Source organism: Oratosquilla oratoria, chromosome 23 (assembly GCF_046742065.1).
Source record: "Oratosquilla oratoria isolate Oo_2021 chromosome 23, ASM4674206v1, whole genome shotgun sequence".
In the NCBI taxonomy this organism is placed as follows: Eukaryota; Metazoa; Arthropoda; class Malacostraca; order Stomatopoda; family Squillidae; genus Oratosquilla; species Oratosquilla oratoria.
The window spans coordinates 4081724-4153812 of NC_134799.1; the positions used below are offsets into that span (position 1 = coordinate 4081724).

The following is a 72089-nucleotide window of genomic DNA, read 5'->3' on the forward strand; positions in this document are numbered from 1 at the left end:
GTGCATTTTCAAGATTTTCCTGATTTTCATCATTAACCCAAATATCAGTTTCATCTTTGAACATCAATGAACCAATGTTGTTAAGTTTGAGGAATGAATTTGGAGTTATAAATTCAAATTCTTCTGAACTGGCTCTATAAGTGAGAGGCCTAGAATTAATGGCATTTTTTATGTTTGAAAGGGCAGTCAGAAACTCAAAATATGTTGATTTAGATCTTCCAATTGCCTTATACAGACAGTTTTTTACTGTTCTGATAAGACGTTCCCAAGCTGCTCCAACCCATGCTGAATATACTGGGATTCTTACATGTTTGATTTTGTTTTTTGAGAGTTCATCCAAAAATTCATTCGACTCGAGAGTTCTCTCTAATATGTCTCCACCTTTCACAAATGATCGGGCATTATCACTGTACAAGTAAGTTGGAATAGTATACTGATTACAAAATCTTTGAAAGGCCAGAATGAAATTCTTAGTTGACATGTCAGGCAACAACTCAAAATGGACAGCCCTGATATTAAGACAAGTGAAAATCAATATAAAATATTTACTCAAAGCATTAGTATTATCTTTCCTCAAAAACACATGACCTGTATAATCAACTCCCACATGATTGAAAGGTCTGATCAGATTCATGTGCTGCTTAGGCATACTGGTTACTTTAGGGTAATTATAGGCAAGTGCATTATACTTCTGGCAAATTTTGCAGTCCTTAATTGAAGCTTTAACAGAAGATCTACCCTTTGGGATCCAGAATCCTTGGGACCTTAGGAAATTTAAGGTAGTACTGACTCCCATGTGTTGTACCTGAGCATGACAAAATCTGGTAAAAAGTACAGTGAAAAAGTGATCTTTTCCCAAAAGTACAGGATTGTGTACATTATAATCAAAATAAAGTGATTTGGAAATCCTTCCTCGTGATCTCAGGATGCTCTTTTCATCAAGAAACAAGTTTAAATTCAATACTAAGGAAGGCACTTCTGAATTTTTAAAGTTACTTGACTTGAGTGTATCCACTTGTTTAAGGAAGCTAATTTCTTTAGCAAAACTGATTGACTGATTTATCATGATCCAATAATCCAATGCCTTCTCATGAGAGTTTTCACCACTTTTCATACAAATCCACTTGAAGAGATACTCAGTGATTTTCATAACTTTATTATAGTTTGAAAACTTATTAATGTCAAAAATAGGTTTCATTTCAACTTCCTTTCCTTGCATGGTATTGAGAGTATTGATATTTTGATTCATCAGATTAAAACCCACACTCAACAATGGGTATTTAGGCCATGTATTTAAATCATATTTCATCCAATCTGGTCCCTTGAGCCAAAATTCAAAATTATCGATGAATTTGCTGTAGGTTAAGCCTCTAGTTAAGAGATCAGCTGGATTATTTTCAGTTTTGACATAATTAAAACTAATGGGAATGTTATAATCCCTTTCAAGCTGTTGTAGTTTACTATCCATTTCACCTATTCTGTTTTTGACAAACTTAGATTTAAGTTTAGTCTGTCTGGTTATTAACCAGTTGAGCACAACTTGTGCATCAACAGCAATATTAATATAGTTGAATCTTATTTTGGAATAGGCATTCAAAATAGTGGATATGCACTTTAAAGCAAGAATCACTCCAAGTAGCTCCAAGACTGGGATGCTATGTTCTTTTTCCTTGTTAGCAGGAGCCACTTTTGCTTTAGCAAATAAGAGGGAACTACTTTCCTTACTGGTACCATAAGCAACAAACCCAAAGCAATTTTGTGAGCTGTCACTAAAAATATTAAGTCCATATTCTTCATTCTCATTTAATGCCTGCCTATTAAAGGAGACCTGATTGGCTTTCTCAAAATCAGGTTTGATATTATCCCATTCATTTATTATGTCCTCAGGCAATTTTTCATCCCATCCTAATTTGTGTTGCCATACCTTCCTCATCAATAACTTTCCTTTGATACTAATGGGTAAGACTAACCCCAGTGGATCGAACAAACTTGAAGTCTCGGATAACAATTGTCTTTTAGTACTGACAGAGTGAAATTCAACAGGTGCAAGCTGCATCTCATCCATATTAGGATTAAATCTGTATCCTAAAATTTTCTCTGTCTCATTTGAATGTTCAACTAATTTGCCATCCTTTTCTATCAGTTGTCTCAGTTCAAGTGAATTTGAATTCCAAGATCTTAAAATAAAACCACCAAGAGCCATTCTTTCATAGCAAAGCCGATAAAGGTCAGTCATTTCCTTAAAATTATTGCCTGTGAATATTAAATTATCAACATAGAATTGACTGGAAAGAATGTCAGTGCATTTGTCAAGTGGAAATTTACTGGCATGTTTCTTCATTACATAATGTAGAATGAAGGGTGATGATGTAAATCCAAATACTAGAGTTCTATATCTATAAGCAATCAATTTATCCCTTTCCCAAAGGAAGCAAAAACGGTTCTTATCAAACTCTTGGCTGAGCCTAATTGACAGGAATGCCTGCTTGATGTCACTCAGCAAGATTATATCATTAGTTCTAAAGCAAAATAACAGTTTAAGCAAGGACTCCATTAGATCAACTCCAGTATATGCAGCCTCATTCAAAGAAGGTAGATTCTTATCAGTCTTTAGTGAGCAATTGAAAACTGGTCTAATCTTAGTCGAGACCTGCTCTTCCATCTTAATGACTGGCCTATGTGGAATCCAAGTGTGATTATTCACCTTTTCATCAGAAAAGTCTATTTCAATCTGCTCTATGATTCCATCCTGAAGCTGCTTATCAAAGACCTCTTCATATTTTTCATATAGATTTGACTTTTTAAGATTTTTAGAAACTCTCCCTAAAACTTTTCTGGCAACCTGAAAATTAGAAGGGACCAGTTCTATTTTTTCTGAATACCAAGGAAGCTTAACTTGGTAATGGCCATATTTAAACTGAATAGCTTCATTAAATCTAGCAATTTGTTCTTGATCCTCTGAACTATAAATTTCATTCTTACTAATTCCAATAGATTCCAAGCTAAAGAGATATTCTATCCCATTTTCAATATCTGAATCATTTAGAATGTTTTCTAGAGGATTAAAATAAGATTTAATTGGATTAAGTATCAGATTAACTGAGGTGTCAGGAACTTTAGAAGACTTCTGACATTGATAGATTTGAACTTTATTACTTGCCGTTTTTTTACTAATTTGAGAAGCCTGTTTCCTAGTCAAAAAATGATTGACATTACCAATAGGAATTACTTTATTTCCAATTACCATGCAGCTCCCTTGCAAGCATGAGGCAAATGAACATTCTGGAAGGAATTGAAGCAAGTCTACACCTATCAATGCATCCACCTCTATTAATTCATTATCCTGATTTAATCCAAAGGCTTCATCAGCCAATTCAAATCCTTGATCTTTTATATTTTCTAGGGCTTCATTCATACCCGGTACAACAAAACTTATGCTGAGTGAAGGGTCAATAAGAAATGGCATTTGAATTATCTTATTCATTTTAACACCTATTAAGGTTTGCTTAAAGCTCTTAACTTCAGCTCCAATGAATGTTTTTACATTGAAGTCTATCTTATTCAACGAATCTAAATCCATACAAAGCTCTTTAGCAACTCTTGCTGACATGTAGGACCGCTGACTCCCTGTATCAATTAAACATCTGATCTTCTTACTCTGTTTACCACGAATAAATTCCAAAGTTACAGTAGGGGAAATGTAATCATTTTCAGAATTTTGTTGAGATGTTAAACAAAGATGATTATTACTAGTATTAGGTCCTTTAAATTCAGGACAAAGGGGTGCTATATGGCCATAAGAATTACAGTGTTTACAACCATATTTTAATTTATTTTGCTTGCCAAAGCATTCATCTTCTTTATGACCAGATCCAGCACAACGTGCACAGAGACCTAACTCCTGTACTCTCTCTGTCTTATCCTTAAGAGTTGAATATTTTTCACACTGTCCTAAGGAGTGACCTGATGCACTGCACAATTTACAAATAAAGTTTTTAGAGGGAGCAACCTTATTTTGACTTGTCTTGAAAATTTGAAGAGAACTTTTATTTTCTTTGGGTGCATTTTTTGAATTTTCTTTGGCCTTATTGATTTTATCAGATTTAGGCAAAGTAGTTTTACAGGTCTTAATTAGAGTCTTAATAATGTCATTATATGACTCAAAGATTTCAGTCAAGGTAGGATAGTTGTTATATTTATGAACCAGTTCCCTTTTGAATGCTGTAGGCAACTTATTAAAGAGAATATGACTCAATAATAAATTTCCAGGAGAATTTTTCATTGTAAAATCATAGCCATGATTAGACTTTAATTCAAAGATGTATGCTCTAATTTCAATGATGAATGACTTTAACGCAAAAAACTCCTCGTCATATCCTTGAGGAACTGTTGCGCTTAGAATCCTTCGGAAAGTTTCATCCACTATAAAGGGTACATCCAGAAATTCATCTTTCAATAATCTTAGTGCAATATCATAATTTTCATTTATGATAGACAAATGGCTAATGATTTTCAAAGCATAACCCCTAAGATAACTATGTAAATAACTAAGCTTCACTGCCTGGGACATACTCTCCTTATTACCTATGACATTATTAAACTGATTGAGGAAAGAAGAAAAGGTAAATTTATCCTTTTCTGTTCCATCAAAAACGCCGCAAGATAAGGGAGGCGGTTTAGTATCAAAATGGTCTAGCCTATTGAGTGTTTCAACAAATCTATCAGCATCTATAGAGCTTGTAGAGTGATTATTGGATTTATTCCCTGCCATTTTAAATTCCTCAAATTCTGATAGACTTTCATCTATTTCCATATGATAGCCTACTTGCTTATCTACTTCACTAGTAAATGTGTCAAATTTCTTAACATCTACTTCATTTTCCTTTAGAAGATCTAAAATCTGTTCATCTTTAACTTTAATTTCACTTATAACTTGATCAATAATATCTAATTGTTTACTACAGAAATTAACGTTTAATGTCTTTTTACTAAGTGAATCCTTTAATTTATTAAGAATCAGAGTAACTTTTCTTTTAAGTATACCCCTTTCTCGTTTCAATTTAACCAATGCAGTCTCAAATCCAGCTTCATCCTTATCCTCATTATCATTATCACTTGTCATGATTAAACTGTATTGATACAAATTACAAAAAAATATTCAGGTTGTACTAGCCTATACATAAAACAATTCGATTTCACTAAACATACGCCATAATTCAACTAAACAAACCAACCTGGACACAAGGTTTCCACTAAGAACAAATAGGCCGTAGTATATACTAGGCGAACTTGACAAACTCATTTAATTGAACTCTTGAAACTATTAAATAAAACAACTCAATTTACTTACGAATATGTGAAGCCTTTTAATAATAATCGGCACAGTGAATCAACAATTACCTTTTTATTATAAACAAATAGGCCCACTTAAAAGGCTCGAATACTGAATCAATTCACGGAGGCTATGGCGAATTAGATTATGCCGAGTCTTGATGTTAATAAATCCTCTCTTTAAATATATTGGAAAAGGATCTGTTTTCCTCATCCAAACAAATAATTCTTACTATAGTTAAACTAATTCAAAAGAGAAAGTTGATCTTACCTTCTTCTTGATAATTTAGATGTAAATTTTTAGAAAAGGCGGGTTTTCGAGAGACCGGTTTTAACTCGGCCGAGTTATACTTACGTCCCTTTCGCCCTTTTAAGTTTATCCGTTATTTTCAATTATGTAATTTTATTCTTTAAAGAGAGGTTTCTCTTTACAGTTGGGAGTAAATGTTCCTCCGAAATTGATCTTCTTTAGTTTCAGTTGACACAAATTCTAAGCGTCTTAACTTGACGAAAACTATTATTTGAGTGAATCCGGTCGCAGGCCACACGCAATATCTATAATTTTCGCGACCATTGTTTACTTTCCACCGACCAGAATTTTCGGTATTTATTTCAAATGTTTAAATTTTTTCAATAGACTACAAATTATCAGTAGCAATTGATCATTAACATTATTAATTATTCAGATTTTATCCAATAATTTAAATATACATAATTTACTACTTTAATGAAATTAAACTTCTAGAGTTCAATAAACGAGTTCAATATGACGTCACCTTTTACGTAATTTCTAATAGCATATAGTTAAATAATAAACAAACAGGTAAATAGTAAAAAAATAATGAATTGATATAATTGATGACAAATGAAAAGCAAACAAATAATAAACAGACAATAACAAACAAATAAACAATATAAAATAAATTGCAGGCATTAGAGCATCTTGCTTAGGTGTCTATCTAAACGAATCTTAAAGCTTCGAACTGAACTACATTGCACTGCCTCTGCAGGAAGTTTATTCCATTCATTAACTACACGGATGGTGAAGTTTTTTCTACCCACTTCCAAATTAAATATATTTCCTGACAGTTTGAGGCCATTATTTCTTGTCGGATTCTCATTCAGGGTGAAAATTTTGTCACTGTCTGCATCTAAAGGGTCATTAGCAGACCCTCATCCCTTGAAATTAGTTCAGTGCTGAAGGGAACACCAGGCATCAGACCTCTTTTCTTTAACCAGAGAACTGTAGCAAATGAGCCACTGAAGAAAATTCCTTCCACGTAAGCAAAGGTAATGATACGCTCTGTATATGTGGCAGCTTCAGTTGAAATCCACTTAAAAACCAAGTTATCCCTCTACACAAGAGTCGTGACTCCCACTAACTCACCGATATTGTTATACTGGGTGAAATCACTATGCAGTGCTTCGTACCCACAGTATCTCCATCCTTGAAGCTGTGGGTACGTTACGAAGATGACGTGTTCTCAATCTTGAAGGAGGGGGATGTGGGAGTTTTCCTCGAGCAACTCAACTGAAAGAGCAGGGTGATCCAATTCGAGATTGAGAATGAGGTAGACATGCAGCGGGAACTCTTTGTTCACCAGCGTGTACAGAAATACCACGCTTACCGAACGCTTCCTGGACTATGAGAGCAACTATCGTGTGTGCCACAAAAGGAGTATGATGAATTAGTTGTGGAGCAGGGCGGAGAAAATCTGTTCAACTGCTTTCTCGTTGAAAAAAGAGAGGAACGGGTTAAGGAAGGTGTTCCGTGACAACGGATATCCTAGTCATGTGGTGTAGAGGTGGGCGACACTACAAGGGGAAGGTAACTGAAGCGCGTCAACACCACCACCAACAACAAGGATGACGATCACATACGTGAAGGGAATTTCGGAGATTGCAGCCAAACTACTTCGGAGGTACGGGATAAATGTGGCACAGAAACCAAGCAATACATTACACGGGGTTCTCACCAGAGTCAAGAATCAGGAGTGTAAGGCTGACCAGGTCTGTGCGGTCTAAAACAGTATGGACTGCAACGCATACTATGTTGGGGGAAACGGAAGAAAAATGGCTACAAAACTGCAAGAACGGAGCAGATAGGTGAAAAGGAGGGAGCAGAGTTCAGCGGTATTCAAGCATAAGAACATCAGCATGGTTTTGATTGGAAGGGTGCAGATGTCTTGTATAACAACAGCAAAAAAGGTAGCAGGCTGTTTTTTGAAGCTTGGGCCAACAATAACAGCATCAACAGATTTGTCACATTTGACCCCATTTACAGAGGGGCAAGGGAGAAAATAGGTAGGAGAAAAATCTAGCAGCAGGTAAGGAATTAGGTGATTGTTTGACCAAACGGAGGGAGGTGAGATTTAGCCACTAAGATATTTCCGGGTATGAGAGACATGAAAAGCCCGACCCCATCACGGGACCCCAGATCAGCTACCAGACATTAGGTCAAAAACACGATTCACAATTTTCCAGTCCGTCCACGCATTATATGTACTTTAGGAGTCCCTTAACATGGACACACAGGTAGGATCTCTTGATGGTGAAGGATGCAACGGATAATCACGGATTTGGTTGATCCCATTGTCCGGAACGGAGGGACCCAAGCGACGCCCTCGCGGCCCCGGATTTCACGATTCACAAATTTCCAGTCCGTCCACACATGATGTATACTTTTAGGAATCCCTTAACATGGATACATCTGTTCCGCGACACAAATTCTTGTGACGACCGGCAGTTTGAACACTCTATCCGTGGTGCTGTTAGTTGGCGGGTTTGGAGCCTACTGCCGAGGCTCGGCATAGTATCAGCGGAGCGGAATACATTTTTTTTTCTTTCTTTTTTTTGCGCGCGCGAATTTCCCAATTGTAATTTTGCTTTAGGAGTGTAGTAAGGTATCGGGACAGAAGTTGAGTCAATTCTGGGTGTTTTGTGAGGTAGTTATTAGTTATAAGAAAGGGACACATGATCCTAAATAGCCTAATTTAAACCAAAAAACAAGAAGTGGCAAGCGCGCAGGGGTATGGCTTATAACGGGCTCTCCAACAAAACAGTAAAGATGAAAATTTGTTGATACTCAGGCAAAAAGGTATCAACTATAACACAAAAATACAAGGACACGAATACGTATTATGGTGACTTGACTAAAGTTAATTAATAAGTTGAGACAATTTTAGTTTTAACATTAAAGTACCTTTGGTGACTTCGGGCACGGTTTACAAAGACATCTTGGGATGGTGAAGGTGAGAAGGATCGAGGATACTTAAGATATGATAAGGCAATGCCAACCAATTAGTCCTAAACTCTCATAACAAAATGCTATGGAGAAGAGGGACTCGTAAAACTTTAACTCGCTTGAAAAGGGAGCAAAATTACAAAGAATTCTGACTAAAATCGAGGAAACTTAGATTCAAAAAGGCGCTGCCAACCAATTAGTGCTAAACTCTCATAACGAAATGATATGAGGAAGGGGGACTCGTACAACTCTAACTCGCTTGAAAAGGGAAAAAACACAAAGAAGTAATCACTGGATGTTTTAAGACTTCCAACGCTTTAACAGCGAAGGAAAAAGTAATAGCTAAAGGGCCGAAAAAGAGGAAAACACTAAATAGCGTGTCACAACGCCAAAGTTGTGACAGCACATGACCTTCCCTGTCTATCCGAACTGTCTCGGATTTAGTATGTTGTTTTCTTCCAGATGTTTTATTATCCATCTACTTTTTACAAAAAAAAAAAAAAAAAAAATGGCTACCGTGCTTATATTTACCTCGTTGTATTTACCTAGTTGTACTTTGCGGGAAGGAGAGCTATGCTCGCAGTGTCTAGTTTGCTTTTAAACTCATAAATGTTTTTGCGCATACTATTTCATTGTCCAGTTTGTTCCAAGTGTCCACTATTCTATGTGGAAAACTGTTATTCTTCAGTTCTCTTCTGTAGCTATTTTTTTTATTTTCTTTCCATATCCTCTTATGTTTTTCTTGTCCCAGTTTAGTAAGTCCTCTCTATCAAGTATCTGTGTGCCTTTCATGATTCTGTAGATGGTCAGTAGGTCACCTCTCTCTCTTCTTTGCTCCAGCGTCGGTAACTCCAGTTTAGCCAATCTCGCCATTTTTGTTCCTGCTCTCTGGATTCTTTCTATTTTCTTTATATTATTTTTGGTACTGGGTGACCACAATGTCGTCACATACTCTAGTCTAGGCCTTATCAATGTAACCAATATTTGTTTTTTATCATGTCTTCGTCCAAGTATGTAAATGCCACTTTTATTGATCTTAGTAAGTTGTAAGCCTCCCCGGCAATTTTATTAATCTGTTTATCATAGGACAAGTCGTTTGTGACAATTGTCCCCAAATCTTTTTCTGATCCTACCTTCTTTACCTCCTTGGTTCCAATTGTATATTTTCCTGATATTTTGTTTTTGCTTTTTCCAAACTCCATTATGCTACACTTCTTAGTATTAAAGTCCACTTCCCATTTCTGACTCCAGTTCCATACCTTATTCAGGTCTTCCTGCAGTGCTTCACAGTCCTTATCAGTTTGGCGTCGTCTGCAAAGAAGCTCATGTAACATTTCACATCCTCGTCCATGTCATTCACATAAATAGCAAACATTATTGGTGCCAATACAGATCCTTGCGGTACTCCACTGATCACCTCTTTCCAATCTGAATATTTTTCTCTGAGCACTACTCTCATCTTTCTACCAGTCAGGAAGTCCTCCATCCATTTTAGTAGGTTCCCTTGTATTCCTCCTATGTGTTCCAGTTTTTTTTTTTTTTTTTTTTTTTTTTAGTAATTTTCTGTGTGGTACTTTGTCAAAAGCTTTTTGCAAGTCTAGGAAGGCACAATCAGCCCATCCATTTCTTTCTTGCACTATGTCTATTAGTCTTGAGTAGAAGCATATTAAGTTTGTGGTGCATGATCTTCCTTGTCTGAACCCAAATTGTCTTGGGTTTATTATGTTATTGTCTTCCAGATATTTTACCCATCTATTCTTGATGATTTTCTCACAAATTTTGGCTATAGTGCTTGTTAGTGATACTGGCCTATAGTTGGTGGGTTCTTCCTAGTTCCCTCCTTTATATATTGGTACAATGTTAGCATTTTTCCAGTCTTTAGGTATCTTTCCTTCTTTGAGTGAGCTATTTATTATGTTGTGTATTTTGTCCGTTAGTTCTTCTTTGCATTCCTTTAGAATCCAAGTGCAATTCCATCCGGGCCATGTGATTTTCTGACGTCAAGGTTTGATAGGTGTTCTGATATTTCTTTTTGTATTTTCTCTCTGGTGAAGACAGATTTAAAGTGACTGTTCATGACTTCGGCCATTTCTAATTCTTCTGTGTATTCTATATTCCCTTGGCGTAGTTTTACCATTTCCTGTTTGTTTTTAAGTTTACCATTCACATATCGATAGAATAGTTTGGATTGAGCTTTGCATTTATCTATGATATCCTTTTCATGGTTCCTTTTCTCCTCTCTTCTCACATTAACATACTCATTTCTATACTTTATATAAATTTGCCATTTACTATTTTTTTTTTTTTTTTGTCTTTTCTCCACTTTTCTCAAGCTTTGTCCCTTCCGTCTTTTGCCTCACTGCATCTTTTGTTGAACCCACATTTATGTACTCTCTCGCTTTTGTCTTGTACATGCCTGTTTACCCCTTCATTGCAATTTTCCATCAAGATATTCCATTTAACATCCACTTTTGTCTCTTCTATATTATGCATATTGCGTATATTATGTATAATGCGTATATTATGTATATTGCGTATATTATGTATATTGGGTATTATATATATATATATATATATATATATATATATATATATATATGGCATATTTTATATATACTATATATATGGCGTATATGCGTATAACTGTATAATTGTATATTATATATATTATACATATGGCGTATGTTATATATATAATATATATGACTTATGTTATATATAATATATATATGGCGTATATTGTATATATGGTGTATGTTATATATACTATATATATGGCGTATATTATATATATTATGTATATTATATACAGTATATGGCGTATATGCGTAAATGCGTATAAATGCGTATATGTGTATATTTGTATATTATATATATTGAACATATGGCGTATATTATACATATGGTATATATTATATGGTGTATTTTATACATATGGTGTACATTATATATATATTATATATAGCGTATATTATATATATTATAAAAATGGCGTATATTATATACAGTATATTATATATACGCCATATGTATAATACGCAATATACATAATATACGCAATATACACAATATACGCAATATACATAATATACGCAATATACGCAACACACGCAATATACGTAATGCACGCAATACACACAATATACGCAATATACATAATATAAGCAATATATGCAAAATACGCAATATACATAATATACGCAATATACATAATATACGCCATATACATAATATACGCTATATACATAATATACATAATATACGCCATATGCATAATATACGCCATATATATAATATATGCCATATACGCCATATATATAATATACGCCATATAAGTAATATATATAATATACGCCATATATATTAATATATATAGTATACGCCATATACATAATATAATATACACCATATGTATAATATACACCATATGTATAATATACACCATATGTATAATATACACCATATGTATAATATACGCTATATGTATAATATATATACAATTATACGTATATACAATTATACGCATATACAATTATGAGCATATACGCATATTCGCATCTACGCATTTACGCATGTACGCATATACACATATACGCATTTACACATATTCGCATATACGACATATATATAATATATATAACATACGCCATATATATAATATACGCCATTTATATATATATATATATATATATATATATATATAACATACGCCATATGTATAATATATATAATATACAATTATACGCATATACGCATATACGGACATACGCATACACGCATATATGCATATACGCATATACGCCATATATATAATATATATGATATATATAATATACGCCATATCTATAATATATATAACATACGCCATATATATAATATATATATATATATATATATATATATATATATATGCCATATATAATATATATAATATACGCCATATATATAATATAAATAATATACGCCATGTATATAATATATATAATATACGCCATATATAATATATATAATATACGCAATATATATAATATACATAATATACGCCATATATATAATATATATAACATACGCCATATATATAATATATATAACATACGCCATATATAATATATATATAACATACGCCATATATATAATATATATAACATACGCCATATATATAATATATATAACATACGCCATATATATAATATATATAACATACGCCATATATATAATATATATAACATACGCCATATATATAATATATATAACATACGCCATATATATATGTATAACATACGCCATATATATAATATATATAACATACGCCATATATATAATATATATTAAAAAACGCCATATATATAATATATATAACATACGCCATATAATATATATAACATACGCCATATAATATACATAACATACGCCATATATATGATATATATAACATACGCCATATATATAATATATATAACATACACCATATATATAATATATATATATAACATACGCCATATATATAATATAATATACATACGCCATATATATAATATAACATACGCCATATATATAATATATATAACATACGCCATATATATGATATATATAACATACGCCATATATGTGACATACATAACATACGCCATATATATAATATATATAACATACGCCATATATATAATATATATAACATACGCCATATATATAATATATATAACATACGCCATATATGTAATATATATAATATAAGCCATATATATAAATATATATATATATATATATATAATATACGCATTTACGCATATACACATAAGCATATACACATACGCATATACAATTTATACAATTATACAATTTATACAGTTATACAATTATTCAATTATACAATTATACAATTATACGCATATACAATTATACGCATATACAATTATACAATTATACGCACATACAATTATATAATTATACGCATATACAATTATACAATTATACGCATTTCCATGTAGAATTTTTCCCAGTTTGCATTCCGGAAGAATATCTTTAGTTTTGCAAAGTCCGTTTTGTTGTACATCAATCTTCCTTTCCTATGCTTTTCATTTCTCTCCATGTCTATTTCTTCCTTTAGTACAGTTTCGATGAATATATGGTCACTCTTTCCAATTGGTGTCTTGTAATGGATTTTGTCCACAATTTCAGGTTCTGTTGTAAATATTAAATCTAGTTCGACGGTTCTTCATTGCTTCTGTATCTGGTGTTTTCACTGACCCATTGGGTCATTGTGTATTCCATGGTCATGTCCAGCAGTACATTACCCCACAAGTCGTCTCCTCCTCGCACTGTCATGTTATCCCAACAAATTTCTTTGCAATTGAAGTCCCCCATAATTACCAGATTACCCCTGCCCATTATTATCTTATTTAGTGATTTCCTTGTATCTTCTAGCATTTTTGTATGTTCGTTCTCTTTCCAAGCGTTCGTTTTTGGGGGCACATAGGTCACCACAAACTTTCTACTTTTCATATTCTTGTCTTCAACTTTTATTATGATCAGTTAAACATTACCTTTGCCCTCCGCAATTTTTGTCACATTTAAGTCTTTCTACAATTCCCATTATGTCTGGTTTTTCTTATAGCAGGTAATCATTGAGTTCGTTCAGACCTGAAATTAATCCGTCAATGTTAGTATAGGCCACTTTTAATTTTCTTCTTCCTCCATTATTTTTTCTGTCTTTGGTTTTTTCGTTTTGATGTGCCATTTCCTCAATCTCATGTCGATTACTCTCCAATGGATTTCCTTGCTTTCTGTCTCCGTTCTCATCGAGTTTTTTTCCTTTGCTTCTTCTCTTGTGTGCGGTGTTTGTGTATTTACCTAATTGTAGTATACACGAAAGGAGCAACGCTCGTCGGGCCCCGTCTCCTATTTTCCAATTGTCTAACATGCCTAGACCCAAATTCATGTATGTTTCCAACTTAATCTATATCTTTGATTTCCAATTATCATATCTAGATTTGAACTCGTATTTTGAGCTTGGACTATATCACCTTCCAAGCTAGTCCACATATTGATACATCTATATGGAAAAACTATATTTCTTCACATCCTTTCGACACGTGGTCTTTCTTAATTTACCTCCATGACCTCTTAAAGCCCTTCCATCTTTCAACAGGAGATCTCTTCTATCAGTGCAATCTATCCCCTTTAGTGACTTGAACACTGCAATCATATCACCTCTTTCTCTTCTATCTTTCAAAGTTGGCAGCCCCAGTACCTTTAGTCTTTCCTCATATGGTTTATCTGTCACGATGAGGAGAAGGAAATGAAAAAATATGGGGACTCAAATCAGGGAGTTTAGTAAGGAAAATATATGGTAAACAGTGAAGATGAACGCCGCGATCCTCAGTCTACATACATACATACATATACCAAAGGCTTTTCCCCCCTTATAAGGGAGGTAGCAAAAAAAAAAAAAAAAAAAGGCATAAAAACAGACATAAAAACCACTCCCACCCATTCCATTCCTACCACACTCCACTCCCCTCCACCATCTTCCCTCCCTCTTATTTTGGCACCTTCTTGATGACGGGTCATCCCTGCATCTTGTCCACTGTCCTGGGTCCGAAGCAGTGTCGCCAGACACAGCACATCCACAGCAAGGCCGCTTCATTAAATCGGCGACCCCCCCTCCCTCTTCGTCCCCTCATGCAGAAAAGGAAAAGACGGGGAGAAGTCCCTTCGGGCTGCGTCAAATTTTCTCACACACACTCCCTTTCCCCCATCCCCCACCCATTCCACCACATGGACCACAATATCATCCACACACAACCACCCTCCACCCACCCCCGCCCTCCGTCCCTTCCCGTCCTTCCTCAACAGACATTCCCCTCTTCCCCAATGCCCCCCACCCCACCCATCCATCCCACCCCAGGTCACCCCCTCATGTTCACGCCCTCCACATCTGCCTCCCACACCTCTTTCGCTAGTCTTTCTTCACTCATTCCCTCCATGTGTCCAAAACATCCCAACACTCATCCACCCGATCTCCTAATCCCCCTTCCACCCCTGTTCTCCTCACCTCCTCATTTCTCACTCTATCCAGCCCAGCAACCCCTATCACACCTCTCACACACCCCACCTCAAACACGTATAAAATGGGATAGTAGAAATACAAGAGGACACGGAAAAAGAATCAAGAAAGACAGTTATAGAGATCTGAAAAAGAACAGCTTTCCCCACAGAGTAATAGACATTTGGAACAAGTTAGATGAGAAAGTGGTGTGTGCAAAAACAATACACGAATTTAAAAAGTCTAGATAAAATGAGATATGAAGACGGGACATCACGAGCATAGCATCCCTTCCCGTAAAATACAACTAGGTCAATACATTCAAACTCCTCTCTTCCTCTCCCATGTCCCATGCTTTCGTCCCACACAGCGCCGCCGGCACAACCACTCCCCCCACAACCACAACCACAACCCCCACCCAGCATCCATTCCCAAACGTCCACCCCTCTCTACACTTTCCAACCCACCAAGGCATTCACTCGCCTCCCCAAATCCTCAGTTTACATAGCATACGAAAATACAGAAATTACATTTTTCGTAATGAGGATTACAATTATTTCATATATAATGACATTTAAATTCCGCGATATTCATAGAATTGTTTACTATTTTTACGTAAGTTTATTTGGCAATGAATCACATACATGAAATGCAAATAATGAAAAGAACACATAGTTCGAAATAACAATTACAATTGCCGAGGATAACACAAAAAAGCATGTAAGCTTATTTCCATTGTGGTCCTCATTAGGCTGTTTTTCTGCATTAAGTTACACAGACAACATTCGTAGGGGTTAAGGGGACCAGAGACAGTCGTGAGTAATACTAATCAGTACACATGTGACACATAAACGTTATATATTTGATAATACTACTAAAATGTTTGTAACACGTAGGATATTGAGACCAAAACTTGAGCACCATCTCAATATGGAACATTGTATTATGCATCAAGTACAATTAACAAAATATTGCTAAAAGGTACCAAAACAGTATGAGTGAGTACCAGATCAGTATATTACCATTAATGATATACTACATTATTCTACAGCTGTAGCAGCAAGTGTAGGACAATAAAGGAGGGGGTCCATCCCAGGGTAGGAGTATCAAGTACCACGGGATAGAATGTAGCAGGCCATCAACAATATCAACATGTTATTATAGTGAATCCTACATGGCAGCTTGGGTCACCTATTAATTCCAAAATTTACCTGTACCTTAGGGCGGAGTGGGCAATTACACATTAGTTTGAACAACAAGAAGTAATACAATATAACCTGAAGCACCAGAAGTAGGGTACAGGGGACCAGAACTCGTATGAGTAAAACAACCCAGTTTTTCGGCTGGCCCCCAGGTTGGCCACCCCAGTTTTTTTGCATATCCGATTTTTATCTTCTGCAAAAAATTTTAAGAGTGATTGTGCAAAAAAAAAAAAAAAAAAAGAGATTGAAATCATTTATGGATCCGTGTTTGGTTGTTCCGTTTTGAAGATAGGATTATTTAGTTTTTTTATGTGACTTTCTTTTCTTGCACACATTCCATCTTTACCCAAGTGACTTTGTCATTAATTCATTTATCTACACTTCTGTTTAGAAAACTATATGTCTTTCAATCTTCCCTATACCCCTATCTTTCTTAAATTTACTAACGTCAGTCGACTATACGCCTTCTACCTGCCTTCATATCTCTATATATGTAATGAGTTTTTATGCTCTTGCTTTCTCTCTCTCTCTCTCTCTCTCTCTCTCTATATATATATATATATATATATATATATATATATATATATATATATTATATATATTGTCACATATATTCCCATAACTGTAAGGTGGGAATAGTTTTATTGCATGGATAACGGCGCCCCGTGATAACGTGGGCATCAAATTACAGGACGAGTACTGAGGATGCGTGGGAAGGAGTTCCATCCATACAATGGAGTATTTGTTCTAACACTCAGCCTAGAACGAAGGAGAACGTTTTTAGTTAATTGTCCAATGAGGTTCAACCACCATAGACGCAATTCCTATGGGCCAATCAGAGGGTTTTTTGAAGAAGAACCAGGGCGACTTGGGCGTGTCAGAATCAGTTTGAGGGTAGAGGGGAAAGTGTAAAGGTGTTGCCTCGGAGGGGTTCGGCTGAAGTAAGTCCTCTGTACTCCCCCTGTATTAGTCTTAAAACAATAACTCAGCTAGTAACACCACTAGTGCTTCATGTAGTGGTGTTAAATGTTTATAGTAGTGACTTAGACAGTGTTTTTCGTTGGTAAAGTATTAATTAATTAATTAATCTTCTTTCACCCCCGTTAAAAGTTTTCGAGCGGGAATCTTCTGTTTTGAAATATATATTTACTCATTTGAATGTAAACTTTTTACACACTTGAAGTTTAGTGATTGTAATCCTTCATGTAATCTTTAACTTAAATTAATATTGTTAAACGTTATTCTGTGCGTTTCATTTTTCTTGATTTTCTTGATTTTAATAAAATCAAGTGGCGACCTTGTAATTTCTATTGGAGTTTTCCCAAAGACATGGGGTCTTGGGAACTCAGTCACCCATTCACTCTTACTATGTGTTACGAGTCTGACAACTTTACAATTTCTATTTGAGTTATCCCAAAGACATGGGGTCTTGGGAACTCATTTCACATACTTAATTTATTGCAAGTCAGATAGGTGAGCGAGATTCGTAACATATAAATTGGCGACCTTGCCAGGATTTTAACGGTAAAGTGAAAGAATTACCAACGAAAATATTTAGTATTAAATAGGATCAATAGTGTGAGAAAATGAAGTTGACAAGTACAGAGGAGGTATTGGAGTTTGTACACAAACAACCTAGTAAGAAGGATATACAGAGCCTTACTGTTAACGACTTGAGATTCATAGTACAAAGTCTAGGGGTTGAGTACGCACATGATGCGAATAAAACTGAATTAGTAAGAATTGTTGTAGAAATAGTGCATAATCGAGATGAGAGTGGGGCAATGAGAGATGAAGGAAGGGCAGATAGAGAGTCTGTCACTTCAGAATTTGAGGAAGAGGAAGAAGTGGAAGAGGAAATAGAGAAGGGTGAATCTCAAAACACTGAGTCTCGATTAAGCGAATTACGGTTGAAGTTAGAGATAGCTAAGATAGAAGCTGAAGTAAAAAGGGAAGAAACTGAGAGAGCTAAGATAGAAGCTGAAGTAAAAAGGGAAGAAACTGAGAGAGCTAAGATAGAAGCTGAAGTAAAAAGGGAAGAAACTGAGAGAGTTAAGATGGAAACTGAAAAGGCTAGAGTAGACAATGAAAACCTTAGACTTCAAGTTAACTTACAAGAAAGTAGACGAGTGCTATCAGAATCTCAATTCGTGAATAGAAGGCTCAATTTTGATGTAGTGCATAACGCTAAATTGCTTCCTGAATTTGATGAATCACAGGTGGATACTTACTTTAGAACGTTTGAAGGAATAGCGGAAGATTATCAGTGGCCGAAGCAGTATTGGCCTGCATTGTTGCGAACAAGCCTCAGAGGCAAGCCGCTAAGAGTTTATGGTGCTTTAGAGGATTCACAAACAAAGGATTACGATGAAATCAAAGCAGCCATCCTACGAGCCTGTGAATTAGTGCCTGAAGTTTATAGGGTAAAATTTAGGAATCTGAGGAAGCAATCTAATATCTCACACGTTGAATTTAGTAGAGAGAAAAGAATGTTATGGGACCAATGGGTAAGATCCCGTAACATAAATGGAGATTATAAGAAACTAGCTGAGTTAATGTTAATGGAAGAGTATCTGAGATCCATCCCTAAAGAGGTGTCATTGTATCTTCAGGAGAAAGAAGTCTCGAAGTTGGAAGAGGCTGCAGTATTAGCAGATAAATATGAAATACTTAAACCTACTGCAGGGAAATTCTCAGTTACTCCAAGGGGGAGAGAGGAACAGCCGAGGATCCCACAATCAACCTCCTCAGGTGGACCTACAAAATCCCTAGAGGTCAAGAAAGGTGACTATATTAAGTCATCACAGATAATTTCATGTAGCTATTGTGGAAGGATAGGCCACCTGACGAGGGATTGTTGGCACAGGAGAAGGGAAATAGAGGGGGTTAAACCCATAGTATTATTAAATAGATGGGACACCCACATAGAAAGTAAAGTCCGAGAGGGGGAGGACGAGGAGGAGACCACCAAAGTAGTGGCCCTCATGAGTAAGGTTGCCACAGACGGCATGGAGAAGGATGAGATGAAACCTCACTTGAGAGGTTATGACCCGTTCCTTTTTCAAGGAACAGTCACCATAAAGGGAGAGAAGAGAAAAGGGGTGACCATTCTGAGAGACTCAGGAGCCCTCCAATCGGTAATGCTGAGTAGCTTAGTTGAAAAACCTGTAGCAAAAGGGAGAGTAGTTATAGGCTTCCTAGGAGGCCTAGCCAAGGTGCCACTGGTAGAGGTAGATATGGAATCACCTCTATATGAGGGACAGGCAAAGATAGGCCTAGTAGATCAGTTGCCAGTGGAAGGAGTTGAAGTCATTCTAGGAAATGACTTAGTGGGTGGGAAGATGTGCCCCACACCTACATGGGAGAGAAGAGAGAGAGAAGGGTCTAAGGACCAAGTGAGGCTGTGGAAATCCTAAATACTCAAGTCGAGACAGAGGTGGACTTGAGGTTCCTGTTCCGTGAGGAACGAGGCAGCGAGTCGGAAGTGTTTGACCTGACTCATCTGTTTATAAGTGGCTCACACAGAAAGGGAGAGAAGAAAGGAGAGAAGTGGAGTCTAAGTGGCTCACACAGAAAGGGAGAGAAGTTTCACATACTTAATTTATTGCCAGTCAGATAGGTGAGCGAGATTCGTAACAATATATATATACATATATATATATATATATACATATATATATATATATATATATATATATATATATATATATATATATCTATTCCTGAACTCCCCCACCCGTGAAGGTTCACTTTGCTTGCAACTAACCTCCTATGCCCCCGCACATCTATGCTGGCCCTGAACTGCCCCCCACCCCCACTTTCATAGTGTGGAGAATATTATGACTTCCGACCATCTCTTTTAAATATGTGGTCTGTGATTGGGGTAAATTCATATTACTCCCCAGTCACGAATCACTAACACTCTTGGTCAGTTACATATATTGTCTTGGACTTGTCTTGTACTCAACTAGTACTCAACTACCTTATATGGGGGCGAGAGGGGCCTCTCTTGGTCCCGAACGCCCATGACCTTTGACCTCTCGTTGCCAAGGGTCTATGGGAAGTACAACTTCACCTTAATTGAAGCGAAAATGTTGCACAATACATACATTATATAATCCCCATGCATCGGAACTAGATATGGGCAATGCACCAGAACCAATACTCAAGACGGAGGAATCACCAAGTGGCAAATAAAAAGATTAATAATGAAAATAATATGTTGGTAACTCGACATTCCTGAGAGGGGTTAGACAACCGGCTTGTGGTAACTAAGGGGTGTCGAGTCCTTTATATAATGCTTTATATAATGTTTTCGTATATATAAACAAAAATAATAGGCCACCTGTCTAAATGGAAAAAGTAAGTCTGTATAATTTGTTATGTATGCTTTCATATACTAAGTTTCTAGAATACAAATTTCATACAGCTTGATATGCTAATTGCTGTATTTCAATATTAATCCTAATGCTACAGCTATCAATTCACTAAATTAACTGAGGTCGTAACCACAGATGTCTATATTAATTTGCAATAATAGTTTATTTACTCTAAAAGATCCCTCTGTCGAGATTTATTCCCGACACTTGGTCCTAGAATCGCCACTGGCAGTCTGTCCTACCCAGTTCATCTAAAAAATGTTCCTGAGTAATGCTTCATGGAACGAAGTTTCACTGTGTTGTGCTTATTGTCGTCGTCCGAGCTTTCTTAGTACAATATATGAGTTTGTGGTCTGTAAGACCATAATCACAAACACCAGCATGAGTTATATTTTTACAATCGCATACTAGGATAAGATCTATGATGGACCTAGAAGTCCCTGTTATTCTAGTAGGTTCGTCAATGATTTGTGTCAGGCCATGAGGTTTTGGCAAGTCCCCCATTGCCTTAGAAATGTTATTGTTTGTACTTGCCAGATTCGTATCCAAATCACCTAGGATAATAATTCCTTGGTCATGCATATTGACCCGATTGAAAGGGTAGTTTCTAATGTGCTATAGAAAGACATCTATTTCGGTGGCCTGTAACTGACCCCACATAAGATGGGATGCGATTTAGATAACAGTATTTCTGTCCACACAGTGACAGCCTCGAGGCCCTTCTTCCTTACAAGGTCTGTAGTGTATTGAATGCTATATCACCAGGTTCATCTTTTCGACCCTTTCCACGATGAGCAACATGATGTCAGGGTGATTAAAAGATCGGGAAAGAATTCGGAAAGAGAAGAATACGAAGGAGGAAAGAGTAGGGAGGAGGAGGAGGAGGGCGACCAAGAGACTTGGACGAAGGGAGAGCAGGGAGGAGGAGGTAGCATTGGGGATATTGTGGAGGCCTCAGTCGTGCATAGCCGTTGACTCGTCGGGTAAGGTCGGTTTGGGGGGGAGGGGGAAAGAGGGGTAGGTTGGTTTATGGCCCTCAAACACTGGCATCCATTCACATTATATGGGTGCGTGGCACCATGCGCAGCAAAATAAAAGGCGCCTCTGCGCATATCTAGTAACCAATCACGTGAGACCTTGTAACACAACTTATAGTCGGCCCAATGGCCGACTCGCTTGTACGAGTAGTGCGTGCTTAGCCAATCAAGTTTCCCGTTCTTAGGACACGGCATTTTAGGCGCCAGAATACAACCACAATGTGCTTTAAACCATTACTTGAAGACTATAACTTGAAGAGTGTACATGCCCAGCGTGTGATCTTCTGAGGGATTCTTCAAAGAATTAAACGATTGAGATACTATGGTGTGCATATAATACATTCTAAGCACCTGTTGTCTCGGGACAATGTCTCAAAGCTGTGTTCATAGGTAAGTAAAATGCAATACTTTCTTTGATCAGCTGTACGAGAGGGAACAGATTGCAGCCCCTGCCAAACTCAGTTCTGTTTCATCATCATATTTCTCGGGCTGATGAGGGAAGTCTTGTTAGACTTGTAGTCGCCCGAAATCATTTGCTGCAAACTTCTATGTTGCTTGCGTGGTTTAGCGATGACAGTTTTTTTCCATTGTTCATCCTGCTCATTTTTAATTAAAAGCCTCCAAACATGTGGCTGTGATGACTTCGTTGGGTAAAGTTCCAATTGTTAATAATTCTTTGACTAAATTAATTTTTCCTCACACTTTATGGCTGTGGCTTTTAAAGAATTCTCAGCAATTATTGCGTTGCTGAATATTCCTGAACTGTGAAGAGCAGACTTGGGTCGATTCTCTCCAATCCATTTAAATTTTTGTAAACCAGCATTATGTCACCTTTGACGTCTATATTTCATGGAAAAGAGCCCAAGTTGGCTTGGCCTCTCAACGTATTCCAGTTTTCTCAGCTCTGGAAGCAATTTAGTTGCTCTTTGTACAGACTCCACCTTCACATCAACAATAACACGTGGATGATAAATGATGCTTGGTCGTATTATTACGCGCTAAGTTGATCGCGGTTCGCAATCTATGTCCGTTGCGCTGCGCAATCAATCGACAAGTTGGTCTATTCAAGAACCCTGCTGTGAGCCGTCTTGTTTATAATGACTGACGCAACAAAAGATTGATAATATATGATTTATTCAATATTTGAAAAAGGTTACCAGGTATGTACATTATTAACAGTTAAAAGTTTAAAAATCTATATACATATATTACACTACAACAAAGTAATGTCGTAGCATATTAGTAAAATTAGACTTAAAACCCACTTTCGGAAAAGTAGAGACGAAAGTAGAAAGTTCCTTATATTTCGATCACTATCAGTGATCCTTTCAGTAGATTGACTAGAGTTAAAGACAGGTATATACGAGGATGTGAGGTAAATATGTAGGAAAAAAGGGGAGGACTCAAGTCACGTGGCCGACGCTACGCCGATATTGTTGGATTTTGTCTATTAACTGCTATGGTGGTGATGCAGTCAGGTGACCATTTGCTATATTATAATTAGGAAAATATTAGATTAAAGAAGATTCAATGATTTTCCTTCTGAAACTACAATTTGATTTGTAAATAATTTCAGCATCGTCCCAATCTATGCGTGAGTCTTTCTTGGCAATGTGCTGAAATACCGCGGAGTTCTCTTGTTCGTATTTTGCCGAGTTCTTGCGCTCTTTTATCCTAGTTGCAAGGTCTCTTCCAATATGTTCTCAGTAAACATCATCACCATCTAGACAAGACAATTTATAAACTCCTGGGTGCACATTGACTACTTTGCTGAACAAGTTATTAGGATAGTTAAATATAAAGTTAATATTATCTTTCGGTGATAATTGAGAAATTTCGTTTATGGAGTTCTTGAAAGATAATTGTATGCATTTATTATCCCAATTATTATACTAATGACCCACTTTTGGAGAATAGGTGAAAGTAAAAAGATCCGTATATTTCGACACTATCTGTGATCCTCTTCAGCAGATGCGGTACAGAGTGGAGGAAAGTATATATATATATTTATATATACAAAAGTAGCGAGATGAACAAGTAGGGACCGGGACTCAGGTCACGTGTCCTGTGCTACGTGGACATTGGTGGATTTTGTCCGCGGTTAGTGTAGAGGGTAGCAATATATTAACAGCTAAAGAAGTTACACAGTCTGGTAACCATTGACTGCGGACAGAACCCACCAATGTCCACGTATATAACGCCGGACACGTGACCTGAGTCCCCGTCCCTACCTGTTCACCTCACTACTTTTGTATATATACATGCTTCTATCCACTCTGTAACACATCTGCTGAAGAGGATCACAGACAGTGATCGAAATATACGGATCTTTTTACTTTTGTCTATTATTCTCCAACAGTGGGTCATTAGTATAATTTTACCAATGTGCTACATTACTTTGTTGTATACCAATTATGTTTCTTGGTAGGATGGGAAGTAGATTTATAAAAGCTTATATTTAAAAAAAAACAAAAACAGTCCAGGTATCCTAATCTTGATAATTGTTTTTGTACTGATGTTATCTCAGAACCTAAATATTGTGGGCTGCATAATCAAAGTGCTCGTAAAAATAAGTCCAAAGCAACGTTATTTTCTTTTGTTCTGATGGTGACTGAAGAAATGCAGATAACTCCCTGTATGTAGGTGTTGCAAGACTTGCCTGAAGCTGCAGTTGTAACAACTTTAACAAGCTCACAGTCATTACAAGGGAAGGCAAAGAGATGTGCATTTTGTACCAGATCAAAGGATCGAAAGATTAAACCAGTATGTGGCACTTGTGGGAAACATGTTTGCAGTGATCACATTAACATAACTATAAGTTGCAAAGATTGCGAGAATGCAGCAGCAGGTGGTGAATCAGAGTGAGCGGTAATGGCTATGTAATGAACTCGTTTTCATTTGTCTTATGATTTCAATTCATGGAAACATTTTGTGCTTCCTCTTGATAAAGAATCTATTATTGAATTGATGTGTTCCACCTACAATATACAACATATGTTTATGTAGCATAATGATTTTCCTTTCAATGAATAATTATATCTTTAGTTCAAGTTTCGATTTAATGCATATTGTAATGGATATTGCCTCTTACGGTAATTTTTTAATGTTATTATTCATCATATATATTAAAAATCACACAAACTGGTGTGTCCTGTGGGTATTTTCAAGATAAATGGGAATCTAAGTTTTTGTAATTTTTCCTTAGTTTTAAAATTTTATTGTATTACTTTATTTTAATATCAACCAGCTACAATCAATTCAAACTGTTCAGCAGGGATTGTAGATATATCCTGAACCAGCAGTATGACTATATTTTACATACCACTATGAACATTTTTGTATTGGGTTGTGCAAACACCCCATGTGACTAACACAGAGTTAACTTGATCCTGATTTTCACCGCCCATAGATAGTGTACTGATTATGGAATCCAAAGTGCATAACCTTGCACTTTTTGGCATTGAGCCTTAGCTGCCTTATATTTGACCAGTTGCTTAGTTTCTCCAGATCACTGCAGTTCCTAGTAATCTTGTGATGAGTTAACTTCTTTGTAGATCTTTGTGTCATCAGCAGATATTTTACTTGCTTGATACAGCCTCAGGAACATCATTAATAAACTGAACAAATAGTAGAGGTCTGAGCATGCTTCCTTGCAGTATGCCACTCTTCACTGCTGTCCAGTCAGATTTGTCTTCATTTACTCTCACTTGCTGTCTTTGGCATGTCAAAAATCTATCCAATGGTAAATTTTTCCTTGTCTCCCATAAGCCTTTAGTGTACTTAACAATCTCTTATGAGGAACTGAATCAAATGCCTTCTAGAAATTCGGGTATATAACATCAAAGTTCTTTCCTTGCTCCAAAAACAAAAGTCCATTCATCCAAACACAAGAGCAGTTGTGTCATACATGATCTATCAGGAACAAATCAGTGTTGCTGATTGGCAAATAAATTGTTTTTATTCATGTATTTGGCTATATCATCCTTTACTGTCCGGGAGTATGGCTCACCTGGCTTGTTTATTTTTCTCGTCACTTGTAGTGACAGCTGCTTATTGAATAAAATCAGTGTTGCTATCACCTGAAAAGTTACATACAATGTGGTAGATCTCCAATTGTGATGTGAGAAATAACACAAGAAGCTGATGGGTTTGAGTCTGCTGCTGCTGCACATTGATTTTATTGCCTACAGCAATGAGTGGGGTCTTCTTTCCATATTGATTTAGTATTGGTGTCGGACATGTACAAATTTTTGCACTTGGATTCTATATTTTTATGGTTTGTGAGTTGAAGTTGTATAGATTTGTAATATAGATGTCGCAAATCGAAGATGCTGGGATGCTATACCCATGTTTGAAGTTCATGATATTTGTTGTTGTCGTTCCCTAGACTGTCAGTCTGAGCAGTCCTGTCTCCCCAAGGAATGCCACAGCCAAAACTGGGTTTTCCCACAAATCCTTTATAGAGTGTATGTTGTGTTGTTTGCATGCATGATTGTGTATAATGCAGTTTTCCATTATGTGCTGTATGGTATGGGGTGAAGTGTTACATCCTGGGCAGCTGTTCACAATGCGGTCATCCAGCCTCTTCTGGTAGCTTAGAAGTGCTGGGTGGTGGCCACACCGCAGTCTGGCCAGGTGGACTATGTCCTTTTGTGGGAGAGAGGATTCAGAAGGATGGATATCAGGGGGTCTGGCATGCAGCAGTGTGTTGTCTTTCAGTGTGTTAATGGAGCGGTGAGTGATATGATTATGAATATGTTTCCAGAGGCTGGTATTTGGTGGTTGTGGAGGAAGAGAAGAGAGTATCTGTGTGTGATACAGGTCTTTGGGTGTTGTTTTAATGTTTCTTGGTGTGTGTGGGTGTTCTGCTGTGTAGTGTTGCGGGTGTGATGTGTTTGTGGTGGCTGCAGCAAGTGTTTGTGTGCCTCTCATGTCGAGGTGGTCCTTGACTTTGAGGACTTTTGTTTCATGGTGTAAATGGTCTGTAGGTGTTGTATTAGTGCAGCCTGTAATTGTTTTTAGGGCTTTGTTTTGTATGATTTGAAGGGTGTTGTGGTGTGTCTCACTGAGATTAGGAGCCCATGCAGGACTCGCATAATTCATCACTGAGCGTATGCATTGTTTGTATATTGTTGTATTAGTTTCTTTGTTTTGTCCAAATGTTGTTCCAGCGATTGACTCAAGTGCGTTAAGTCTAGGTATGCATTTGTTTTTTATGTTTGTGATGTGTTGTTTGAAAGACATGGATGTATCGTATGTTACACCAAGAATTTTCGGTGTGTTCGTGTGTGTTATTAGTGTTGTTGATGTAGAGATGAGGTATGTATTCGTGTTCTTTTGTCCAGTTGGTGAGAAGTGTTGCTGTAGATTTGGTTGGAGCTATTTTGAGTCTGTTTGTGATGAACCATGTGTTGAGTGTATCAAGGTATGGCTGGATTATTTCTGCAGCTTTGTCTGTGTTACAATGTGTGCATGTGATTGTTATGTCGTCTGCGTAGGAAGAGATTTGTATTTCTGAGTTGTCTGGTGTGGGTAAGTCATGCATGTATAGATTAAAGAGCGTGGGGGATAGAACAGAGCCCTGTGGTACTCCATTCTTAATGTTTCTGATGTGTGATGATTGGCCATTATATGACACGTAAACATTCCTACCTGCCAGATAATTGGCCAGCCATATTTTGGTGTTATTGTGCATGTCTGTGTTATATATTTCATTTGTTAGGTTGTGGCAGGGGATAGCATCAAAAGCTTTAAATAATGTCTAATGTTATAAGAAGTGTTCTGTGGTGGGGCCTATCTGAATTGATGCCATCTAAAATTCTTTGTGTGAGGTTTATCAGAAGAGTGTTTGTGGAGTGTAGTGGCCTAAAACCGTGTTGTGAGTCAGCAAGGGGAATATGTGGTGTGACAAGTTTAGTATTAGGTGTTCAATGACTTTAGAGGGGGTGCAGAGAAGTGTGATTGGGCGGTGCGATGTTGGGATTGTTGGGTCTTTGTTCGGTTTTGGAATGGTGATTATTTTACCATGCTTCCAGATGTCGGGTATAGTGTTGTGTGAATAGCTGTAGTTTGCAATGTTTGTGAGTGCGTGTATACCTTGTGGTCCAATGTGTTTTAGGTGGATGTTACTTATGTTATCAGGGCCACAGGCAGATGAGTGCTTGAGAATATATATTATGTGTTTTGTCTGACTGTCTATGAAGGGTATATAGTCTGAGTCTGTGGGAAAGTCTTTCTTATGTCGAATAGTGCGTCGGTCGTCAGGGTGAGAAGTGAGATGGCTTGTCTGTGCAAAATGATTTATGAGTGTGTTTGCTTGTCTGTTTGAGGGTAGATTGTCTGTTGTTGTGATTATTGCTGCAAGAGAGCGTGTTGTGTTACTGTTGGATAGTGTAATGCTGTTGAGTGTTTTGTACAATTTGCTGGTGTTTGTTTTGTGATCAAGTGAATTGATAAAGTTTTGCCAATTTTGTGTTTTTTGTTTGTGTATTTTATTGGTAATCACAGTGTTTAGTGTTTGTATTTGGTCTGCTATGTTTTGAGGGATAGGTGTGGGGGTATTGTGTTTAAGTGTGTCTCGTTGTCTGATGAGGCCTTGGATTTCTTGTGTGAATTTGGGGTTGTGTGATTTTCTGTTGCCTCTCGGGATGTATCTCTTGTCTGTATTTTGTATGATTGTATTAAAAGTGTGCACAGCATTGTTTATGTTTGTGATTGGTGTACTGTTAAGTGTTTCAAAATGTTGTTCTGTCTCTTCAGTAAAAGCTTCCCAGTTAGCTCTCTTGTAATTGGTGTATGTGTGTCTGTGGCCAACTGGGGTGCATCTTGTTTTGATGGTGATGATGATTGGAAGGTGGTCAGAACCAAGGGTTCCGACCACTCTCCATGATGTTGTTGGGGTTAGGCAGGGGGAGCAGAAGGTGATATCAGGAGAGGAGGGGGTGTATAGGGCTTGGTGTGGGATATGTGTATGATTATGTGTGTTGTTCATGATAGTCAACGAGTCAAACTGAGTCTGTATATCAAGCCCTCTGTCTGTGTCAGGGTTGTCGACATACCAGGCAGACGACTTGGCGTTGAAGTCACCACCCATGATCAGGTTGGGGATTGAGGCTAGTTGGCTAAATTGAGGCCTGAAGGTGTTTGGAACTGTGGGGGATGATTGGGGGGGAATGTATATGTTAACTATTGTCAGTGTTGATTTGTTGCCTGTGCGGATTCGAATGGATTGGATTTCTGTAGTGTTATCTGTGGTAGGGAGGAGAATTTTGGTTGTGGCACTTGTGTCCACAAAACAGATGGAGTGGTGGATCAGGGTGATGAGTCCACCGCCATTGCTGTCGGTCTGGTCTTGTCTGATGGTGGTGTAATTATGAAATGATGGTGTTTTGTGTGAGTGTCTCAGTTTTGTTTCTTGTATAATTGCAATGTGTATGTTGTGTTGTTTAAGAAAGTGTTCGAGTTCATGTTTTTCGTGTTAATACCGTCAATGTTGTGTTGTAATATGTTGATGTTGTGTATTCTGTATGTGTTATATGTTGCCGTTTGGGGTTGAGGTTGGGGTGTTAATGGGGAAGGTATAGGATCTGGGTTAGAGGGGGAAAAGGAGAGATTGGGGACAAAGGAAGGGGAGTACTGATTGGGGATAAGGGCAAAGGGAAATTGGGAGTGGGTAAGGGTGCTGGCTGTAGTTGGAGAGGTGGGAGTGGGGTTACTGGAGGGCAGGTAGAACATGTCCAAGTGTTTGTGTATTGGTTTGTGTCAGCAAGTGTTGTACAAGTGAGGTGGGCCCAGTTTTTGCACATATTGCACTGAACTGAGCCCTTTGTCTGTCGGCTCGAGGTAATGGGTTTAGAGCATGTTGGGCATGTGTATTTTGTGGTGGGCCCAGGATTGCTCTATACATCTCCGGCTAAAAGTAGAAGAAGAGGGGTGATCACTGGAAAATCACCCCTCGGTACAGAAAAAACGTAACATTGCATGTTGAGATAAAGGATTGTGGTACTCCCCAAGGCAGCTGTAGCTCCTCTTGGGGATCGGTGCCACCTGCGTAGAGCCAGTGGCCAGGGCTGGTTGCCGCCGTTTGGCCCCCAACTCTTGGGGTTGGGGGGTGGTCCCACGACGTAGACGCTGATATTTGTTGAACAAGTTGCTTGTAAATGTTATTGCCCCAATTTTTTTAATAGATTTTTCATCATGGGGAAGTACACTGGGTGTACAACTTAGGAGGCCTCTATGTACCTATTTATGTTACTCTTATTGTTGTTTCTGATTGATATGCATTTACATTGTAAAAAATACAACTTGTAAATAAGTAGAAATAATTGTGATTGATTGCCTACTTTGCAGCTATGCGTAAACCATGGTATATTGTGGGTACATTGGGTGTTCCCTTGGGGGAGGACCCAATGTACCTATTTATCTAGCAACTGAGTTCACCATACCCAAGTGGGCTTGCCAGCCAGCTTAGCCCATCACCAGCTCAGCCCATCAGCCACTTGAGACGTCATCTTTGTTTTGATAGATGCGGAGTTCGAAGAAAGAAAAGTACGATATATTTGTCTACTCTAACCTAACTGGCCTAACCTAAACTAAACAAACCTAAACTAACTGTGCACACCCTGCATGTACACCCCTGCTGTGAGGTGGATGTTGGAGAGAATTATCTGCCTCATCTTCAAGACCTATCAACCTGGTAGATTTATATCAAATCCATCCCCCATGATGTTTTTTGGGCCTTTATGGACTTATAACAGGGTAGACAGGAAGGCACTGTGGGTGGTATTGCAGGTATATGGGATAAGAGTAAAGCTGTTAAGAGCAGTCAAGAGTTATGAGAGTAGTAGAGCCTGTGTTAGAATTAGAAATAGAGTGAATGGTTTGGGGTAAAGGTGAGTCTTTGCCCGGGATGTGCTATATTGTCTTGGCTGTTCAAATTATACATGGATGGGGTGGTGTGAGGTAAATGCAAAGGTAGTGGACCAGGGACAGGAGATGGTTAAAGAAAATGGAGAAAAGTGGGAGATAGGCCAGTTGTTGTTTGCTGATGACACTGTATTTGTAGCAGGATCAGAGGAAGGATTAAGGAAGTTGGTGACGTTTTGGGAAGGTGTGTGAAAGAAAGAAGATGAAGATAAATGTGGGTAAAAGTAATGTGATGAGATGTACAAGAGGAGAGGGTGGCAGTGAATTGGAAGTGAGTATTCAAGGGTGTAGCGACAATGCTAGCAAAGGGAGACAGGTCCACGGTCACTCAGGTTACCAGAGTAGCGACGATGCTACTGTGGTAGAGAAAGAGGGTTAGATGAGTTTGTCTCCTTTATTTGTAAGGTAAAACTGAACTGATTTTACATGTGGCCAGGAGCTCATTTATATACTGCATGGGTACCTGAGGTGTGTAATTACATATTTGCACTGGATTAGGTTAGGTCGGGTTACACAGGGTCACACTGTCATAGGCAAGTGTGTGTGGCTGGCACATCAGGTCTAGCTGCCTGGGTGAGCGACACGTGTGCTCCATGCTACATAGTTTGTAGAAGGGAGAGAGACTGGAGGACATAGATAGCTTTAGATACTTGGGTGTAAATGTGGTGGGAAAGGGAAGAGTGGAGGTAGAATGTAGAATGAGAGAAACAAGTAAATGCCTTGGGGGATTAAAAACTGTAATGAGAAATAGAAATAGACATTTGAGAAATGGATGCTAAGTGGAGATTGTATGAAGGAGTGATTGTGCAGGCAGCACTGTACGGAGCTGAAATATGGAAGAGAGAGGAAGAATATAAATGTGTTTGAGAAGTATGATAGGAGTTACCAGGCTGGATAGAGTGAGAAATGAGGAGGAGAGTGGGGGTGAAAAGGGAGTTGGGAGATAGAGTTGATGAAAGAGTATTGGGATGGTTTGGACACATGGAAAGAATGAGTGAAGAAAGATTATTAAAAGAGGTGTGGAAGGCAGAGGTGGAGGAAGTGAACATGAGGGGGTGACCAAGGATGAGATGGATTGATGGGTTAAATGGGGCATTGGGAAAGAGGGGCATGTCTGTTGAGGAAGAAAGGGAGAAGATAGGAGTGGAGAATGGTTGCATATGGATGATGCCATGATGCATGGAAGGAAGTGGATGGGGGTGAAAGAGTATGTGTAAATGATTTTTTGACACAGCCTGAAGGGATTTCTCACCCTCTTCTCTTTTTCTGCATGAGGATATGGAGAGGGGGGGTTCCAATTAAATGAAGTGGCCTTGCTGTAGATGTCCTTTGTCTTGCTGCATTGCTTCTGAGCCAGGGCAGTGGGTGAGACACAGGGATGACCTGTCATGCAGGAGGGGCAAAAAAAAAGAAAAAAAAAAGTGGGAGGGAGGGGTGGTGAATGGTAATGGAGTATGTGGGGAAGAAATGGGTGGGAGTGGATATATGCCTTTGACTTTGACTACATCCCTTGTAAGGGTGAAAAAGCTGTTGGTGTATGTATGCATGTATGTACTAAATTAATGAGCTTTCTCTGTAGAGTACTGGATTGTATACCAACATGGCTTGGGTTGAATTCCTGATTGCTGTATGCTTCCCTTAATCTAACACTACACCTTCCAGTACAGGACAACAAATTAGCTTTTGTTGCCATTGTATTCAGTTATATAACAATGGGTATTCACTCTATCCAGCCTAGTAACCCCTATCATACTTTCATGTCCAGATATCCATCATATTTAAATAACTGGAAGGAATTACAGAGGAGTACCACCAACATACCTCCTGTGGGAGCATGGCATGCTTCTTTTGCTTTATTATGTAAAAATAATCCCGTCATCCAGGAGGGACCAAGATAAGAGGGAGGGAGGGATGGTGAATGGAAGTGGAGTACGTGGAGATGAAATGGATGGAAATGGATTTATGACTTTGGCTACCTCCCTTGTAAGAGGTAAAAAGCCCTCAGTATATGTATGAAAAAAAGACAAATACTTATGCTTATCAGGATATGAATAATGATTAAGATTTCATGGTTTTTATTAGAATGAGTGAAGATATAGTTGTATATCTATCTTATTTCAGAATAAAGTGGCTACATACTTATGCTGTTGCAACAACAACATTTGCCTTTCATTTGTGTACTTCTGCAGTTCAAATGGATACACAAATGCACACTATTTTTAAAATAGATCCACAAAAGCTACCCAACTTATTGCACCATAAAGTTACTGTCAAAATGGGAAAAACAACAGACAGGATGGTACAGACTATTGACCCAATGTCAGAAAGGTAAGTTGAAAGAAAAATAGATCAATTAAATGAATTTGTATACCCTATCTCCCAACTCCCTTTCCACCCACATTCTCCTCCTCACCTCGTTTCTCACTATTCAGCCCAGTAACCCCTATCATACTTATCAGGCACCTCATCTCAATCAAACTCCTATTTTTCTCTCATATGTTCCATGTTTCTGCCCCATACAGTGCTGTCAGTACAATCACTCCTTTATACAATCTCATCTTAGCATCCATTCCCAAATGTCTTTCTCATTACAATCAACAACTGGCTATCTCCCATTTTTCTCCATTTTCTTTAACCATCTCAATCTCCGGCCCATTACCCTCGCATTTACCTTCCGCACCACCCCATCCATGTATAAATTGAACAGCCAAGGTGACATAACACATCCCTGGCAAAGTCCCACCTTTACCTCAAACCACTCACACTCTCCATTTCTGATTCTAAGACAAGCTGTACTACTCTTGTAGTACTCTTTTAGGCAATATAAAGTTAAAAGAGTTAGATTGAAATAGTTTTTTAACTAGTTACTGCTCAGAGATCTAAGATAGGTAAAGTTTGGGACCTTATCTAGGATAAAATTCTTAGAGATGCCAAATTCATCTTTAGGCAGTAAATGGTTAAAACAGCAAAATGTGGTGATCTATGTCAATGTACTGATTTTTATTATTATTTTTTTTTTCCAGTATAATTTTGGTCAACTTTCCTGAGGAAGAGGACAAGAATATAAAAATAAATCTCATCTCAACATCCACAGCATCAAAATCGATGGCTGGAAGGGGTATGGCATGGAAGCTGTCCTTCAGACCCTTTCATACAGTCAGAGGCCTGTCAGGTGCTGCAAAGTCTTCTGAGGGTATTGTTATACAGTAGGCCTTCAACATTCGTGAGTTGCACTTTTGCAAGTTTCTTGCAGCACAAACATAACCGAAATTCACATGAAAAAATAACAAAGCCACCTAGCACTGTGTCATTACCTCCCTCCCTCATCCCCCTATCACTGTGTCACTACCCTCCCTCCCTCATCCCCCCACCATTAGCCTGCCAGTCCACCACTCTCAGTCATTGTCTTGTTTGTCCAGGCGGCAGGTTGGTCAGCTCAAAGTGATTGCTATAACTTTGTATGTGTTTGTGTGTCCTCCAGTTCACATGTGTTTGTGGTGAACTATGGCCTCCAAGTAAGCAGCAACCGCTTGTGATGAATCTACTCAGAAAAGATTAAAGAAAGTGATGAATTTGGAGAAGGTGAAGTTGCTAGACAAGTGTAGGGTGGGTATTATGAGCAATTCTGGTGTTGGAAAGCTATTTAATGTAAATGAGAGCACAGTGGAAAACATTGTATGACAGAGTAATGAGTGATAAGGCTAGTACATCTGCAGAGGCTAGCACCAGTGCAGAACCAGACCATCCTGCCACCACCCAGTCAGAATTTTTAGCAAGTAAAGAATGGTTTGACAGATTCAAGAGGTGGTTTTCCTTGCACAATTTGAAAATGTGTGGGGAATCAGGTTCAGCAGCTGCATTCCCTGGTGCTCTGAAGAAAATTATTGAAGATAAGAGATACAGGCCTGAGCAGGTATGGAATATGGATGAAACAGGCCTCTTTTGGAAGAAGATGCCTGCCAGGATCTTTGTCGCCAAGGAGGAGAAAAGTGCGCCAGGGTTCAAAGCTGCTAAGGACTGATGCACATCAATGCTTTGCGCTGACACTGCTGGCTTTGGTCCTCAGGAGGAGGTTAATGATGCTGTGGAGAAGATGGTGGAGCTAGCTAGGATAGCTGGTGGTGAAGGGTTCTAGGACTTGTAGGAGTATAAAGTGAGGGAACTGGTTGAAGAACATGCAATGGCCTTAAATGATGATCAAGTTAGAGATTGTGCAATGAGGATGAAGAGGAAGATAGTGTTGCTGAGGCTGATCACCCTCAAGCTCTCACTCTTGAAAAGCTGGGGGAAGCAATGAGGATGACAGCACAACTCAAACAATTATTGTATGACATAGATCCATCAATGGTGAGAGCATTGAAGGTGATGAGCGATATTGATAAGAGCATTGCTCTTTACAAGACTTTTTGATGACGTAATGACCCAAACTGGGCCCCATAATTAATTGAATGAATACACATGGATTCAAGTGTATTTGGTAGCATCACTTGGTCTGAGGGCCATTATGTTTGGAGTTGGAGGTAGTTATCTCTTTTATCATTAACAGTGCTCAATTAATGTGTATAGTGTCCCAGTCCACCCAGGGGTAATTGTTGCAAAAAGAACAAATACAGTTATCTATGCTAATCCTATCTCCAGGATGGGAAAAGTGAATTGGAAAAAAAAATTAAATGTACTTAAATACGTGTTCCATTCATCACCATGAAACGAAAAGGTAATATATCAAATAAGTAGGTGCCATCACCCTTCCTGATATGATAGGCTAGTTAGACATGGATTCCCCTCCCCCTTCTATTTCTCCCATAACCTTGGAACTCCACCCATTAACAATGGATGGCATCTCAAAGTGACACTGTACTCTGCTGGTGGGCACACCATGCCCCACTACTCGTTTGACTGCCTCAGGGTATCTGGCTAGGGTCTAAGTGTGGGGAACAGACTTCCCATTATAACCAACCAATGCGAGAGGAACCATAAGAATTGTTCCCAAGAAGTCAGAATCCTGAACTCTATGGTGGGCATTTTTCTCCTGCATTTCTAATCTATCACGAGGCCAATAGCTACTTTCTGAATGAGGCTGATGACATCACTTCCTTGGCAGGACAGGCCATAACGTGAGCCAACTTCATCACGTACACAAAAAATTAATACATAAAAAAGTATCACAAATAGGATTTTCAGCCGTACAACATGAAGAGGAAACTGTCTCAGTTGCCAATCACTATGTATTTCACAAGGAAGCCTGCTGCTACCCCTATTGTCCCACCTGAACCTCAACCCAGGCGCTAGACTCCTCATGTTATGCAGTTACACTCCACATCATCTCATCCAGTTATTCATCATCAGTAACTACATGGCTAACTATCATCATCATCACGAGAAATAGGGCACCGAAACTTACATGAGTGGTGAGTGTATTGTTTTTTCTACATGTATTTATGTTATTAAACCATAACATGCAGTATTTCATAATGTTTTGGGATTTTATGAGTTATTAGCTTTATTTGATGAAGGGAACATTATTATTAGGTAAAGGAAACCCTATCATTAAGTAAACATTATTGTTATGTATGTATACATGTAATATGTGTACCAAAGGCATGGGAGTGGTTTAATGCCTTTGTTTTTTGGCTACCTCCCTTATAAGGGGGAAAAAAGCATTTGGTATATATGTTGGCTTTGAAGCTAAGATCCAAACATATACAGTATAAGGGTTCGACGAGTGGTAACACGTGGTGGTAATTTGGTTGAGGTTTGAGTGGCGTTGGAGGTCGTAAGAGAAACACGTGGAGCACCTCAGCTCCTAACCTCTGGTCTTCTTCTCTTTATTTTGTGAAAAAAAAAAGGTGCTTATATACAGGGTTCCGGCTAGGTTGCCGACGAGAACATTTAGAGGCATAGGTGCTGTTTTTCCAGCGAGAACGGATATTTACTATGTTGAAATCTATCTACATGTGAGGAAAAGGTGAAGGTACCAGTGGTGAACAATTTTATTATGTGTCCATGTTTAGACAGGAGGAAAATAACATAAGAATTTATATATTCCTTTCGTGGCAATCTTCAATGGCTGTCATGTGATGGCACTCAAGAGCAGATGTGCTGGATGAAGATCTCGGAGATTCTAGTAGTAGATACACCTTCTAGGATGTTCAACAGATTGCTCGGCATACGCTACCCATTGTCTGTCCTCGCGACAACTTCTTGAGATTGGCGGTCCACATAGGCTTGGTGTACGAACTGTTTAGAGATACGATAAGAGAGATGTGCCTAGGTGAAGGGATTAACCTTCCCTGAATGGCAAAGGTGATCTGCACAGGTAGGAGTGAGATACTGGTCATGAAATGAAATGATGAGCATGAATGATAATATTTGTTGAAATAGATACCTTGATTTTGTTTTGGGGCTAATGAGCAACTTATACCAATCTATTCCTGAGGCTATAACAAGGTGTAGGGATTGGTTGAGTGGTTAAGGTGTTCGTGTGTAGGGCCTCGGTCGTGTGTGTTGGTTGTTGTATGGGTGGAGAGGGAATGTCATCCATGTCGAGACCTCTGGGAACTAGTTTTATATAATCTAAATGTAGGATAGCCTCTGTGAGTTCGCATAAGTTGAGAGCTTTGATCTTATTGTGCGGAAGTATGTCGGTGACCCAGAATGGGCCATGGAATTTGGGTGCAAGTTTTGATGTGGGTTGGTGGTTGATGTTGTATATGATGTCACCTACAGAAACTTTACAATCTCTACAGTGGGCGTTCTTCAACCTAATCATATCTGCTTTTGAGAGAGTCAGGGACTCGTGTACTCTGCTGAAAAGGGTGTTGAAATTATTCAGCGTGACCTTGACATAATCGTTGAAATCATACATAGGGTGTGGTTCTGACATGAGTAGGTCGTACAGCAATTTCTTATCAGACCCGAACAAAACAAAATGGGGTGATTCCGAGATTGATCTATTGATTGCACTGTTGATGCAGGCTTGTATCATGGGTATGTGTTCGTCCCAAGATGCGTGTATGTCAGTGGCAAGGTGTCTTAGAATGTTGAGTATTTTCCAATTTTGACGTTCAACGAGTCCATTTGAGCTAGGGTGATAAGGTGTGGTGTTACATTTGGTAATGTTGAACTGTTGGCAGATATTGGTGAGAATGTCGTTATTGAATTCAGTGCCGTTGTCTGAGATGAGTGTTTTTGGTGTGGTGTGTGGGTAGATGACGTTGTTGATAATTGTCTGAGCTACATTTTTTGCTGTCTTGTCTGCTAAAGGAGAGAGGGTGCAGAACCGAGAGAAATGGTCAATGCATACAAAAAGGTACTGGTTTTCGTTTGAGGTGAGTGGTAGTTTTAGTAAGTCAATGGTAATGGTTTCAAAAGGTCTGGAAGGTGTTGGGTAATTGTGTATTGGTACCTGACCGCTAATGTGACCTTTATGAGTTATGCATGAGTGGCATGCGTCTATGTATGTATGTATGTCTTTGCTCATGGTGGGCCAGAAATACTTTAACCTTGCTTGTGAGAGACACTTGTCTTTTCCACAGTGTGCTGCTAGAGGAGAATCATGTAGTATTTTGAGAACTTCCGGAACAAGACTTGTGGTGACTACTAGTTGTGTAACTGTGCGGTTTGGTTCGTTTTTGTTTGTGAGTAGTGTGGTGTGGTAGAGAACCTGGTCTATGATCGAGTAATTTTCTATGTTGGGAGGAAAACCGTCTGTGTTTGTGGTGTCACCTGACTTGAGATAGTGAATGATTCTTTTCCATAGGGGGTCTGTTGCTTGAGCGGCAATGATGCGTTCTCATGTAATGTCAAGTGGCTCTAGCGTTTGACGTATTGTTGCTACGTTCCTACTGAGGGCGCCGGCGACAGAGTTTGCACGGCCCTGGACGTAGTAGAAGGTAGGCATAAATTCCTGAATAGTGAGGAACCATCTTGTTAGTTTTCCAGTTAGGTTCTTGCCTTTGAAGAGGTGGAGAATGGGTTGGTGATCTGTGTGTCACAAAATCCCTGGACATTGGAAGGAGGAGGTGGAGGTTGTGGGGCCGTGGGAGATACCTACCTTAGGTGAGATGAAGGGGAATGGATAGCTGCAGTGGGAAGCCGAAGTCCAGGAGATATGTGTCACCGACCGGGACCACGCGCGCTCCCTTCACGGCGTGCGTGTACGTAAGTCAAAGAGGGGTGGGGTGGGGTGGGGGGGCAACTCATTCAGTAGATCGTCCTAGGCTAATCAAACAGATCATCCTATTGTAAATTTTAATGATTAACATTATTGCTACAATCAAGCATTGTAATAATGCTATTCAATACTAGTAAGATGTTTTAACAGATAACCTAATTTCACTTATGTATCCTATCTAATCCCCTGCGCTATTCTAATATCTAAATAAATTAAACACTAGGTCATCTTATCTTAGCGTCTTCTGCTGGGTGCGGGGATGTCTTCAAATAGGCGCGGGTCCCTCATTCAGGCAGGATGCGCTTGCTGTTGTAGGATAAGTGTGCCGTTGAACACGGCGGGAACCCTGGCCATCATCGTTGTTGGACACCTCCTGGCGGGACGCGGGTTTGATCTCGTAGGGGATTTCCCATTTTTCACTATCAAGTTCCTTCCAGGTCAGGATGTCCCGAAAAGGGGTGGGAACAGGTACACAAATAGTCGAATAACACAAGGGTGGTAAATTCACTGGAGACTGACCTCGTCACGACACCATTCAAATCCTTTCCCACGATGGTCTGGGTGTCACTCGTAACACTCTTCAATTCGACAAATATCCGGGGGATTTTGTACCTGAATCACTCGGGTAAGGTCTTACAATGCGTAATCGGTCACTTAAGGAAGAAAGTCCTCGATAACCACCATATGGGAGGGTAGGGCGCGATTGAACTTCCGAGAATACGAGCGGCCCGACCTCCCTGTGTGGACCCAGTGCGCTAACTGCCCAGTGCCCAGCCAGTGTTGCCGTTCGTCCGTAGCTCCAATTTCCGTCGTTTTCTCATCATTTAGTGAAAGAAAACGTACTAGAGTCTAATTACAGGGGCTACTGCTGTATCTGAGAAAGCTGTCGATTTGCCCAGTGATATGGTTGTAATGTAATGATGTGACATATGGACTTGTATCTGGCCAACCTAGGTTACATTGCACTCTGGATAAGTGTAGGTGAGGGAGGATGGTAGTTTTGTGATATGTCACAGAGGTAAATGCAACGAGGAAGTCTAGTAATAAATAGTGAGCTGGACATTTCAGTAGTCCAGTGCAGGTAATCACCTCGTACCACCATTCATAGTAATATTCGTACGTGATTAAACCTATTTTAATTTAGGGAATACAATAACAAGACATACCGAATTGTAATTTTATCTTTTTCTACCATATACTTCTGAATTTAAGAAGAAAAGGGACATTACGGACATAATTCCGCTGATGACGTCATGTCCGCAGCATGACGTATATATCCGTTTTGATGACGAGTTTCCGCAGAATGGCAACACTGGCCCAGCGCCGTTGGGTCAAAATGCCCGCCCAAATTGTGGCATCCATCGTTGCCGTTTCTTCTACGTTTCCAATCACTAGTTTTGAAGGGAGCGACGAATAATGTTTGTGTGGAAGTTGAAACAGTTCTAATTGTTCCTTGAGGGTAGATACTATTCACGAGAGTGGAAGATATTATCCTAACTAGTCTAATTAAAACTAGCCTAAACAATAAATGGCAAGCGCGCAGGGGGGGTATAACCGTTAGACCTAATTCGAACGGTAACATTTGTAGGAATTCTATTCATAAAGTAGCAACTTACAACTGTAAGAAGGAACAGTAAACTTGATAAGTTGTGGAATCCCACACTTAATATTAAATATTCGTGTCCTTACTCGTAGGCATACGTAAACACTTGGAACTAAAGGGAGGGGGGTGGGTTTCCCTGAGTAATTAGAAGTCTCTCTCAAATTCGTTAAGGCACTGTAACTGATTGTCAAATTGGCACAATAGTTAATGAGGATAAGGAGAAGGAAAAATATCAAGTAGTTGCTAGAGGTTTTAAGAGTTCCGGTAATTCCCAAGAGTGGAGGGAATTGATGGCCGAAACGGGCTGAGAGGAGACGAAAGCCTGTGGAACCTGCGTCGGCTAGGCCCATGAGCGAAAGTATGCGGTAACTGGGGTTTGAAAGCAGACGAAAGAAAATGAAAGGGAGTAGGAGGCCGTGTGTCACAACCCAAAGTTGTGACACTGTGTCTACATGTATTTCATAGCCTAGAATGATGTCTTTCAAGTGTTTGAGGGCATAAATGACTGCAAGTGCTTCGATCTCAGTGACAGAGTAGTTTTGTTCGTGCTTGTTTAACGCGCGGCTGGCGTATGCTATAGGTCTAAGTTTGGAGTCGTGTTGTTGCATTAGAACTGCGCCTTTGTATGAAGCATCTGTACATAGTGTGAAAGGTTTTGAGAAGTTTGGAAATGCCAGAACAGGGGCTGTTGTGAGTGCTTGTTTGAGCTTGTGGAAGGCGGTGTTGTGTTCAGACGTCCAGTTAAAGGGAGTATCCTTTTTGAGAAGGGCTGTTAATGGAGCTGCCATGCAAGCATAGCCTTCGATGAAACGTCTGTAGAAACCTGACAAACCTAGAAATTATTTTACATGTTCGGTAGAGGTAGGGGTTGGAAAATCTAGCACAGCCTTAACCTTGTCCTGAGAGGTGATGACACCTTGAGAGTTTATGACGTGTCCTATAGTCAGCGCAAGGAGAAATGACCGATAAGGCGGGGCTAGGAGATTTCCCGGTGTTGCCACATATGGGCATCCATGGCGAGAACGTGCGTGTGGATGCAATGTTTTCTGAGTGCAGCGTGCGGGGCGCGGGTCTAGATATTATATGTCGCGGCAACTTTGCTATTTCATACACATATGCCATATCTACACTTAAAGAAACGAAACCTTTGTATAGAAAACATTGCTTTGATTTTTACCTCAGTGGTGGTGTGTGACAAAAAATTATAATATAATCATATGAGGCAACATTATAAAATTATAAAATAGAATTATATAATAAGATAAAATTATAAAATGATTATATGTGGCACCACAGGGGAACTCCCAGTGCTCCGCCCTAACGGTCAGATCTCAGTGCATCGGGTAAGGAAACGTATCTCCTTTTTGAGGAAGGAACATTTCTTGAGCTTGAGTTTGAGTCCTGCTGCGGCTAACCTTGAGAGGACCGTTTGAAGTGTGGAAAGGTGTTCTGTGAGTGACCTTGAGGCAATGATTATGTCATCTAGGTAGATGAACACAGTCTTGCCTATGAGACCTTCTAGGACTTTGTACATAAGTCTGGTGAATACAGAGGGAGCAGAGACGAGTCCCATGTCCAACCTTTTGAAATGGTAATGGCCCGTGTTGGTACTAAAGGCTGTTAGGGGTTTTGATTCATCATCAAGAGGTATTTGGAAATACCCTGACATAAGGTCGAGAGTTGAGAAAACAGTGTTGTGTTCACCTATGGAGTAGAGTGTGTCCTGCAGATGAGGGATCGGATATCGTTCGGGAATAGTGAGTTTATTGAGCTCACGAAAATCCACAACAGGGCGGAAAGAGCCATCATGTTTTGGAACAACAAAGAGAGGAAAATTCCAAGGTGATAGACTGGGTTCTATAATGTCTTGGTCGAGCATGTCTGCAATGATGTTGTCCACAATGTTTCGTTTACTGTGAAGCAAACGGTATGCGGGTATGTACCTTGGTTGTGCATGCTGTTGAAGCGGTATGTGATGTTCTATTATGTCTGTAAGACCTAGTGGTTCACCTGGGAGTGCAATGGCGTGCCTGTACGTGTTCATGAGTGTAAGGAGATCTGTTTGCACTTCTGGGAAATCTATATTGTTAATGTGTTCTGCCTGGATGGATTCCTGCATATCCTTTTGTCCGGTGTTGATAGTGCATACGTGTTGTATGTTCTCTTGCTCGATTACGTGTACTGGTGCGGGGTACACGGTCACGTCACAAATGTTTGTGCCCTTGTTAAGGTGAAGAGGTCCATTTGTGTTGTTCGCCACAACGATTGTTGTGAGTTTTTGTTTGGATGTGTGAACTAAGGCGGATAAGAGGGAAACACCAGATACGCGGCAAGTGTCCGCGATGCAAAGAACATCTGAGTCGGGAGCTTTGAAGATACGCACTTTGAGTTTTGTGTACTCGCGTGGATAGAGTGTTTTCTCAGTGATGACAACCGCGTGAGAATTCGTGAGAGAGATCTGTGAAACCGTAGTGTATTGTGGTGAGAGCTCAGAGATGTCTGTGAAGACGTCGTGTTTCTTTTGTGTGCGAGCTGATTTTGACATGCGCGCTGACAGTTTACGCCTATTCCGTTTGTGTTGTGAGTTACGAGGGTGAGCGGATGGGGTGGGCGTGTCTGTTACACTAGTGGGCGTGTCTGATACAAGTGTCACCTTTTCTGTCTCGTTAGTGTTTTGTTCAGCTGTCGTTTCATGCTGTTGCTCGGCCACGTGAATGTTTTTGACATACGTGTTTGATGTGTGCGCATGCGTGTCGTCTGCGATCAGAGCAGGTATGAAGTGGTTATGGTAACCAATGCCGTGTTGAGCAGGGTAAATGGTTATGCGATTATCTTGCATCCATGTCAATCCTATAAGAATGTCTGCAGGAAAAACTACTTCAGCTACGTATACTGTCGTGGTAATGGGAGGGCAGTTTGCATGCAGGGAGATGTCTAGGTCTATCTTGCCAATGATGGGAAAGGGAACTCCATCGACATTGTGTAACGTGATATCCGTGGGTTCTAGAACTGTTATCCTACGGTGTTTGAATCTAAGTTGGTCAAAGGCAAGCTTTGACATGACGTTTACGGGAGAGCCGGTATCCAGAAAGAGTACTTGTGGAAGGTTGTTGACCGTGGCTCGAAGTGTCATAGCAGAAGGGGATGGTTGAGAGGCTGTCATCGTGAGAACCGGTAGGGTGGGCGTTGACTGGGTCTTGTGAGACCGTGTGTATGGGTTGCCGTGAGACGATAGTCATACCGTATTTTGTGTGTGTGTGTTTCCTCTAGTTGGATGTTGGGGAGACGCGTATGAAGTGTGATGTTGAGAGTTTAAAACGCGACATTATGTTGTGTCATGAAAGGCGGGCCCATGGTATTGGCAGTAGTGCGTGGGTTGTCTATAATAACACCTGCTTGTGCTATGTCCTGGTTTGTTGTCTTTCTGTTCCAAGATATTTAACAACAGACTTAGGTTGAATACTAGTATCATTACATTGGATATCTAAGTTGGGAGCATTATTGAGTTTTTGATTAGAGCCAAAGAGAATGGATTCTGTTTTACCTAGATGTAGAGACAATTTGTTATCTATCAACCACTTGCTGACATTCAATAACTCTTCACTGAGTAACATCTCAATCCTATTTACATCTTTGCCAGAAACTAGTAAGGCTGAATCATCGGCATACAACAGCAGTTTACAGTTCACAGCAGCTTTCATGTCATTCACATACAAAAGAAACAACAGCGGACCTAAAATGCTACCCTGTGGGACACCACATGTTATTTGTGCTGTTTTTGATGTTGTACCATTTACACTCACTATCTGTTCTCGACCTGTTAGATAAGACCTCATCCAATTAATAACATCTGATTTGAAACCTAACGCTTGTAATTTGAATAATAGAATATCATGATTTACAGTATCAAAAGCTTTCTGGAGATCTAGCATAACCATTCCACAGTAATTACCTCTATCAATTTCACCTTTGATATAATCAGTCAAATTAATCAAAGATGTATCTGTAGAATATGATTTTCTAAAGCCTGATTGTAAATCACAGAACAAGTTATTACTTTGAATGTATTCATAAACCTGGTTATAAACAACTCTTTCCAAGACCTTCGATATAGTACCGAGCACTGAGACAGGTCTATAGTTACCGGATTCTTTTTTGCTACCTTTCACCTCCCCTTGTAGTCACTGTCACCACTGTCAGACCTCTCCCTCTATTCTGTTAGTAGTCACTTATAAGTTTTCCAGTAGTTTTCCAGTACTTTTTAAGTAGTAGGCCCCATGCCTAGTTTCCTTTAGTCTCACTAGTTTCCAAGTGCATTAGGCCCCTTGCCTAGTTCTTGTCATGTACTTCAAATCAGTCCTGGGGTAAAGAAATTGTACTTTTCTTCTTTCACTGTAATTTCACAGTCTTGTTACACTCAGGATCTCTCTCTCTCGTCTCCCCACATCGTCTCTCGAGATCCCTGTATCCTACGCTAAGCTACCTTCGTCTGACGTCACTAATTTTTCTAATCCTCTGACTTCTCAAATAAATGTCACTCCTTATGGGCGTGACTTTGAATTCATGCACCAATAATTTTCTTCCTTCTCCACCTTTCCTCCAATCCGGAAAGCCATTGCAATGCCACTAGCAATATCGTTTACCTCAGCATTAGTCAAACGAAGCTAACCTGCGCTTACAGAGTTTTGATTACATCAGCTATTATTTTAAAAACATTCACCGTTCTGTTGGCTAGTGTTTATCAACAGTGGGTGCCGAGTCTGACTTGTTGAGTCAGCATTCTAATGCCCTAGTGTTTCCCAAGCTCATTTCCATTCGTACAACTACCGGCCTCTTACACTACCCTTCTTGTACAAAGGAATAACTTTTGCTAATTTAAAATCTTTGGGAACTTTGCCCTGTTGGATCGAAATATTGATTATGTGAGTGATACAGGGAGCAATCTGCTCAGCTGAGTCATTCACAAATCTGGCTGGAATATTATCTAGTCCGGTAGCCTTAGACCTGTTAACAGTCTTCAGCATTTTATACACATCTACCTTAGCAACCGTAGACAGAGCAAAGGTGTCATGGGTTACACCCTGATTCCAATAATAATTATTAATGTGTTCTTGGCCAAAAAGACCTGAAGGTACTGGTAATTTACTTACGAGGGTGGTAGCAATGGTGGTGAAAAAGGAGTTAAATTTTTGAGCCACTACTACTTTGTCGAAAGTAACAATCCCATTAACAGTAAGACCAATGTTACTACTTTTGGATTTTTTATTTTTGGAAGAACCTAACTGTTTGATTGTTTGTCAAAGTTTTTGGGGTTGTTTTTGTTGGTTTGAAGAGAATCTTTGTAATATCCTACCTTAGCTCTGTCTACCATAACCTGAACCTCGTTCCGTAACTTCTTATACATAGCAAAAACAGATTGATCTTTTGCTTTCTTATAATCTTTTAAAGCCTTATCTCTCCTGTTGATCATTTTCAAGATGTCACCAGAAAACCACGGCTCGGAACGTTGTTTTATTCTGATGGATTTTGCAGGAGCTAAATTGTCTAATACACCCGAGAACAGTGCTTTAAAATTATTCCAAGCTTGATCAACATCTGTACAATTGACGACTGAAAACCAGTTAACCGCGGACCCTTTCGCAGAACAATTCCTTGCTGTAATGCTTAAGAGAAGGAACTTTTATGGTATTATGATGATTGATTTGTTGTTTGGAAACCTTCCTGATACAATACGTTGCTCTATGATCACTCAAACCAATATCAATTACTCCACTAGAACATATTTTCTGAACATCTGATACCAAAATAAGATCAATAATAGATTCAGCAGTGGCACATACTCTGGTGGGTTCTGTGATAATTTGTTTCAGATCATTCATTGAATAGAATTACTTACAAAGGATTACAAAGGTGGAGCATGCCGACAGGAGACCTTTTGATCCATATCTAGGTCGGATGCGAAAAAAAAAATATATCAATAGTAAAATAATAAATAAAAGGTATAATAATGTAAATAATAAATAAAAACTATAATAATGTAAATAACAAATAAAATACATGAATAAATGCATAGGTATAGTTAAATAATAAACAAACAGGTAAATAGCAAATAATAATAAATTGACATATAATTAATAATAGATGAAAATCAGACAAACAAATGATAACAAAACAAAAACAAATAATATAAGATGAATTATAATCATTACAGCATCTTACTTAGGTATTTATCTAAATGATTCTTAAAGCTTCGAACTGAACTACATTGCACTACTCGTACCTGTGCAGGAAGTTTATTCCATTCATTAACTACACGGTTGGCAAAGTTGTTTCTACCCACTTCCAAATTGAATCTATTTCCGGACAGTTTGAGACCATTGTTTCTTGTCTGATTCTCATTCAATGTGAAAATTTTGTCACTTTTGATGTTGCCAATTCCCTTTAAAATCTTAAAGACCTGTATCAAGTCACCTCTGAGTCTACGCTTTTTTAGGGAAAACAGATTCATGTGTTTTAGTCGATTTTCGTATGATTTATTTTTGATATTTGGAATCAGTTTTGTGGCTCGCCGTTGTACTTTTTCCAGTCTGTCAATGTCTTTAATGAGATTCGGTGACCATACGGAAACAGCATGTTCCAAATGTGGACGAACTAACGATTTATATAGGTTGTTAATGAGTGATGGACTTTTGAAATCCAAAGATCGCGCAATCGGTCCTATAATCTTATTTGCTTTCTCAGAGGCTGAAATACACTGCTTGGATGATTTGAGGTCGTTACAAATAATTACGCCAAGATCCTTTTCACTATCCACTTTTGTTAACGAATTTCCAAATAACTTATGACCGTACTTACTGTTATTTTTACCCATGTGCATTACCTTGCATTTACTTGTGTTAAATTTCATTAGCCACTTTTCAGACCATTGCTGTAATTTATCTAAATCTTCTTGAATATCTAATTGGTTTGAGTGATCATTTGCCACTCCGCACAGTTTTGTATCATCAGCAAAATTGGAAACAGTAGATTTAAGTCCATGGTCTATATCATTTATATATACGATGAATAGAAGTGGCCCAAGAACGGAACCCTGAGAAACTCCACTTGTAACATTTTTCCATCTAGAAGTCTTTCCATTTAAAACAACTCTCTGTTTTCGAGCATTCAACCAATTACTAGTCCAACTTAATAGGCTACCACTTATTCCGTGTGGAGCTAATTTAGTTAGTAGTCTTTCGTGTGGGACGGTATCAAAAGCTTTTGCAAAGTCTAGATATATTAAATCTATATTGTTTCTTTTGTCATAATTCGAGATAACTGTGTTGTAGAATTCGAGTATGTTAGTCACGCAAGAACGTTTCCGTCTGAAACCATGCTGGCTATCATTTATCAAACGGTTACTTTCTAAATGATGTTCGATAGCATCTCTGATGATAGTTTCCATTATTTTTCCTACGATCGAAGTCAAACTTATAGGCCTATAGTTATTTGGTTTCTTTTTGTCACCTTTTTTGAATATGGGAATAACGTTAGCTAGCTTCCATTCTCTTGGGACATCTCCGGATATGATGGATTTCTTGAAAATAATTTCTAATGTAATAACAATCTCATTTTTAATTTTCTTCAAAGGTTCTTGGATGCCAACTGTCAGGTCCTGGTGCTTTATTAAATTTGGATTTTTCCATACATCTTTTAATTTTTTATTTTATCGTATTTATAGTCAGTGAGTTTACCCTAGACTTATCACAGGCTTCAGTTTGGAATTCACTTTGAGGTGTTTCGTTTACGAATACCGAGCTAAAATAATTGTTTAAGATATTACACATTCCTTCATTTGAATATTCAAGTTGACCGTCAGCAGATAATAGTGGACCAATGTGATTCCTAACAACCTTTTTATCTCTAATGTAACTATAGAATTCTTTGGGATTCTCTTTGGATTTATCAGCGATGTTCATTTCGTATTGTCGTTTTCTTTTTCTTATTGTCTTTTTTAAATCTCTCTGTATTGATACATAACTTTCATAGTCATTAGATGCACCCGAGCACTTATATTTCTTATAAGCCTGTCCCTTTTTAGCAATACTTTTTTCAGTTTCTTTGTCGAGCCACTTTGGGCGAGCCTGATTTGGGGGACGTCTGTCCTTAAAAGGAATGTAAGTTTGAATCATCTTAGTGAGCGTATTTTGAAATATTTCCCACATCTGATCTACAGGACTTTCGTTTAATTTTGCCTCCTAATCTGTAAGCTGAAGCTCCTGACGTAGTCCTATGAACTGAGCTTTACTGAAATCGGGTATTTTAGAAACACAAGTATCTATTCTAAAATTGTTTAGGAGTTTGAATCTAACTAAGTTGTGATCGCTATTTGCAACAGATTCACCGACTTCTACATCAGTTACCATGCTTTCGCGGCTTGTGATCAAAAGATCGAGTAAGTTTCCATATCTTGTGGCCTTGTGGGCTCTTTTACATGCTGAATTAAGGAATTGTCACCAAGAAAATCAATCAAGCGACTACCTATATGGCCATGTTCAAGGGTCATCCAATCAATGTCAGTAAAATTGAAATCACCCATTATCAATAAATCCTGGTTGCAGAAACTAGACAGTTCTTGAAATAACAGTTTGTCGTCTGCTAATGATAATGTCTTTGGCCTATATATTACACCTATATTCATTTTTTGTCCATTTGTTTGGGTTAACTCAACCCACAAACTATCATATGCATCCTGTTTCACTTTCTCTAAAACACAAGCATGAACATTGTTTTTAACGTACAATAGAACACCCCCACCTTTCTTGTGGTTTCTATCCTGATGAAAGTGTTTAAATCCCGCAATATTAAATTCAGCTTCGAAGTCTGTACCATTTAACCATGTCTCAGTTATTCCTATCATATCGAGATTTTCGCTTTTGACATACGCCTGTATTTCTTGAAATTTGTTCCTAATACTACGAGCATTAAAGTACATGGTTTTAAGAAACTCGTGATTATTTCTTTTTGACACATTTTGAGTTTCAATATCATGTCTTACATTATCATTTTTTTTTTTTTATACCTTGCTCTATATTATTATTTGGTCCTTCATTGACATTCAATGCCTCATTAACATTTCTCCCATCAAAATTAACATTTCCCCCATCACGGACATCTGGTCGATCACGGTCATCCGATCTCTTTTGTACATTTTGTCCCCCTACGTCACCGTGATTCACGCCGGCCTCCCGTCGTTCAATGACATTATGTCCGGCATCCCTTTCTAAAATTATATTTTGTCCTCCAGTGACATTATATCCTACCGTGATATTTTTTCCTCCACTATAATTACATCCCATCGTGATCTTTTGTCTTCCATTGCCATTACATCCTATCATGATATTTTGGCCTTCATTGACATTCTGTCCGGTATCCCTTCCTAAAATTATATTTTGTCCTTCACTGACATTATATCCTACCGTGATATTTTCTCCTCCATTATCATTACATCCTATCGTGATATTTTGTTCTCCACCGTCATTACTTCCCATCGTGATCTTTTGTCCTCCACTGTCATTACATCCCATTGCGACATTTTGTCCTATGACATTACATCCTAATGTGACATTTCGTCCTCTAGCGACATTATATTCACTCTGAGCATTATGCAAAATATTCGAGGTTGATTCTACATGAGTATTCAAGTCACCAGTTATAATCACTTCTTTGTTCAGAAAGTCTGTGGCATTGGAACACACATCCTCAAGCTTACTATAGAAGTCATGTTGCCAGGGCGGTCTATAGCAGGCACCTACGAGAATAGGCTTAGATTTTGGCAAGAGAATGTTTATCCACAAAGCCTCTAACTCACTGTTCATATCTGTCCGTTGATCAAACGCGATGTCGTTGCGTATGTAGACAGCCACGCCGCCACCATCCCGGTTACGATCTCTCCTCACGATGGTTTAGTTGTTGATCTCTACCTCCGGATCCGCGATCGTATCGTCCAGCTTGGTCTCGGTGAAGCATAATACTGCAGGGGTCGTCCTCCGGGCAATCTCTCGTACCTCGTCCAATTTTGACGTCAGGCTGCAAACGTTCAAGTGAACAATTTGTAGGCCCTTGCTCAACAAACAGGACAGCTTGGCATCCATCTCTGCGGACTGAGATTGTGTAACGGACTCAGTCTGAGGTACTGTGGCGTGTGTATAATCTGGGTCTGTTCCAGGAGTGTCATCCACTACACCAGGCAGTGCAGACAAACAGCAACTGGGACAAATAAACGAAATGTCCTCACCATTTAACTGTAGCTCTTCATATCGGTCAGCAGGGAAATCACAACAACGAATGTGGGTCCATCTGTCACATTGGTCGCAGGACAGTGCTTTACTGTTGGATCTCACGCCCACTTCACAATACGTACATGAGAGTCTAGACTGGCTCTTTCTGCTCACAGGGCCAGGGCATTGATGAATGTCACCAGATAATAGCAAACATATTGTTATTATAACACTGTTGATTCCGGGTTTGATGTTTACCGCGGAAGTACACGAATGCGTTCCGACCCTGACCTTGTTGCTGCGCTTGGTAACAGAGGTGGGCGATAGTAGGTGTTTGTACATAATCTATCGGCCAAATCCGAAGTGTTTGCAACAGCCATCACAAGTCAAATAGTTCTCAATCCTATCTTGAACCTTATGATCGTATTTTGGAACCTCTGAACTTCTCAACCGAACCGAAAGTTTGATAAAAATCACAAATACCTGGAGGGCCAAAATGATGCCAACTTTACCCTTCATCATGATGGTGTATATTCAAATAAAGTACGTACGTTAGTTTATATTAGGTGACAACATGAAAGCTAGTATTATCTTGGACGAGGCATACAGATCGAAATACCATACACACCGTTATGCTCGCGGTTGATGCGAAGGAGGGAGGAGCAGGGAGGGGGAGACGGAGGGGTGGAGGGGAGACTAGGGGAGGGGAGAGCAGGGAGGAGGAGGAGGAGTCAATCCGACCCTAGCCTTTTACTCGGTTCAACTTATATACACGCTCGGCCTCGGCCCTCGGGCATGTCGTTTCCTCCATACAAATTTCAAATTTGTTTTCCTAATTGTGGCTGCCACTGGCGTGTGTGTGCGTGGCTCCCGTATATCTGGGGATTTTTCGCGCAGGGGGGAGTGATACAAAATTCCTGGACAGTGGAAGGAGGAGGTGGTGGTTGAGGGGGCGTGGGAAATACGTACCTTAAGGGAGGGATGAAGGGAGCCACTTGATAGTCTCAGTGGGGAAGCCGAAGTCCAGGAGATTTACATCACCACTCGGGACCACGCACGCTTCCTTCACAGCGGGCGTGTACGTAAATCAAAGAGGGGGGTGTGGGGACAACTCATAAAGATGACCGTCTTTGGGTAATGAAACCCAGAATCCCTAATCCGACTTTAATTGACAAATATATCAATACTCAAATCATTGTAAACATACACCTTAGTCTATTATGGTTAATCTAAAGGTTAAGTAGTGGTTCCTATCATACTCTGTCTCCCTGCGCGCAACTTCTAAACACCTAATAATAATAATACTAAGTCAATTGAACATAACGTCTACTGTTGGTTGTGGGAGTGGGCTCAGACGAGCGTGGCTTCGCGTCTCGGATGAAGGCCTTTGTAACGCTGGGCGGGAACTGCTTGTGTTCGCGGCTGACATCTCCGGGCGGGCACTGAAGTCGGCTGGTGGGCGCCTCTCCGTAATTCTGTCAATTCCTTTCCGGTCAAGATGTCCCGAAAGGAGATGTATCTACACCTGGCGATCTTGTTGTGATGATCCTTGTAGACTGCACTACACTGACATGTTCCTGATCACTGTGGCACTGAAAGCCGTTGCACTGAATTCCATGGCACTAATATTTACGAGTTCTCTGGCACTAGTCACTTGTGGTTAATCTGCTACGAATAGCTGATGGCGATTAACCAGTTCGTATTAACGAGTGGAATTCACAGTAACCCCTCTACGAGATTGATGCACATTTTGACTCTTCCGAGACCGTATAGGTAACACCTCGTGCTCTGAGAACCCACGCTCCAATGTATAGGCACTCTCGCTCGGGGTCAAGTGCCCATACTATGGGGCGTCCGCCGTTGCCGTTTCTCTCAATCTTCATTCGTGATATTTGAAGGGAGCACCATGCAATGTTAATGTGGGGGTTGAAACAGTTCCAATTGTTCCTTGGGGGTACACACCATTCACGAGCGTGTAAGATACGATCCTGACTATTCTAAATTTAACTAGCCTAGACAATTATTTGACAAGCGCGCAGGGGAGGTAAAGACCGTTACACCTAAACTGTATTGGTAACACTTGAATGGAAAACTTTCAGTCTAATCATAGTAGCAACTTACAAATGCAATAAGAAACAGTAAACTTGATAAATTGTGGAATCCCACACTTAATATTAACATTCGATTTGCTCATAGGCCTACGGAAACATTCGTTTCCTTAAGAAATTAGAAGTCTCTCTCCACTTCGTTAAGGCACTGCAATTGATTGCCAAATAGGCACAATAGTTAATGAGGATAAGGAGAAGGAAAATATCAAGAAGTAGTTACTAGAAGCCTTAAGAATTCTGGTAATTCCCCAAAGCACAGGGAATGAAGGGCCGAGACGGGGTGAACGCAAGACGAAAGAAAATGAAACCTGCGTCCGCTAGGCCCATGAGCGAAAGCGTTTGGTAGCTGGGGTTTTGAAAGCGGACGAAAGAAAATGAGAAGGGATGATAGCAAGCCGCGTGTCACAATCCGAAAACTGTGACAGGGAGTGCCAAAGGAGGGGATAGGTTTCTAGTGACTCGTGAATGGTTAATCTAACCATGGCTCTCAATTGCAATGACTAGCTGAGCCAGTGGCAGCCACAATTAGGAAAACAAATTTGAAATTTGTTTGGAGGAAACGACATGGCCGAGGCCGAGCGTGTATATAAGTTGAACAAAGGTGCCAGTGTCGGAGAGGGTCATAAACCATCTACCCCTCCCCCTCCCCCCCCCAACCGCACCTCTCAAACCGAGTAAAAGGCTAAGGTCGGATTGACTCCTCCTCCTCCTGTTGAAAGGTTGGTTTGTGGTGCTTCCAAACACGTTTTGTTTCTTCTCTTTATTTTGGTCTGCCTAGTTCTGTCTACAAACATGGCTGGTAGGTTCGAAGAAACTTCGGAAATATCAGATTTTCCTAGCTAACTTAATCTAATTACAAAAATGGGCGTGCCCACAAGAAGGCAGCCAATTATATGAAAAAATGGGCGTGCCCCCCGAGAAGGGTAGCCAATAGAATGTCTTGAGGTGCAAGAGGGGGCCAGAGCCGTAGGTGTGAACTCTGACCCTGGATTGAGCGCAAAGTCGTGTTGTTTGGGTGATTTGACAGATGAATGTAGGGGAGGTCACTTCATGACCTCTGATAGCGCAGCTGAGGTCCACGCGGTGAATGGGCCGTTCTTCGATGGGCCTCTCGTAATGAAAGGCCTCTCTTCTGGGAAGAGGAGGTAAGCGTAGCTGTGGTCCACGCGATGAATGGGCCGTTCTTCGATGGGGCCTCGCGTGAAAGAAATCGTCCGCCGCCTCGCGGGGGAAAGAATCATCTGCCGCTAACACTCCTCCCTGCTCTCCCCTCACCTAGTCTCCTCCTCCACCCCTCCGTCTCCCCCTCCCTGCTCCTCCCTCCTTCGCATCAACCGTGATCATAGAGCAACGTATTGTATCAGGAAGGTTTCCAAACAACAAATCAATCATCATAATACCATAAAAGTTCCTTCTCTTAAGCATTACAGCAAGGAATTGTTCTGCGAAAGGTTGTCCGCGGTTAACTGGTTTTCAGTCGTCAATTGTACAGATGTTGATCAAGCTTGGAATAATTTTAAAGCACTGTTCTTGGGTGTATTAGACAATTTAGCTCCTGCAAAATCCATCAGAATAAAACAACGTTCCGAGCCGTAGTTTTCTGGTGACATCTTGAAAATGATCAACAGGAGAGATAAGGCTTTAAAAGATTATAAGAAAGCAAAAGATCAATCTGTTTTTGCTATGTATAAGAAGTTACGGAACGAGGTTCAGGTTATGGTAGACAGAGCTAAGGTAGGATATTACAAAGATTCTCTTCAAACCAACAAAAACAACCCCAAAAAACTGACAAACAATCAAACAGTTAGGTTCTTCCAAAAATCAAAAATCCAAAAGTAGTAACATTGGTCTTAATGTTAATGGGATTGTTACTTTCGACAAACTGGTAGTGGCTCAAAAATTTAACTCCTTTTTCACCACCATTGCTACCACCCTCGTAAGTAAATTACCAGTACCTTCAGGTCTATTTGGCCAAGAACACATTAATAATTATTATTGGAATCAGGGTGTAACCAATGACACCTTTGCTCTGTCTACGGTTGCTAAGGTAGATGTGTATAAAATGCTGAAGACTGTTAACAGGTTTAAGGCTACCGGACTAGATAATATTCCAGCCAGATTTGTCAATGACTCAGCTGAGCAGATTGCTCCCTGTATCACTCACATAATCAATATTTCGATCCAACAGGGCAAAGTGCCCAAAGATTTTAAATTAGCAAAAGTTATTCCTTTGTACAAGAAGGGTAGCAAAACAGAATCCGGTAACTATAGACCTGTCTCAGTGCTCGGTACTATATCGAAGGTCTTGGAAAGAGTTGTTTATAACCAGGTTTATGAATACATTCAAAGTAATAACTTGTTCTGTGATTTACAATCAGGCTTTAGAAAATCATATTCTACAGATACATCTTTGATTAATTTGACTGATTATATCAAAGGTGAAATTGATAGAGGTAATTACTGTGGAATGGTTATGCTAGATCTCCAGAAAGCTTTTGATACTGTAAATCATGATATTCTATTATTCAAATTACAAGCGTTAGGTTTCAAATCAGATGTTATTAATTGGATGAGGTCTTATCTAACAGGTCGAGAACAGATAGTGAGTGTAAATGGTACAACATCAAAAACAGCACAAATAACATGTGGTGTCCCACAGGGTAGCATTTTAGGTCCGCTGTTGTTTCTTTTGTATGTGAATGACATGAAAGCTGCTGTGAACTGTAAACTGCTGTTGTATGCCGATGATTCAGCCTTACTAGTTTCTGGCAAAGATGTAAATAGGATTGAGATGTTACTCAGTGAAGAGTTATTGAATGTCAGCAAGTGGTTGATGGATAACAAATTGTCTCTACATCTAGGTAAAACAGAATCCATTCTCTTTGGCTCTAATCAAAAACTCAATAAAGCTCCCAACTTAAATATCCAATGTAATGATACTAGTATTCAACCTAAGTCTGTTGTTAAATATCTTGGAACAGAAAGACAACAAACCAGGACATAGCACAAGCAGGTGTTATTATAGATAACCCACGCACTACTGCCAATACCATGGCCCCGCCTTTGATGACACAACAGAATGTCGCGTTTTAAACTCTCAACATCACACTTCATACGCGTCTCCCCAACACCCGACTAGAGGAAACACAAACACACAAAATACGGTATGACTATCGTCTCACGGCAACCCATACACACGTTCTCACGAGACCCAGTCAACACCCACCCTACCGGTTCTCACGATGACAGCCTCTCAACCATTCCCTTCTGCTATGACACTTCGAGCCACGGTCAACAACCTTCCACAAGTACTCTTTCTGGATACCGGCTCTCCCGTAAACGTCATGTCAAAGCTTGCCTTTGACCAACTTAGATTCAAACACCGTAGGATAACAGTTCTAGAACCCACGGATATCACGTTACACAATGTCGATGGAGTTCCCTTTCCCATCATTGGCAAGATAGACCTAGACATCTCCCTGCATGCAAACTGCCCTCCCATTACCACGACAGTATACGTAGCTGAAGTAGTTTTTCCTGCAGACATTCTTATAGGATTGACATGGATGCAAGATAATCGCATAACCACTTCGTACCTGCTCTGATCGCAGACGACACGCATGCGCACACATCAAATACGTATGTCAAAAACATTCACGTGGCCGAGCAACAACATGAAACGACAGCTGAACAAAACACTAACGAGACAGAAAAGGTGACACTTGTATCAGACACGCCCACTGGTGTAACAGACACCCACCCCATCCGCTCACCCTCATAACTCGCAACACAAACGGAATATTCGTAAACTGTCAGCGCGCATGTCAAAATCAGCTCGCACATAAAAGAAACACGACGTCTTCACAGACATCTCTGAGCTCTTACCGCAATACACTACGGTTTCACAGATCTCTCTCACTAATTCTCACGCGGTTGTCATCACTGAGAAAACACTCTATCCACGCGAGTACACAAAATTCAAAGTGCGTATCTTCAAAGTTCCCGACTCAGATGTTCTTTCCATCGCGGACATTTGCCGCGTATCTGGTGTTTCCCTCTTATCCGCCTTAGTTCACACATCCAAACAAAAACTCACAACAATCGTTGTGGCGAACAATACAAATGGACCTTTTCACCTTGTCAAGGGCACAAACATTTGTGACGTGACCGTGTACCCCGCACCAGTACACGTAATCGAGCAAGAGAACATATAACACGTATGCACTATCAACACCGGACAAAAGGATATGCAGGAATCCATCCAGGCAGAACATATCACAAATTTCCTGGACAGTGGAAGGAGGGGGAGGTGGTTGAGGGGGCGTGGGGAAATTCGTACCTCAAGGGAGTGAAGAATGGAGGAGGAGGATAGTCTCAGTGGGGAAGCCGAAGTCCAGGAGATTCGCACTACCACTCGGGACCACGCGCGCTTCCTCACAGCGAGCGTGTACGTAAATCAAAGAGGGGTGTGGGGACAACTCATAAAGATGACCGTCTTTGGGTAATGAAACCCAGAATTCCTAATGTGACTTTAATTGATAACTTGCTCAAATATCAAATATGGTAAGTATACTTTAGTCTATAAAGGTTGATCTAAAAGTTAATTAATGGTTCCTATCGTACTCTGTCTCCCTGCGCTTCAACTAAACATCTTACAGTAACATCAAATAAATTGAACTTAGCATCTACTGTTGGTTGTGGGAGTGGGTTCAGACGAGCACGGCTTCGCACCTCGGATGAGGCCTTTGTAGCGATGGGCGGGAACTGCCTGGTCACGGTTGGCATCTCCGAGCGGGCACCGAAGATGGCTGGGTAGGCGCCTCTCCGCAATTCTGCTAATGCCCTTCCGGTCAGGATGTCCCGAAAGGAGATGTATCTGCACCTGGCGATCTTGATGCGATGATCCTGGTAGTCTACGCGATGTCGATAAGATCCTGATCACCGGTAACACGGAACGCCGTAGCACTGAGTTCCATGACACTAATAGTTACACGTGTTCACCTGACACTAGTGGTCAATCGGCCTTGAATATTGGATGGCGTTTAACCAGTTCGCATTAGCGAAGTGCAATCATCGCAGCCACGGTGCGAGACCGATGCACCTGATTCTTCCGAGACCGTGTAGGAGTTACTTCATTTTCTGAGAACCCACGCTAGACTGACCATAGGCACTCACGCTTGGGTCCAGATGCCCATAGTAGAGTGTACGCTGTTGCCATTTCCTTCAATTTCCCTTCGAGATATCTGAAGGGAGCACCAAGCAATGTTTGTGTGGAGGTTGAAACAGTTCCAATTGTTCCTTGAGGGGAAACACTATTCACGAGTGGGTAAGATACGATCCTAATTATTCTAATTTAACTAGTCTAGACAATTATTTGACAAGCGCGCAGGGAGGGGGGTGAAGACCGTTACACCTAAACCGTAATGGTAACACTCAAACGAAACTTACAGACTAATCATAGAGCAGCAACTTACAAATGTAATAAGTAACAGTACACTTGAGAAATGGTGGAATCCCACAATCAATATTGGACATTCGTGACATTGCACGCAAGCAGATGTACAATGGCACTAAAGGTAGGGGGGAGGGTTTCCCATCGTAGATAGGGGTCTCTCTAAACTTCGCTAAGGCACTGTAATTGATTGCCAAATTGGCACAATAGGTAATGAGGATAAGGAGAAGGAAAAATGTCAAGAAGTAGTTACTAGAAGTCTGAGTTCCAGTAATTCCCAAGAGGGGAGGGAATTGAGGGCCGAAACAGGGTGAACGCAGACGAAAGCCAATGAAACCTGCGTCGGCTAGGCCCACGAGCGAAAGTATTTGGCAGCTGGGGTTTGAAAGCAGACGAAAAGGAATGCAATTTAATTGTATTCCGTGTGTCACAATGCAAAATTGTGACAGAACACATTAACAATATAGATTTCCCAGAAGTGCAAACAGATCTCCTTGCGGATTGGACTTGTTTAGAGACCATTGGGTCAGCAGCTGAAATGATGAAAAATTATTCAATTTAATCTTAGAAGCCAACCAACACTGCGAGACAGTAATCATGGGAGAATAACTTGCCGGTTAAGAGATGGGGCAATCATTAGAATTCACATACAGGACAAGACTTGTATAGTAACTTACTAGAAAGTAACTTGCACCAATGCACAATCAAACCGACTTGAGAAAATAATATCCTTGACCTAATATTTTCTATAACGGAGAATCATGTAAATAAAGTGAATGTTAGCCCAATATTCAGTACTAGTAATCATCGCATTATCGTGTGGTGTGAATGTGGCACAGACGGGGATGCGCGGAGTTGGTGACCCCAAGACAGCAAAATGCCGGCACATCAGTATGGGTGCCCAGTGTAGTAAGGGCTGTGGGCATGTATTTACCTAGTTGTATTTTACGGGATGGGAGCTATGCTCGTTGTAACCCATTTTCGTATCTCTCCACATCCAATTCATTCTTGAACTTGTGTATAGTTCTGGCATTCACTGTTTAATTTGTTCCAGACATCGATCACTCTGTGCGGGAAACTGTTCTTTTTCAGGTCTCTTCTGTAACTGTCCTTCTTTAGCTTTTTATCGTGTCCTCTTGTTTCTCTCTTGTCCCATTTCAATAGGTCATCTCTATCAAGAACTTCCATCCCTTTCATAATTCTGAAGATGGTCAACAGGTCGCCTCTTTCCCTTCTCTGCTCCAATGTTGACAGCTGTAATTTCTCCAATCTTTGTTCATATGTCAAATTTGATAGTGTCGGTGCCATCTTTGTTGCCGCTCTTTGGAATCTTTCTAATTTCTTTGTGCTTGGTGCCCACATTGATATAGCTATTCAATTTTCAGTTGCGAAACAGAAAATAGAATGGGTGGTGGAGTAATCTTGTATGTCCACAATTCCCTCCAACCATCACTGTTAAAAAACAGAGGCAGTAACAAATGTTTATACATTGTTGAATCAAAAACAATTGCAGTAAATCGAAAGTAATGATTGGACTTGTTTAGAGACCATTGGGACACCTCAACAGTTAGGTTATTGTAACAGGGGGCCATCGGCTCAGATATTCGCATGTCAGAGAAAGCCAATTGTCCCCATATCCAGAAACCTCTTGTGCTGACATCCACTCGTGCTTCATCTGAGGTGTTGGACATGCAGTGCCTGAAGTTCTCCCCTCCTAGTGGGCGTAATGTTGGTTCCATGGTCACGTCTTTGCACACCTCCCAAAGCATTTGGGCAGGGAGATCCCTTACCTCATCATGTCTCATGCAGATGAATCCACCCTGCTTGCATATCACATGGTTTGGACTAAACTGTGCACCACAGGAACATCTGTTAGGCAGTCTTTCCAACGAACACCCATACCTCAAGGCAATGGCATCTGTGAATTCTCTTTTGTTTAGGTTGAATCCCTTTGCCCTGACTGGTAGTGCTGTCAGCCAATTGGACTCCCCATCTTCCTATGCCATTGCCATCTTTCTTTTCATACAATTTGATAGCTGATCTAAAAGAGTGCAAAGCTCCTCCTTTTGCCTCTCTTCCCTTCCCTTTGATATGTTTCTTCTGATTTCTCTGATTTCCTCCATGTTAGTCTCCTGTTGATCAAGTGACACAATGTTGTTTGTCATGGAGGACGTGAGTTTCAGGGAGTTTCGGTGTTCTATGTTGGCAAGGTTTAGCAGGTTGGAGATGCCTAACCCTCCCATTCTTGGTGGAGGTTCAACAGGTTCTCTTTCCTCTTCGTTTATTATCCGTCCGTTTGTGATGGCCGGAATTAGCTCGTTTCTGATAGTTTCTTCAAGAGGACTTAGTAGGTCGGTGATGTTCGGTACCGTCCTTAAGATGTAGTTCCACTTATGTTTAACACCATATATGAATGTGGCATATGCCGCCTGCGGTTCAGTCTTTGCAAAGTTGGCTAGTAGCCTAACTTCCGCCACCCATTCGTTAACTTTGTTTTTGATATATTGCTTTTTAAATGATTCAGAGCCGATCACAGCACCAAGATGTCTTTCCCCCTCTTTAGTTATCTTCACTATTCTTAAAAAGATTTTTGGTATTGTCAAAGTGGTCCGGCTTCACTATGAGGACAGACTTCTTTGCATTCGGGATATAACCCAGGTCTGGGCTGTGTGCCAGCACCAGATCCCACCACTCTTTTAAGTCTGCTACTTTCCCTGCTCCCGTGAGATCATCTGCATATGCTACCTGTTTAACGCTGGTGTCCTCATGTTGTATCCTCTGCTGCAGGTGCATAAGACCGAGCACATACATTACCATGGCCACCGAGTCTCCCTGAGTGGTGCCTTCCGCGGATTTGATGATCTCCACTTTCGTTTCTTTTTTCTCAATCCTGTTGGTAACAAATAGGTTTGCAGGTTCTCTGTATGTGTTCTCCATGTACTTGGCCAAAACTGGGCACTTGATTTTGATATTGTGTATAGTGGCCTCTCTATTTATGTTGTTGAAGGCGTTGGATGCATCGACTAACCAGACTGCTGTGCAGTCTGGTTCCTCAAATATCTTTCTCATGGTGTGAATTGCCGCCTTGCAACCTGTCTGTTGCCCCTTGCACACCTGAAGGTTGCCAGCAGCTTCTCGCACCTCATCCTTTGTGACTTCCATGATGGCTTTTCCTATTATTATTCTCAACACCTCACCCATACCAATTGGACAACGGCCAGGCTTCTTATCCAGTGAGGATAAGTCTGCATGCTGTGTATGCCTCAAGGTGCTGACAGTTCTCAGTCGCCATTTTACTCGCCAAACCAGCGATGGCCTCCTGCAGCCCCCCTGCTGCCATCCCAAATAGGCTGGTGCTGAGGAGACATTTCCATCCAGACACATCTAAGCCCAGTGGTCCTGCTGCTCCCTGGGTGTGTAGAGCAAGGTTCCAGATCCTTTCTCTCGTGATGCTCTCAAAGACCACCTCGTGGGGTGGGAGGTAGTCGCCACTGAATTTAGTGTCCAGGTTTGCCGGTCTTGCTGTTAGATGCTTTTCTTTCAGGATCTTTGGCATTTCCTCATTTAGGGGTAGAACTCCTGGGTCTTCATTCTCCCCTGCGAGCGACCTCATGGCAGCCGCAACCTTTCCCTGCCTCATCTTGTCTGCAAAATTCCTGGCTCTCTCACCTCTGGACTTTTCTTTCTGTTGGTGCCCTTGTTGAGTCTATCTTGGATGGCCTCTGCTTCCATCACCAGTTGCTCCACTTCTCCCGTCTTCCACTGTTCCATCCTCCATTGCAATGCCTGGAAATTCTCCGAGTGCTTTGATTTTCTGTGAGTCCTCTGACATGCAAGGTGTGGAAGGATAGCCAACGTTTTAAATACCTATGGGGTCCAGGGAGATATGCTCTTAGTAGACAGGTCATTTCCTCTATTAGGACTTTGGTTGCATTGCATTTAGGCGGGGTGAAGAGGTTTCCTGGGGAGAAGGCAAGTATCTTGCTGTAGGCGTCGTCCAGCCACTCCTCAACCATGGGCTGCTGCCACGTCTGCCAGAATCTGCCCTCCCCCCCTGCTGCTCTTGATGACGTGGGCTTTCATCCTCCGACCTCAAATTCATGGGATCACTTCCCTCTTCTGAGTCTCACTCACTCACTAGACCACCACCCACATTCATCTCCATCACATCTACTGGAATCCAATGGCCAGGGTGATATTTTGCCCCCCCCCCCTCTGTCTCTCTCTCCACTTTGCAAAGACAAGGAAAGATGGAGTGCAACTAATTTAATTTACGTAAGTAAAAATATACAGACTAAACTTGCAAACCAGAATCGAGCGGGTGAGTACAGGTGTGCAGGCAGGAATGTGCCGCGATGCCCACATCTTTTGCTTTTTATATTAGAACCGTACATCAGTGCCAAGGATAGGTGCTGATGTGTGCCTTCATAGCCTATTCTATCACTATTTGCCTAGCTCCATACAATCTACCTGCTTCTTTATTTTTGTGTGAAGAAGGCTTACAAATTATCAACTGCTAGTTATCTAATACAATGATAAAAACAGCTAAAAAGTGATGACTACTTATTATCTAGCTTACGATAACTTAGTAATGATTGAATTCAACATTCATAATTATTTACATTAAGAACGGTGAGCTACTTTTGGCTCTTGTTAAGATGTGGTGCCATATCCACATCCCATTGTGTCAGTGACGCGTCATGGAACGTGACAAGAACAAGATCATGGACTTGAGGGATATGTTGATGAGGCTTACTGAGGCAAAGGTGGTGCTCTCTTAGACTTGTAACTTAATCTTGGATCCACATTTTCTAGGACATCAGGTAGGCCAGAATTGTATCACACCATTAGAAGCCAGAGTGAAGGACATTAAAGCAAGGTATCAGAAGATTCATGGGTATGCTTGGATTCTATCGGAGGTACTGTCCAAACCTTGCAGAGGAAGCTGCTCCTTTAACCTGCATGCTCTCATATAATCATTTCAGGTGGGATGAAGGTGCTGATGCAGCCATTGAGGAATGTTAAAAATCTCCTATTGGATTGTCCTGTTTTGATAGCTCTCAATTATAGTAAGTCTTTATATCTTTTGTGATGTCAGTCATGTAGCAATAGGTGCTATATTTGCTCAACAAAAAGGATGGTGTCATGAGGCCCATCTCATTCATGTCTCAAATCCTCAAGGATTATCAAAGGCTGTACTGTACCATTGAGAAGGAGCTCCTTGGCCTCATATTAGCTTTGAAGAAATTCCAAATTTTTCTTGACAAAGAAGTTATCCTGAGTGATCATAACCCCTTGAAATATTCTTGGAATAATCTTCTCTGATACAATTTTTGTTAAATTGGATAGCCTCTGACGATCTGTGTAGCTGATCGCTCAAAATTACAGAAGACCTTTTTTTCCTCATTGTTCAATGTGGAACAGAAGTTTCCGATATCCATCTGTGAACCAGTATCTGCAGATTTTGAGGTCTCTTACCTCTTCTTCAGTTGGGTGGTAATAGTAAATATTTGAATCCTCTTAGTCTATATGTTCACAAGTGAGAATGACCTCACTGAGTGGGCTGTGATTTTTTTGTCCGTAACTGTTATGATCAAACGTCACTATGGTGTTCTAGTCCATTTTTTGAGGGAAATATCAATTGATTCTGCTGTGTTGTTAAAGGTGGTCTGAGTTTTTCAATTAAAACAGCGTCGGCAGTGATTATTTGTTTGGTAAATGATTGAAGTATTATTTCTTAAATCTGCTGTTTGTGGTCTTTTGTCATGTGATGTAGTGAGCGAAAATTCCACCATTGTAACAATGGTGATATAGCCTTTTTTCTAGAGAACTTCTGGTGAATCCAATGTAAGTATTTTCAAGGGATGCACAATTCCCTGTTTGGCATGTGTGTTTATACACTACATTGTTTTCAGTTTGTTCTCTGGAGTTAGCTGTATTAGTCCTCATAGATAGATAGATAGATAGACTTAAGTTGGCAATAAATCAATGTACATGAAGTGCAAATAATGACAAGAACACATAGTTCGAAATAATAAATGTAAATTGCCGAGGATAACACAAAAAGCATGAACGCTTATTTCCATTGTGGTCCTCATCAGGTAATTTTTCTACATTAAGTCACACGGGGGTTGAGGGGACCAGAGACACTCATGAGTAATACCAGTCAGTACACATATGACACATAACCATTGTTATATTTTTGCTAATATTACTGAAATGTTTTACACAAAAGGAACATTGCATTAAGCAAAGGAACAACAAAATAATATTAGACTGTAACAAAACAGTATGAGTGAGTACTATATCGGAGTAGTACCATTAATAATGTACTGCATTTTTCTACATCTGTATCAACATGTATGGGTGAGTACTATATCAGAGTAGGACCATTAATGATATACTACAATATTCTACATCTGTAACAACATGTAGTTATAGCGAATCCTACACTGCAGCTAGGGTCACCTATTAATTAAATCTAACATTTTACCTGAATCTCAGGACGGAGTGGACAATTACTATGAGTAGTACATTATAACCTGAAGCACCAGAGGTAGGGTACAGGGGACCAGTACTCGAATGAGTAAAACAACAAGGAGAATGAGGAAAAAGGTCAGATCATAACTGTTCTTGGAACCTACCTGAGACATATGCCATATTATGACTGGCAAAACAAAGGTGGAAACCAATTTGTAAACATCAGTCATTGTTATGCTTAACTAAACTTCTGAAAAAAGGGGGGGAGGGGAGGTCAGAAACACTTATGAATGAATGCAGATATGGACGAGTGGACGTGCGTGTGCGTGGCTCCCGTATAACTGGGGATTTTCGCGCGCAGGGGGGAGTGCCAAAGGAGGAGATAGATTTCTAGTGACTCGTGAGTGGTTAATCCAACCATGGCTCTCAATTGCGGTGTCTAGCTGAGCCAGTGGCAGCCACAATTAGGAAAACAAATTTGAAATTTGTATGGAGGAACCGACATGCCAGTGGGCCGAAGCCGAGCGTGTATAAGTTGAACAAAGGTGCCAGTGTCGGAGAGGGTAATAAACCATCTACCCCTCCCCCCCCCCCAACTGCACCTCTCTAACCGAGTAAAAGGTTATGGTCGGGTTGACTCCTCCTCCTCCCCGCGCTCCCCTCACCTAGTCTCCTCCTCCACAAGGGTGCCACAGTCTACCCCTCCCTCTCCCTCCCCCGAAACACACCTCGTACGCCTAGACCTCCTCCTCCTCCTCCTCCTCCCTGCTCTCCCCGCGCCAAGTCTCCTCCTCCCCCTCCTCCATCTCCTCCCTCCTTCGTATCCTTCTCCTTCCGATCTTATTTCCTTCTCTTTCCTATCCTTCCGATTTTATTCCCGAACTTTTAACCATCCTGACTTTAATGCGCCTCGTGATTAAGGCAGAAAGGATAAATCTGGCACAGAGAAAAAATTCTTAATTGACTTGTTTAAAACCCTGAGTGGGGCCGAAGTGTTATTGCGAGTGAGTACACGTGTTTAAGTGTCCCCAGCTCAAGAGCTTGTAATCGGCGCCGTAAATAGTGCATACACGTGAAAAATTACGACATGGCGCCAGGGATGACCGGTATGCTTTTAGCCGTGCTGGGAGCGGTCTTACTGATTAACGTAGCTACAAGTGGTCATCCTTCATACGTTGCAGTGGGAATTCCTGGCTACCCTCCGCTCCTCTCTAACACTGGGGTGAGAGATAGAAGCTCTAAGATCTCTCTTAACCACCATACTCTGTGTCAGTTCCTTCCCCCGCCTACCCCAACAACAGAAGTCAGAAAATGGCGTCGGATTCAATTAGCCAAGCATAGGGGAAGTTCTCATATAACACCGAAGAGAAAAACCAACACTTCCAAGCTTCTGGTGTCCTACGCCCTCCTCCTCTGTGGGGATGTACATCCCTGTCCTGGACCAACTGCAACCAGAGTCCCACAACACCCATGTGTAAGCTGTCTAAAAGGAGTCCGTCGCAATAGCAGAGCCATCAGCTGCAAATCATGTGGGAAATGGACTCATCAAGTGCTGTGGAATTTCTCTCGAGACCTACAATGCTGCCTTGGTGAATGAGGACATTCTCCGCTTCACTTGCATTGGGTGTACACTCAATGAACTACCAGGAGCCCCCTTGTCCGACGGTGAGGTTGACCCTTCACCTGTTAACCCCGATCGCTGTGCCTTCCCCCAGTCAACACCCGGGGGTGATTTCAGCTGCTTCAACAAGCGGGGCCTCCACTTCGTGCACTTAAATGCCAGAAGCCTTCTACCTAAGATAGACGAATTCCGACTACTTGCGCGGCGGACCAAGGCAGCAGTCATCGGTGTCACCGAAACTTGGCTAGACAGTACCAAGGTCTAAATATACAGGTTAGACCGTTCGAATTATTGTGCGCAGCTTCTGACGTCATTAGGCTGGGTCCATTTTCTCTTTGTGATACACTGAAGAAAACTGTGAAACGCCAAGGAAGACAGGAACTATAATATTTTATATATTATATATATATATTATATATCATATATATTATATATTCATATATATAGACAGGAACTATAATATTTTATATATATTTTATATAATATTTGTCAGAATATAACTAATTGCGTGGAGCGGTGCGAGCGAAGGCAACGTCTTTCCCAAACGACGCACCAGCTTCAACTGACAGCTATAGGACCCGCCAACCCCACTTTGAAAAGCCAGGTGACGTTCACGGGCCCGCTGCGCCAACTCCCTCGAAATTCGGTCGGAAGTGGTTAGACCTTATATTCTTAGATCTTGGACAGTACCATCTCCGACTCGGAAATTGCGATTCCGGGTTATAGTGTTGTGCGTAATGATAGAAAGAGGACCGGAGGAGGGGTTTGTACTTACATATGTAACGACTTAGCATTCAACCCCCGTACAGACCTTATGAGTAACGATGGACTCGAAGCTGTGTGGATAGAAATATTGTTACCCAAATCGCATCCCATCTTATGCGGGGTCTGTTACAGACCACCAAAACAGATGTCCCTCTATAGCGCATTAGAATCCACCTGTTTCAATCGAGTCAATATGCATGACTTAGAAAGTATTATCCTAGGTGATTTTAATACGAATCTGGCAAGTACAAATAATAACCTTATTAAGGCAATGAGAAACTGGCTAATATCTCATGGCCTGACACAACTGATTGACGAACCCACTAGAATAACAGGCACATCTAGGTCCATCATAGATCTTATCCTGGTCTCCGATCGTAACAAGATAACTCAGTCTGGTGCTTGTGATTATGGTCTTAGTGACCACAAGCTCATATATTGTACTAGGAAAGCTAGGAAGACGATTTTCAACAAGCACAACACAGTGAAGCTTCGTTCCATGAAACATTACTCACGGGAACAGTTTGTAGATGAACTGGGTAGGACAGACTGGTCGCCAGTTCTAAATTGTACCGATGTTTATAAGGCTTGGTCTAATTTTAAGTACACATTTCTTACTATTATAGATAGAGTAGCGCCTCCCAAAGAGATACGAATAAAACAGAGGACGGAGCCATGGATGACTAATGAAATACTGGGTTTAATTAGAGATAGAGACAGATTTAGGAAAAGTGGAAATCAGGAGGACTATAATGGCTTTCTGTACTATAGGAATCAGGTGAATTATTGGAAGGATAAAGCCAAAGCTGATTATTGTACTAAGATGGTGCACCAGAACAAACACGATCCAAGGAAGCTTTGGCAAACACTGAACACCCTAGAAGTTCACACAAAGCCTAGTAACAAAGTAGACAGGATAGGACTCTTGATAAACGGTGAGCTCAACTCTGATAGGAACACCATAGCCAATCACTTCAACACCTTTTTCACAACCATTGCCACAAAACTAGTTAAATCCCTCCCTACAGGTTCTGGGAAGTTTAGGCTGAGGTATGTTCAGGAGTATTATAAGGACAAGTCCTCAAAGTGTTTCAAACTGCATAAGACCACTCAAAAAGAAGTGTTTAAATTACTGGCTAGCATAAGTGCCAATAAGGCTACAGGGTTAGATGACATTCCTGCGAGGTTTGTTAAGGATGGAGCCTCATTTATTACTCCCCCAATAACCCACATAATAAATTTGTCTATTGGTTCAGGATTTATCCCAAGCGACATGAAAAGGGCTCAGGTAACACCTCTTTACAAGAAAAACGCAAAAACTGAGGCAGGTAACTACAGGCCTGTTTCAATTCTAGGTATTATTTCGAAGGTCTTGGAACATACCGTATACAACCAGTTAGATACCTACCTCAGGGAAAGTAATCTACTATACGGTATGCAATCTGGTTTTAGAACGAACTACTCAACAGACACCAGCTTAATATACCTTTACGATCTGATAAAACAGGAATGCGACACAGGTAATTACACGGGTTTAGTCTTCTTGGATCTTCAAAAGGCATTTGATACAGTGGACCATGATATTCTATTAAAAAAACTTCAGGCATTAGGAGTGGCGAATATTGGCTGGTTCAAGTCCTACCTTACAGGTCGCAATCAACTAGTACAGGTAAATGAAGCCCGCTCAGATGACAGAGAGACAACTTGTGGTGTACCACAAGGTTCAATTCTAGGACCACTACTGTTCCTGATCTATATTAACGACATACCAGGTGCGGTGAACTGTAAGTTACTGCTATTTGCAGACGACTCCTCTCTAATTGTCTCAGGTAGGGACCCGGTTGAAGTAGAGGAGAAACTGAATGTCGAACTGTCATCGGTCCAGGACTGGCTCATAGATAATAGGCTGTCCTTACACCTCGGTAAAACGGAAAGTATTGTCTTTGCATCCAAACCCAACCTCAGGAAATGCAGCGATGTACAGGTCAGATGTGGGGTTAATGTCTTAGAGTCAAAACAAGAGGTAACCTATCTTGGAATACCCTTAGATCAGTCCCTCTAAGGGAATGCTATAACAGATAAGATTGTTTCCAAGTGTTCACATAAAGTCAAATTTTTGTACAGAAAAGCCAGAAATTTTGATCTGGAAACAAAGAAGCTTCTGGTCTCAGCCCTGTTACAACATCACTTTGATTATGCTTGTAGCTCTTGGTACAGTAGTCTGAGCAGAAAAAACCTGTCCCGGCTACAGGTTACACAGAATAAGATAATTAGATTCATACTAAACCTACCTCAACGTAGTCATATTGGTATTGAAGAATTTAGCAAGGTAGGAATGTTACCAGTAAAATATCGTATCCAGCAGCTGAAACTAAACCAGGTTTACAATGTCATTCATAATTCTGCTCCCTCATATGTGAGCTGTAATTTTACATTATCGGCTGAGAACCGAACCCGGAACAGTCAAGAGTCTCTTATTGTACCTCATGCAGGTCCCTTCACTAAAAACAGTTTTCACTTCACAGGTGCTCAACTATGGAACTCACTACCTGTGTCCATTAAGAAGACAAATAGCAAGGTTACCTTCAAGAAAAAAGTCAAGGGTTACTATATGTCTCAGCTATGGACAGAGAACAGCTTTGATTTTGTGTACTACTAGCTTAGTGAGGGATACCTGAATCCATGAGTAATACCATCCATATCTGCGTTCACTCATAACTGTTTCTGACCTCCCCTCCCCCCCTTTTTTCAGAAGTTTAGTTAAGCATAACAATGATTGATGTTTACAAATTGGTTTCCACCTTTGTTTTGCCAGTCATAATATGGCATATGTCTCAGGTAGGTTCCGAGAACAGTTATGATCTGACCTCTTTCCTGATTCTCCTTGTTGTTTTACTCATTCGAGTACTGGTCCCCTGTACCCTACCTCTGGTGCCTCAGGTTATAATGTACTACTCATAGTAATTGCCCACTCCGTCCTGAGATTCAGGTAAAATGTTAGATTTAATTAATAGGTAACCCTAGCTGCAGTGTAGGATTCACTATAACTGCATGTTGTTTCAGATGTAGAATATTGTAGTATATCATTAATGGTCCTACTCTGATATAGTACTCACTCATACATGTTGATACAGATGTAGAAAAATGCAATACATTATTAATGGTACTACTCCGATATAGTACTCACTCATACTGTTTTGTTACAGTTTAACATTATTTTGTTGTTCCTTTGATTAATGCAATGTTCCTTTTGGATGGTGCTCAAATATTTGGACTCAATGTTCCTATGTGTACAAACATTTCAGTAATATTAGCAAATCTATAACAATGTTTACGTGTCATATGTGTACTGACTGGTATTACTCATGAGTGTCTCTGGTCCCCTCAACCCCCTATGTATGTTTGTACGTGTGACTTAATGTAGAAAAATTACCTGATGAGGACCACAATGGAAATAAGCGTTCATGCTTTTTGTGTTATCCTCGGCAATTTACATTTATTATTTCGAACTATGTGTTCTTGTCATTATTTGCACTTCATGTACATTGATTTATTGCCAAATAAAGTCTATCTATCTATCTATCTATCTACTCATGGAATCAGGTATCCCTCACTAAGCTAGTAGTACACAAAATCAAGGCTGTTCTCTGTCCATAGCTGAGACATATAGTAACCCTTGCCTTTTTTCTTGAAGGTAACCTTGCTATTTGTCTTCTTAATGGACACAGGTAGTGAGTTCCATAGTTGAGCACCTGTGAAGTGAAAACTGTTTTTAGTGAAGGGACCTGCATGAGGTACAATAAGAGACTCTTGACTGTTCCGGGTTCGGTTCTCAGCCGATAATGTAAAATTACAGCTCACATATGAGGGAGCAGAATTATGAATGACATTGTAAACCTGGTTTAGTTTCAGCTGCTGGACACGATATTTTACTGGTAACATTCCTACCTTGCTAAATTCTTCAATACCAATATGACTACGTTGAGGTAGGTTTAGTATGAATCTAATTATCTTATTCTGTGTAACCTGTAGCCGGGACAGGTTTTTTCTGCTCAGACTACTGTACCAAGAGCTACAAGCGTAATCAAAGTGATGTTGTAACAGGGCTGAGACCAGAAGCTTCTTTGTTTCCAGATCAAAATTTCTGGCTTTTCTGTACAAAAATTTGACTTTATGTGAACACTTGGAAACAATCTTATCTGTTATAGCATTCCCTTAGAGGGACTGATCTAAGGGTATTCCAAGATAGGTTACCTCTTGTTTTGACTCCAAGACATTAACCCCACATCTGAACTGTACATCACTGCGTTTCCTGAGGTTGGGTTTGGATGCGAAGACAATACTTTCCGTTTTACCGAGGTGTAAGGACAGCCTATTATCTATGAGCCAGTCCTGGACCGATGACAGTTCGACATTCAGTTTCTCCTCTACTTCAACTGGGTCCCTACCTGAGACAATTAGAGCG

At 40.1% G+C, this 72089-nt stretch overlaps 1 protein-coding gene across 1 annotated transcript; it reads left to right on the forward strand.

Moving 5' to 3' along the window:
• The first annotated feature begins 22489 nt into the window (after window positions 1-22489).
• LOC143037666 (uncharacterized) lies at window positions 22490-36202 on the forward strand. Its single transcript, XM_076206193.1, has 4 exons — window positions 22490-22628; window positions 30588-30785; window positions 33285-33491; window positions 34187-36202. Exons 2-4 carry the CDS (start codon window positions 30763-30765, stop codon window positions 34371-34373), a joined length of 417 nt encoding a protein of 138 aa, XP_076062308.1. The 5' UTR covers window positions 22490-22628; window positions 30588-30762; the 3' UTR covers window positions 34374-36202.
• Window positions 36203-72089: the final 35887 nt, after the last annotated feature.

What these genes read in the sequence shown, in the direction of transcription:
- LOC143037666 (XM_076206193.1), top strand. Translation starts at nt 30,763, where the DNA reads ATGCGGAGTTCGAAGAAAGAAAA. An exon ending in CGGAGTTCGAAGAAAGAAAA is followed by an intron (nt 30,786 to 33,284) that starts GTACGATATATT and finishes ATCTTATTTCAG; the next exon opens with AATAAAGTGGCTACATACTT. An exon ending in ATTGACCCAATGTCAGAAAG is followed by an intron (nt 33,492 to 34,186) that starts GTAAGTTGAAAG and finishes TTTTTTTTCCAG; the next exon opens with TATAATTTTGGTCAACTTTC.